At 35.8% G+C, this 58,603-nt stretch overlaps 2 protein-coding genes and 6 pseudogenes across 2 annotated transcripts; 7 read left to right on the plus strand and 1 right to left on the minus strand.

Annotated features, from left to right (window-relative positions):
- Positions 1 to 3,922: 3,922 nt before the first annotated feature.
- On the plus strand, positions 3,923 to 4,860 carry LOC116877580 (annotated as a pseudogene).
- A 3,281-nt stretch (positions 4,861 to 8,141) lies between these two features.
- Positions 8,142 to 9,042, plus strand: LOC116877536 (annotated as a pseudogene).
- A 10,791-nt stretch (positions 9,043 to 19,833) lies between these two features.
- On the plus strand, positions 19,834 to 20,770 carry LOC116877537 (annotated as a pseudogene).
- A 4,525-nt stretch (positions 20,771 to 25,295) lies between these two features.
- LOC116877581 (olfactory receptor 6C1-like) lies at positions 25,296 to 26,234 on the plus strand. Its single transcript, XM_032874343.1, has one exon. It carries the CDS (start codon positions 25,296 to 25,298, stop codon positions 26,232 to 26,234), a length of 939 nt encoding a protein of 312 aa, XP_032730234.1.
- Positions 26,235 to 28,404: 2,170 nt separating this feature from the next.
- LOC116877538 lies at positions 28,405 to 29,251 on the plus strand (annotated as a pseudogene).
- Positions 29,252 to 41,596: 12,345 nt separating this feature from the next.
- LOC116877582 lies at positions 41,597 to 42,540 on the plus strand (annotated as a pseudogene).
- Positions 42,541 to 48,695: 6,155 nt separating this feature from the next.
- Positions 48,696 to 49,634, plus strand: LOC116877583 (olfactory receptor 6C3-like). Its single transcript, XM_032874345.1, has one exon. It carries the CDS (start codon positions 48,696 to 48,698, stop codon positions 49,632 to 49,634), a length of 939 nt encoding a protein of 312 aa, XP_032730236.1.
- Positions 49,635 to 52,672: 3,038 nt separating this feature from the next.
- LOC116877539 lies at positions 52,673 to 54,830 on the minus strand (annotated as a pseudogene).
- Between the last annotated feature and the right edge of the window lie 3,773 nt (positions 54,831 to 58,603).

The raw sequence follows: 58,603 nt of genomic DNA on the forward strand, positions 1-58,603 counted from the left end.
GGGTAAAAATATAGTGCAGATTTACATTATTACCTATGGAAGATTAATAATATAATTTTTTTTTACCTTGGATCTCCAATTTCAATAAAGTACTTCAGAAATTTCAATCTTGAGATTTAAAGCAAATACGGCCTATTTATTGAAAATGCATTTTAAGACTTCCAGGTGTTATGAAAAGCTAGTGCTATCAATGAAAAACCCTGATGAAGGTAGAGAGATGCTGGTGAGCAAAATACAGTTAATTAAAGGAATGAATGCTAAAGAAATTTAATGAAAGTAATTTTAAAATAATGTCTTATAATTTTTTTTTAATTATATACCAAAAAAAATGGCTTCTTCTATATGTCCTTTGTCATAATTTACTTGATATGGGGATTTTAGGCCCAGTGAATATATACATCTTAAAAAGTAGGTAAACTAAGAAAACACATCTTGGTTTTTTTTTTTTTTTTATTATTATTATTGTGTTTTGTTAGTCACCATATAGTACATCATTAGGTTTTGATGTAGTGTTCCATGATTTATTACTTTTGTATAACACCCAGTGCTCCATGCAATCTGTGCCCTCCTTAATACCCATCACCAGGACCATCCATCCTCCTACCCCTGTCCTTTCTAAAACCCCCAGTTTATTTCCTGGAGTCCATAGTCTCTCATGGTTCATTCCCCACTCCATTTTCTCCCCCTTCATTTTTCCCTTCCTCCTCTTAATGTCCTCCATGCTATTCCTTATGATCCACAAATAAGTGAAACCATATGATAATTTAATTTAATTTCTCTGATGACTTATTTCGTTTAGCATAATCTCCTCCAGTCCCATCCATGTTGATGTAAAAATTGGGTATTCATCCCTTCTGATGACTGAGTAATATTTCATTGTGTATATGAACACATCTTGTAAAACAAAGATTCAACCTACATACTACACAGCCAAGAATTGGGCATACAATAGAGAACTTCACCTGATGGGTGTCTGTGATGCAAGAACAAACTCAAAATGAATGAATGAATGAAGAAGACAAATGTTTATTTTAAGCCTCCTATGATATGACTCTTCCAGACACTGAACTGTGTTGCAAAAGCTTTGAAGGTCAGACTCTGTCCTAACTTTCAGACATGCACAACATAGTGGAGGTATTCACAGGATATTTCAGCACAGATGTGTCATGGACTAGGAAGAATCACTGAAAGATTTTTATGAGACTCACACAAAGAATAATAAACCTGTTGTTGTGGGAATAAGGAAGAAGATGATTTGAAGTGTCACTGAAATCTGCTACCAACAAGGCTACCTACATACACATATTCTATTTAACGCAAGTTTCACAGTCATTGTCAGAAAGTTTACTCTTACCGAGGAACAGCAGAGAATCAAAGTGGATATCAGTAGCCTTTAGGAGCAATGATGAAGTGTTACAAATATCTAACATGCCTCAAATATGGTGACCATATCTTAGCTGAATGAAAGCAGTGAATTGTTGAGGGTGTGATGGAGTGCAGGAGACAGATAAACCATGGTGAGGAGAGTACAACCAGATGATTCCACCTCACTTTTTTGTTGTTGTCATTGCTCCTATGTGATTTTCTTGCTGTTACTTTATTCATTACTATTACTTTAAGACAAAGCTTTTAATATAGGACACCATCTTAATCCTGAAGCTTTTCACCAAGGGATTTCTCCATTGAGCAATCCTTATATAGCTTTTTTTAAAAATATTTTTTCTTTATATATTTGACACAGAGAAAGAGAGGAAGAGAGAGAGAGAGAGAGAGCACAAGCAGGGGGAGAGGCAAAGGGAGAGAGAGAAGCAGGCTCCCCATTGAGCAAGGAGTCTGATGTGGGGCTCAACCCCAGGACCCTGGGTCATGGCTGAGCTGAAGGCAGCTGCTTAACTGACTGAGACACCCAGGTGTCCTAATCCTTATATAGCTTTTTTTCATATAAAGCATTTTTCCAAATGCTTCACATATTAACTCATTTAATACTCACAATAACTTTATAAGAAAGGCCTGCATAGAAGACATGAACAGACATTTATGCAAAGAAGACATTCAGATGGCCAACAGACGCATGAAAAGTGCTCAGCATCACTTTGGCATCAGGGAAATGCAAATCAAAACCACAATGAGATACCACCTCACACCAGTCAGAAGGGCTAAAATTAACAAGTCAGGAAATGACAGATGTTGGCGAGGATGAGGAGAAAGGGGAACTCTCCTACACTGTTGGTGGGAATGCAAGCTGGTTCAGTCACTCTGGAAAACAGTATGGAGGTACTTCAAAAGGCTGAAAAATAGAGCTACCCTATGACCCAGCAATTGTACTACTGGGTATTTACCCTAAAGATACAAAGGTAATGATCTGAAAGGGCACATGCACCTAAATGTTTATAGCAGCAATGTCCACAATAGCCAAACTATGGGAAGAAGCTAGATGTCCAGCAACAGATGAATGGATAAAGAAGAAGTGGTATATATATACAATGGAATACTATATACAATGGAATACTATGCAGCCATCAAAAGAAATGCAATCTTGCCATTTACAAAGACATGGATAGAACTAGAGGGTATTATGCTGAGCGGAATAAGTGAATCAGAGAAAGACAATTATCATTTGATCTCTTTGATATGAGGAATTTAAGAAGCAGGGAGGGAGGTTGTGGGGGGCAGGGAAGGAAAAAATGAAACCAGATGGGATTGGGAGGGAGACAAACCATAAAAGACTCTTGATCTAATGAAACAAACTGAAGGTTGCTGGGGCAGTGGAGAGGTAGGGATAGGGTGGCTGGGTTATGGACATTGGGGAGGGTATGTGCTATGGTGAGTGCTGTGAATTTTGTAAACCTGATGATTCACAGACCTGTACCCCTGCAGAAAACAAGACATTATATGTTAATTTAAAAAAAAAAGGCCTGCATACAGAAGAATAAATCGTATTTATAGAAGAAATGCAGACATAGTTTCAGGCCTAGTAATTAGCTTGGACTCATGACTAGATATCCTCACTCTTCCTTATGGAAATAACTATGGTAATATCATTTAATATAAAAAAAGAAATTAAAATGTACTATCTTAAAACCACATACAAATAAAGAAATTAAACTATTTACCTGAGTTTTATTGGGGAATGTTTACCTAACTCTTTAGCTGAGGGACATACTTCAATAATAATAGTAATAATTATTATTTTCAATAGAAAGAGAAGTCATTTGTATACGAATACAGGTCATAATAATTATATATGGGCTGAAACATCAAAAACTATGGCAAGGGATTCAGATGGGATTAAACTCAGTTCTAAACTCTCCAGCTTAAATTATTTCCTGCCTCTTTCCCCCCTCTATCTCTAAATTCTAAGGTTGCTGGTGGCAATGACAAGTATATCTCACCAGTGAAATAGGAGGAGTTGGAAAAGCTGAGTGTTAGCAAAAGTTGATCAATGTCTAAGGACAAAACACCCAGAAGTCATTAAAAAATACAGGCTCTTTCCCATTTCTGAGGATTCTCAATGTAATTAAGCTTTAACTTACAAAGAGTGGGAAACTAGTAAATAATCAGAGCAAGAGCACAAAGATGGTCTTTGCTGAGAAAAAAACCTCATGGGCACATCTTTGAAAGCTACCACATGTTATTTGGAGTCAGAAAAGCCTGAGAAAACTCCTTGCTCTAGCCCTTGCTCTGTGATATTGAATATTTTCAAACTTTCCTTAACTGGAGATTTCACTGGTAAAAGAGAGGAAAATAATGGATCCTTGTTATTATCAGTTCAAGTAAATTCTCATCTGTAGATAGAAACATGTAGTTATTTCAGCCAAATTCTGGCTCCACACTTAGACCTTTGCTAATCCTCTCTTCAAATTTGTTCCTTGTGTTTTCTCCCAGAAGTCTGGCAGGAGAACAACAAATAAACAACTGCAGAATGAAAAACCACACAGAACTAACAGAGTTCATTCTCCCGGGTCTGTCATATGACCCGCAGCTTCAGGGAGTGATCTTCGTCATTCTGTTCATCACCTACATGCTCAGCATCACTAGGAACCTGACCATTATCACCCTTACCCTGCTGGATGCTCACTTCCAGACACCCATGTATTTCTTCCTCAGAAACTTCTCCTTATTAGAGATTTCATTCACCACTGTCAGCATACCCAAGTTCCTGGGCACCCTGATTACAGGAGATAAAACCATTTCCTTTATTAATCGTATTCCTCAGTTGTTGTTTTTTCATTCTTTTGGGAGTCACTGAATTTTACCTCCTGGCTGCCATGTCCTATGACTGTTATATTGCCGTCTGCAAACCTTTGCATTACATAACCATCACGAATCCCAGAGTCTGCATACTCCTTGTCTTCTCTTCATGGCTGATTTCATTCTTAATTGTATTCCCTGCACTCATGTTGCTCTTAAACCTTAATTACTGTAGGTCTAATATTATTGACCATTTTACCTGTGATTATTTTCCCCCATGCAACTTTCTTGTTCAAACACAAAATTCCTAGAGATAATGGGGTTTTCCTGTGCTGTGTTTACTTTAATGTTCACTTTGGCATTAACATTTCTATCCTACATATATATCATCAGAACAATTTTAAGAATTTCTTCTAATAATCAGAGGACAAAGGCCTTTTCCACCTGTTCATCCCACATGATTGTCATCTCTATCTCCTATGGCAGCTGCATTTTTATGTAATTAAACCCTCAGCAAAAGACAGAGTGTCTCTGAGCAAGGGAGTTGCTGTGCTAAACACCTCAGTAGCCCCCATGTTAAACCCTTTTATCTGCAGTCTAAGGAATGAGCAAATCAAGCGAGCCTTCATAGACAGGACAAGGAAGATTGTATTTTTCTCAAGCAAATGAAATACTATGGTACATGAATTAAACACACCCATTTCAGGCAGTGTAAAATATACAAAAATGATGTGTTCGTTGTGGCAGCACATATACTAAAATATGCAAAAATGAAGTCTGAGCAACTTCTTCAATTTACAATGACCTTCCTGTCATCCTATTCATTACTTCTTTCTCACAGTTTACAAGTACATTTAATGTATTTCCCATTCAATTGGTATAACTTCATATGCCTGTCTGGTTTTCATTCTTCTGAACCCGTTGTTAGTTGAAACTTCTTGAACACTAATTATTTTAATTCAGAAAGGTGTACTTTGAGATTTATTTGGGAAAACAACTATCACCCAGGATGGAAAGGATGTTGTATAATTATTGATATGATATTTTCCTTATTCTATACAAACAATATAATCTTTCATTTTCATTGATCTTTGTCAGAAATCCCTTTGCCATCTTGCAGTTCCTCTAGGAAAAATTTTTCAAATGCCATATGATTTTTTGAAAATTGTGAATGTTTTCATTTAAAACCAAAAAATATTGCTTACTTAATAGAGTATGTCCATATAATCTACCTATTGCTAAAATTTAAAAAAGCATAGATCTTTAAGAACATAAATAGACCTCCATATTTCCAAATCCCATAATGACTCAGTAGATATAGACAGATATACAGGGTAGATACATGCATGCATACATCCACAGATACACAAATACTGTAGAAATTAGTGAAGAAATAGCTGTTTTAGATGTGTAGGATAAGTTTACTTTCTCTGTTTCCATGGAATGTCAGCTCTGCTTTCTGACTGCAATGGAATATAAACAGTAAAATCATTTAAGTTTTGTAGAAAATAAAAACTTCATAACAGAGCAAAACTTAGAATTTCAGCAGTTAAAATACTCGTCCACTCATTCAGCTTAAAGTATTAGGTACCCAAAGTATTTTGGACGATGTGTGTATATGCATGTGTGTGTGTGGGTGTGTGGGTGTGAGAAAGTGAAAGAAGATTATGGATAGAATGAAGTATTCTAAATAAACTATTATTTAGTAATATAAAATATACTATAAACCTAATTAGTGCTGCACCATTCCTAATGATCTTTATGCAATATATTCAACTGAGAAATATAGCACAGGACTTATTGAGCCGGGCTCTTACCATAGTTTCACTATTGTGGTCATTGGGGTCTAATTTTCAGTGCAATTTTTAACTTTTTGAGGAATCTCCATACTGTTTTTCAGAGTGACTACACCACCTAGCATTCCCACTAAGAGGGTAAGAGGGTTCCCCTTTCTCTGCCACCTCACAACAACTGTCATTTCCTGAGTGGTTAATTTTAGCCATTCTGACCAGTGTAAGTGGTATCACATTGTGGTTTTCATTTTTATTTCCCTGATGCCAAGGGATGTTGAGCATTTTTTCGTGTGTCTTTTGTACATTTGTATGTCTTCTTTGGAGAAGTGTCTGTTCATGTTTTCTGCCCATTTCTTAATTGGATTATTTGTTCTTTGGGTGTTGAGTTTGATAAGTTCTTTATAGATTTTGGATACTAGCCCTTTATCTGATATGTCATTTACAAATATCTTCTTCAATTATGTTGCTTGTCTTTTGGTTTTGTTGAATGTTTCCTTTGTTGTGCAAAAGCTTTTTATCTTGATGAAGTCCCAATAGTTCATTTTTGCCTTTGTTTCCCTTGCCTTTGAAGACAAGAAGTTGCTGTGGCCGAGGTCACAGAGGTTGCTGCCTGTGTTCTCCTCTGGGATTTTGATGGACTCCTGACTCACATTGAGGTCTTTCATCCATTTTCAGTCTATTTTTGTGTGTGATGTAAGAAAATGGTCGAGTTTCATTCTTCTGCATATGTCTGTCCAATTTCCTCAACACCATTTGTTGAAAAGACTGTGTTTTTGCCAGTGCATATTTTTTCCTGCTTTGTCAAAGATTAGTTGACCAAAGAGTTGAGGGTCTCTATTCTGGGTTCTGGGTTCTCTATTCTGTTCCTTGATCTATGCATCTTTGTGCCAGTACCATACCATGTTGATGAGTACAGATTTGTAATAAAACTTGAAGTCTGGAATTGTGATGTCACCAGCTTTGGTTCTCTTTTTCAACATTCCTTTGGCTAGTCAAGGACGTTTCTGGTTCCATACAAATTTTAGGATTTTTTGTTCCAGCTCTGTGAAAAAAGTTGATGGTATTCTGACATGGATTGTGCTGAACGTATAGATTGCTCTAGGTAGCATAGACATTTTAACAGTAGTTATTCTTCCATTCCATGAACAGAGTGGTTTTCCATTTCTTTGTGTCTTCCTCAATTTCTTTCATGAGTGTTCTATAAATCTGTGAGTATAGACACTTTTCCTCTTTGGTTAGGTTTATTCCTAGATATCTTACTATTTTTGGTGCAATTGTAAATAGGATCAACTCCTTAATTTCTCTTTCTTGTCTCATTGTTAGTGTATAGAAAAACAACTGATTTATGTGCATTGATTTTCTATCCTGCCACTTTGCTGAATTCCTGTTTGAGTTCTAGTAATTTGAGGGTAGAGTCTTTTGGGTTTTCCACATAAAGTATCATGTCGTCTGTGAAGAGAAAAGTTTGACTTACTCCTTTTCAATATGAATGTCTTTTATTTCATTTCATTGTCTGATTGCTAATGCTAGTACTTCTAAGTGTATGTTTAACAACAGTGGTAAAAGTGGACATCCCTGTCATGTTCCTGACCCTAGGGGAAAATCTCTCAGTTTTTCCCCATTGAAAATGATTTTTGCCTGGGCTTTTCATATATGGCTTTTATGATATTGAGGTATATTCCCTCTATCCCTACACTGTGAAGAGTTTTAATCAAGAAAGAATGCTGTACTTTGTCAACTGCTTTTTCTGCATCTATTGAGAAGATCATATGGTTCTTGTCCTTTCTTTTATTAATGTAGTGTATCACGTTGATTGATAGGTGGATGTTGAACCACTCTTGCAGCCCAAGAATAAATTCCACCAGCTGAGACCTGATTTGTGAATCAGTATATGATCTGTTCTGAAGAATGTTCCATGTGCACTCAAGAAGAGTGTGTATTCTGATGTTTTAGGATGGAATGCTCTGAATATATTTGTGAAGTCCATCTGGCCCCATTTGTCATTCAAAACCTTTGCTACCTACTAGATGATCTATCCATTGCAATCAGTGGGGTTTTAAAGTTCCCTATGATTATTGTATATTATCAATATGTTTATACTCATCAATGTTGTCACATATCCTTACAAAAGAAAAAAAAGAAAGAGGGAAATGAACAATGATAAAATGGTCAGAACTTGTCCTGCTGAGCCTTTCTGATGATCCTGATCTTCTGGTTGAGGTTTTACCTTTCTTATTTATCACATACATATTATGTGTCAATGGCAACCTGGCTATCATTACTTGGTAGACTTCCATCTATAGCCCCCTATGTGTTTCTTAGCTGAAACTACTCTATCTTAGAAATCTCATTTATCACTGTATGTATCTGTAGATTTCTGGGGACAATCATCACCAAGCATAAAATTCTTTCTCATAAGAGTTGTACCATCCAATAATTTTTCTTTATCTTCATGGAGGTGAATGAATTTCCCATTCTAATTGCCATGTCCCTTGACCCCTCTGTTGCTATTTGTAAACCTCTTCATTATACCACCATGATTAGCAGGAAACTATACATACTGTTTGTGCTCTATGCATGGCTGGGCAGGTTCCTGACCATTTCTCCAGGTGTTATTTTTCTGCTCCAGCTGGATAAGTGTGCATCCAATATCACGGATAACTGCCTGTGTGTATCTTTTGCTTGTCTAACTATCTTGTCAGATACATGATTCCTAGAAGTAATCTGTTTTTCCCTTGTTTTGGTTACTTTGCTATTTACTTTAGCATTGTGATTTTGTCCTAATATACATCACACATGCCAGTGAGAGAAAAAAGTTTTATTCCACTTATATTTCTCACCTGATTGTCATTGTCATTTCCATATATGCTAATTACTCAGCAGGGAGAAAAGGGGCTTCATTGACCAAAGAAGTAGCTATTCTCAATAACTCTGTTGTCCCATGCTGACCTCCTTCATTTACTCCCTAAGGAGCTGGAAAGATACAAACCTTCAAAGATTTGACCCTTATAGTACTGTCTCATACAAAGAAATCAAAGTTCTGATTAATATGAACTAATGTTATTATGAAGATTTAACAAGAGAAAAGTGAAGTTTAAAATTTCTAATCGGCTATCTTCTTATATCAATGTCACAGCTACAGAAAATGTTGAGATTATTTGTTAAACATTCTTTACATCATGCCTGAGTTATGTCTTCCTTTAAATATCTGTAGGTTTCATGTAAGTGATTTATAATTATGAATATAAAGTCAGTGGTTATGAAACATCAATCATTTTGCTTACTATTATAAATAATAAAAATATTATATCAAAAACACTAATTCCAAAATATATATGCACCCCCACATTTTTACAGTATTCAAAATGCTCAAAATATGTAAGCAGCCTAAGTGTATGTTTATAGATGAATAGAGAAAGAAAAAAATATATATATACATATACATATACATATACATATACACACAATGAGATATTACTCAGCTATAAAAAAAAGAATGAGATCTTGCCATTTATAGCATCAAACAACACAGAGTATACTCTGCCAAGTGAAATATGCCAGATAGAGAAAGAGGAACACCATATACTTTCACTTATATGTAGAATCCAAAAAGCAAAACGAACAAGTAAACCAGAAAACAAAGCAGAAACAGACCCATCAATACAGAGAACAATACAGAGAACACATATGATGACAAAATCACAAATGCTAGGTGAAAGATGTTGGAGTGATGGGCACAATGGGGGAAGAAGAGTGGGAGGTACAGGCTTCTAGTTATGAAATAAGTAAGTCACAGGAATAAAATGTACAGCGGAGGGAATGTAGTCAATGCTATTGTAATCCTGTTGTATGGTTACAGGTGATAACTACTCTTATGGTGAGCATAGCACAATGTATAGACTTGCTGAACTGAAATGTTGTACACCTGAAACTAATGTAACATTGTGTGTCAGCAATACTCAATAAAAACAAACAAATAAAGCATCATTGATGAATGAGTAGAAGTGAACTGAGGTGCCAAAGGAGAAAGACCTTATGTGACTGTGAACATCCTAAAGGAGAAGAGAAAGTAAGATTATTAAAACAATAAGGAAAGAAAACCACAGGTATTCTGGAATGGAAAAGGTGAGGGTGGATGGGGTGAAGTGAAATTGCAGAAAAGGGTCAAATACTACTGTGCTTTGGCCTTGCTAAAATTAGACACTTATATTGAGGATACTAAGAAACCTTTCTTCTTTTCCTGAAAAATGAGAAGTATGAATTTCTCAGACCCATGTTCTCTGAGCTAGAAACATTATTTGCAGGGGATACCATGGCTTTGGTGCTTTAAGTGACTCACTGTCCAACCTCCCATGTTGTCCCTAGCCTAATGATATTAGAGAAGTTGACCATTTGTTTTAAAAAGCAAAAAAAAAATAAAAATAAAAAAACAGATTCATATCTTACATATGAATAAATTCTAGATGGATTAGGAAGCAAATGGTAACATCAGAACCATAGAAACAGTGAGCACATGAATGTGTGGAAAGGTGCTCTAAGAAGAATAGGTCACCAAGAATTCATGATACATTTTTTTTTTAGTAGAAGCCACTCATAAATAAGTTAAGGAGAGGTTCTGAAAACTTGATTCAACAAAAGAAATTCACCATGGGTTTATGTCCAAGTACATAAATATCTCCTACTATTAAATAAGACATAATCCCCAAAAAGTGAACATGAGATAGGAATAGACAATTCATGAATAAGAAATAGAATTTTTAAAAACGTTCAATCTCTCTCAAGTATGCGAACTGAAATAAGTGTGTCAGAGAAAGACAAATACCATATGATTTCAACTCCTAAGTGGAATTTAAGAAACAAAGCAAATGTGCAAAAGTAAACAAAATAGAGAGAGACAAACCAAGAAAGAGACTCTTAAACTTTAGAGAACAAACTGATTTTACTAAAGGATAGGTGGGTAGGGGAATGGGTGAAATAGTTAATGCAGATTAAGTCGAACACTCCTTGGAATGAGCACCAGCTGTTGTAGGGAAGTTTTGAGTTACTATAGTGTACACCTGAAACTAAAACTGCACTGTATGTTAATTAACTGTAATTTAAATAAAAAGTTTTTAAAAAAGTGATTATAAACTTAAGTATAGAAGCATATGGGGATTTTGCTGTGCTTTAGCCATCGAAACTCCACTGTTTATAATCTTTCTCTCAAGCAGCATCTTCTTTAATTATGCTATAAGTGTCTGTAAACTTAAGTGTAGACACATATGGGAATAGCCCTGTGCTTATTATATACCCTATACTCATTCTTTCAAGTAGCATGTCTTTCATTAAGATATAAATGTCTGTAAACTTAAGTGTGGAAGCATATGGAGATTGCCTTATGCTTAACTAATTGAAATGGCTCTATGTTTGATCAATTGTTCAAGTAAAATCTTCTTTCATTATAATATATGTGTTTGTAAACATATCTGTAGGAGCATGTGGATTACCCCTGTACTTAACTCACTAAAGCTACAGTAGGTACAAAAAATGTTCAACCTTGGGTGAGTCTGGGTGGCTCAGTCAGTTAAGTGTCTCAGTTTGGCTGAGATCATAATCTCAGGGTCCTGGAAGAGATCCCCATCTAGGACTCCCTTTTCAGCATAATCTGTTTCTCCCTCTACTCCCTGCTGGTGCTCTCTCCTGCTATCTCCATCTCTTCCTTTTTTTTTCCTTAAGATTTTATTTTTATTTATTTATTTAATAGAGACACAAATAAGTCAAGCAGAGTAGATACACAAATAGAAAGGGAACACAAGCAGGGGAAGTGGGAGAGGGAGAAGCAGGCTCCTTGCTCAGCAGGGAACCTGATGTGGGGCTCGATCCCAGGACCCTGGGTTCATGACCTGAGCCGAAGGCAGATGCTTAATGATTGAGCCACCCAGGTGCCCCTCTCTGTCTCTTTCTCTCAAATAAATAAATAATATCTTTTTAAAAGAATTTTCAACAGTAAACATTTTTCTGTTAAGAACTTCCTATATCCTAACTAGTCTGTAAGCACTTTCATTCATTATTTCATTTAATCTTTAGGATATCCTAGGAGTTAAGACTATTAGTCTTCTCATTTTATGAGTAGAGTAATTAATGCTCAGAAAGGTTAATTTTTCCAAGTTTACAAAGATATTGTGTCTCTTTACCCTTAATATCTGGGCTCTGTGATCTGCTCTTTATATGACTGTCTTTAGTAGTAAGTGTATTGTGGCTTCGTTTCATCTTTCCATTTGCAAAATATGTAAGTGATTTCTAATATCTATGATGCTTGGCTTACAATGGTGTTTATTCTTGTGTGTGGGAGGGAAATTTTGAAATATCTATCAAAATTTAGTACTCACATATATGTTCTACCAGTACTTGTACATATGCAAGGGAATGCATGCAAATGGATTTAGCATTGCAGCTAATGATGTGATATTGGTAGCAACTGATTTCCTAAAACTTAACCAACAATGAAACTGCCAAATTATATACAAGTCTCCTCTGGTATTCTCTGCAATTCACTCTTATAATTAAAAATGAAAAGTTAAAGTTTCAAATACTCTTCTGAACTTTCAAGATTTTAAAATGCTTCTTTGATAGGAGAAGATGGTGTGGTGGGAAGACCCTGAACACGCCTCCTCCCCAGACCACACCAAATTATGCCTATTAGTAGTACAATTCCTCCTGAAGAACTAGGGCTGACTGAACAGTTTCTGAGCAACCAATGACAAAGACAAAGGCAAGATCACAGAATAAACAGGGAGACACAGTAACAAAGGGAACCCCCACCCCTTTACTGGGAACATAAGTGGGAGGGATAGTACTGAGGGACTGGGAATAGACTCCTCTCTCCTTGGGCAACAACAACAACAAAAAAAGATGTAATTTAAAAACACCAAAGAGCTGCAGTGTTGCTGTCTCTCATCTACCTTAAAAGCCCAGACGGGACTAGAATCTGCATCCAGTGGCCTGAGACCTTAGTGAGCAATCCCTATCAAAATACCAGTAGCATTTTCCACAAGAACAGATAATCATAAAATGTGTATGGAACCACAGAAGACCCCAATAGCCAAAGCAATCCTGAGAAAGAACAAAGCTGGAGGTATCCCAATCCCAGATTTCAAGATATATTAAAAAGGTATAGTAATCAGAACAGTATGGTACAAAAGTAGACAAATAGATCATTAGATCAATAGAACAGACTACAGATCCAAGAAATAAACCTGTGATCATAGGGTCAATTAATCGATTCTCTAATTTCCCTTTCTGTATTTTATTGTTAGTGTATAAGAAAGCCACTGATTTCTGTACATTGACTTTGTATCCTGCCACATTGCTGAATTGTTGTATGAGTTCTAGTAGTTTGGGGGTGGAGTCTTTTTGGTTTTCCATATAAAGAATCATGTCATCTGCGAAGAGTGAGAGTTTGACTTCTTCATTGCCAATTTGGAAACCTTTTATTTCTCTTTGTTGTCTGATTGCTGTTGCTAGGACTTCTAATACTATGTTGAACAAGAGTGGCGAGAGTGGGCATCCTTGTCGTGTTCCTGATCTCAACGGGAAGGCTACAAGCTTTTTCCCATTGAGGATGATATTTGCTCTGGGTCCTTCACAGATAGATTTTATAGAGTTCAGGAATGTTCCCTCTCTCCCTATACTTAGAAGTGTTTTAATCAGGAACGGATGCTGGATTTTGTCAAATGCTTTTTCTGCATCAATTGAGAGGACCATGTGGTTCTTCTCTCTTTTCTTATTAATTTGTTCTATCACATTGATTGATTTGCGAATGTTGAACCATCCTTGTAGCCCTGGAATGAATCCCACCTGGTCATGGTAGATAAACTTTTTAATGTGCTGTTGGACCCTGTTTGCTAGGATCTTGTTGAGAATCTTAGCATCCATATTCATCAGTGATATTGGTCTGAAATTCTCCTTTTTGGTGGGGTCTTTTCCTGGTTTGGGGATCAGGGTAATGCTGGCTTCATAGAAAGAGTCTGAAAATTTTCCTTCGGCTTCAATTTTTTGAAACAGCTTCAGGAGAATAGGTGTTATTTCTTCTTTGAAAGTTTTGTAGAATTCCCCAGGGAATCCATCAGGTCCTGGGCTATTGTTTTTTGGGAGGTTTTTGATTACTGCTTCAATCTCGTTACTAGATATAGGTCTGTTCAGGTTGTCAATTTCTTCCTGGTTCAATTTTGGGAGTTTATAGTTTTCCAGGAATGCATCCATTTCATCTAGGTTGCTTAGCTTATTGGCATATAACTATTGATAATAACTTCTGATGATTGTTTCTACTTCCTTGGTGTTAGTTGTGATCTCTCCCTTTTCATTCATAATTTTATGAATTTGGGCTTTCTCTCTTTTCTTTTGGATTAGTGTGGCCAATGGTTTATTGATCTTATTGATTCTTTCAAAAAACCAGCTTCTAGTTTCATTGATACGTTTTACTGTATCTCTGGTTTCTACCTCATTGATCTCAGCTCTAATCTTGATTATTTTCCTTCTTATGTGTGGAGTTGGTTTGATTTGTTGTTGATTCTCCAGTTCTTTAAGGTGTAGAGACAGCTGGTGTGCTCTGGATTTTTCAATTTTTTTGAGGGAGGCTTGAATGGCTATGTATTTCCCCCCTAGGACCGCCTTTGCTGTATCCCATAGGTTTTGGACCGAAGTGTCTTCATTCTCATTGGTTTCCATGAATTGTTTCAGTTCTTCTTTGATCTCCTGGTTGATCCAAGCATTCTTAAGCAAGGTGGCCTTTAGCTTCCAGGTGTTTGAGTTCCTTCCTAAATTTTCCTTGTGATTGAGCTCCACTTTCAAAGCATTTTGATCTGAGAATGTGCAGGGAATAATCTCAGTCTTTTGGTATCAGTTGAGTCCTGATTTGTGACCCAGTATGTGGTCTATTCTGGAGAAGGTTCCATGTGCCTTGAGAAGAATGAGTGTTCTGTTGTTTTAGGGTGGAATGTTCTGTATATATCTATGAGGTCCATCTGGTCCAATGTGTCATTCAATGCTCTTGTTTCTTTATTGATATCTTGCTTCGATGATCTGTCTATTTCTGAGAGAGGCATGTTAAGATCTCCTACTATTAATGTATTCATGTCAATATGACTCTTTATCTTGATTAACAGTTTTCTTATGTAATTGGCTGCTCCCATATTGGGGGCATAGATATTTACAATTGTTAGATCATCTTTGTGGATAGTCCCTTTAAGAATGATGTAGTGTCCTTCTGTATCTCTGACTACAGTCTTTAGTTTAAAATCTAATTTGTCTGATATGAGAATCGCTACCCTGGCCTTCTTTTGGGGCCCATTGGCATGAAAGATGCTTCTCCATCCCTTCACTTTCAGTCTGGATGTATCTTTAGGTTCCAAATGGGTCTCTTGTAGACAACATATGGATGGGTCCTGTCGTTTTATCCAATCTGCAACCCTGTGACATTTTATAGGCGCATTTAGGCCATTCACATTGAGAGTGATTATTGATAGATATGTTTTTATTGACAGCGTGTTACCTTTGAAGTCTTTCTTTCTGTAGATTGTCTCTATATTTCTGTTCAATGCTATTCTTAGGAAATTTCCTCTTTTATAGAACCCCCCCTTAATATTTCCTGTAGTGTCGGCTTGGTGGTTGCATAGTCTTTTAAGCCTTTCAGGTCTTGGAAACTCTTTATCTCTCCATCCATTTTGAATGTCAGTCTTGCTGGATAAAGTATTCTTGGCTGCATGTTCTTCTCATTTAGTGCCCCAATATATCTTGCCTGCCCTTTCTGGCTTCCCAGGTCTCTGTGGACAGGTCTGACGTTATTCTGATGGGCTTTCCTCTATAAGTAAGGAGGCTCTTTGTCCTAGCAGCTTTCAAGAGATTATATCTACAATTATGATTCCTCAATTTGACTATCAGGTGCCTTGATGTTTTTCTGGAATCTATAATCTTGGGTGGAGACCGTTCAGCCTCTAGTACATGAACACTGGTTCCATTTGTGAGATTGGGAAAATTTTCATGAAGAACTTGTTCCACTATATCTTCTAGACTTCTTTCTTTCTCCTCCCCTTCAGGGATTCCAGTAATTCTGATGTTGGAACATTTCATGGCACCATTTATTTCCCTGATTCTGTTTTCGTGGCTTCTAAACTGTTTGTTCCAGGCTTCCTCCTGATCCTTTCTCTCTGTTTGTCCTCCAGATCACTAATTCTATCTTCTGTCTCAGTTACCCTAGCTTTGAGAGAATTTAGATTAGATTGGAACTCAATGAGAGCATTGTGAACCTCAGCCTTGGTACCTTTCAGCTCTGCCCTAACATTGTGAACATCAACTCTGGTTGCTTTCAGTTCTGTCCTAATCAATTCCGTTTGGTCATCCATGCTTTCTCCAACCTAGCTATTGCCTGGATAATTGTTAGCCTGAATTCTCTTTCCAACATATTGTCTATGTTGATAGCCATTAGCTTTGTTGCAGAAGGCCCATCCTCTGTATTTTTCTTCTGTTGGGCATTCCTCCTCCTAGTCATTTTGGTGAGAGATGGCTGAACGGATGTAGCTGGATGTATTGACCGTGGTGCAGTCAAGGTGCACCCTGGAACGCTTCTGAGCAATCAGGATTCCCCACCCAAATGAGAGAATAAAGAAAAGAAAAAGAAAAAAAGAGAGAGAAAGAGACAGGAAAGAAAGGGAAGATAAAAGAGAAGTTTCAGCCCAAATGGGCCCCAAGGTGAGATTTTTGAAGTATACAAACAAAAACAGACAAACAAAAAGACTGATAAAAGTATATGACAAGAGAAAAAAAAATTACATATATATAAGCAAATAAAGGAAGAACCTCGTCAAAAAGAACCCTAAGTGTAAAATTTATATACTATCAGGACAAACACAAAAACACGGAAACACTGGTGGAAGAAAAAGATGGGAGAGTGGTTATAAATTCTCAGTGTGGGCGAGGAAGGTTGTTTTGATTCTTCCTGGATGTATCTTGATATCTTTGTTAAAGGACTCAACTTTCCTAAGATAAAGGGGGATTAAAAATTTGTTTACCTATAGGGGCAGCATTGATTGGGGAAAGGGGATTACCTTGAAGTTTAACTCTATATGAATATTAGAAAATAAAAGTAAAAAAGGAATAAACTAGACTAAACTAAACTAAAATTTTAAAAAAAGAAATTAAAAAATAGAAATGCAAAAGAAAAACACAGGTGTATGTATCAAAAAGTTCAGGTTAGAATGTTATTATGGAATTTGATGTACTGGACATCTCACTGTGATGGTAAATAGGTTAAAAAATTATCTATATTAAAAAAAAATGACCCAGAATAGTGGGAACGAATTAAAAATAAAAGTTGTCCTATGAAGTAGTGGTGGTTGTTCTCTTTTTTTTTTTTTTTTTTTTTTTTTCTGGTTGGTTTTCTGGGGGAGGGGCCTGCCACGTGGGGTTTCAGTCAATGATGTTCTCTGAGTTAAGTCCTCCCACCCCCCTCAAGGGGTGGGCTCTGAGGAAACTGGTTTTTTCAGGCTTTTGTTCTCTGGAGGTTTTTATGTTTGTTCACTTTTTTTTTTCTCTCTCTCTCGCCTCACGGCTTTTGATGGTTTTTGTAGGTTGCAGGATTTTTTGCTTGTACCCAAAACCACAGCATCGGCGGCTACCTGGGCAGCTCCAGACTGTCAGAGAGGTTCCAAGCAGCGATCGCACACTCAGATTTTCCTGCTGGCCCGGGCTGGGAGTGCCTGGGTCTGAGAGCACCGGGCTGGCGCCTGTGCGCACCTCTCTCAGGGGAGGGCGAGGGGCGCGACTCAGACTCTAATAGCATGGCATGGCACTCGCATGGGGACTGAAAAAAGGCTGTGCTTCTGCCAGCTGGCGAGGCTTCCAGCCCTTCATGGGAGCCGGACCCCATGTGCTCTCAGGCGCGCTGGTGGCTCAGGGACCAAGACCTGGTTTCTCCGCTGCACTCTCTCTGGCTCTGTGCCAGGGGCAGCTGTCCTGGGTCTGGGGACTTAAGCCCCTGTCTCTAGCCACCCCTATTCCCACAATTTACCCCCCACCCACGATCCTTTGCTCTTTTTGAGTGCTTTCTACCAGACTCCAAGTTAATGCTGGTCCCCAGATGCAGGGCACTCTCATATTGGGATATTACTTTCCAATGGCTCACCTCTAGTGGATCCCTCCCCCTTTTGTTTATCTTCCAATATCAGTCCAACATTCCCACTCCACTTTACCTGCCCACTGGCGTTTTCTGCTCCTGTAGAAATCCAGACGTGTATAATTCTGATCTCAGGCTGATTTCGTGGGTGATCGGAGTTCTTTGGAAGGTAATCAGCTCACTTTAGGGTACAAGTTGAAAGGGCGCCTCCTCCTACTTCCCCGCCATCTTGTCTCCCCCTCCTCAATTGTTAATTTAAATAAAGAACATGAAGATGATATGAATGGATCACTATGTTGTGAAAACTATGTTATTTATATGGCTTCTTTTATGTATTAAATGATATTTCTGGCTTCTGTTTTCTTTCACACAGATAAAGAATTTTACTCTCGTTTACAGCCAAGGCAATTCTAGTCTCATATTTCTAAGACAGGAAATACATTTATTTCTTCTGGTCACATTTAAAAAGTATATATGTTAAGAATAACAATAATCGTGTTCTTATTAAGCTCAGGAATTATAACAGAGACATCAGCTTCCACCAAAATCAGAAGATGAAGTTTGTAAGTGGCATCAAAGTTAAAACTCAGAATTAGGTATTTCAGTCCTAAGAACACACAATCTTGGAAACTGGAAAACAATGCTTTAATAGCTAAATTACAGATGTGATAACTAGTATTGCAGGAACGAATTTCCTTTGCCTCTGGAGACATATCTAGAAAAATGTTACTGTGGCCAATTTCAGAGAGATTACTGCCTGTGCCCTCTGCTAGGATTTTTATGCTTTCAGGTCTCACATTTAGATCTTTAATCCATTTTGAGTTTAGTATTGTGGATGGTGTAAAAGAGTTTTATATTTTCATTCTTCTGCATGTAGCTGACCAGTTTACACCACCATTTGTTGGAGAGACTCTCTTTCTTCCCACTGGATGTTCTTTCCTCCTTTATGGAATGAAGACACTCTTAACTGTGAGAACAAACTGATGATTACCAGAGGGGAGATGGGTGGGGGAAAGGGAGAAATAGGGGTTGGGATTAAGGAAGGAGTACAAGGGTCCTGATGAGCACTGGGTGATGTATGCAATTGTTGAATCACTATATTGTACAAGTGAATTGAATATAACAGTGTGTGTTACCAATACTGGAATTAAAATAAAATAAAAATTAAGAAATAAAAATTAAGAAATATATTGCATTGGGGCACCTGGGTGGCTCAGTGGGTTAAAGCCTCGGCCTTCGGCTAGGGTCATGATTCCAGAGTCCTGAGATGGAGCCCCACATAGGGCTCTCTGCTCAGCAGAGAACCTGCTTCCTCCTATCTCTCTCTCTGCCTACTTGTGATCTCTGTCTGTCAAATAAATAAATAAAATCTTAAAAAAAAAAGAAATATGTTGCATATATAGACAGTTTGCTTACAGGTACAGGTGTTATGTAAAGTCACTCATGAGGGGACTTTTAACATAGACCTATGAATATGGTTTTCCTTTTCAAGAGAGTATGTGTAAAATACATGTACTTTAACAGACTGAGTGGATATTGCAAAACTGCACACAGGAAAAAAGTTCCATTGCTTCATTTCATTGCAGCTAGTAATATGAACATTAAAATTTTTAAATCCTCAATTCCTTTACTATTCACATACTCTTTCTTTTTGTCTTGTTTCCCAACAGTAGATTTTGCTTAAAGAAAATAAAAAGCAGCATGAGAAACCATACAGTGATTACAGAGTTCATACTCTTGGGCATCTCACATGACCCACAGTTTCAGGTTGTAATCTTTATCTTTTTATTTATGGCTTATGCATTAAGAGTCACTGGAAACCTAACCATCATCATCCTCACCTTGATAGACTGTCATCTCAAGACTCCTATGTATTACTTCCTGCAGAATTTCTACTTCTTAGAAATTACATTCACCAGTGTCTCTATCCCCAGATTTTTGGGGGTAATCATGATGAATATCAAGACCATTTCCTATAATAATTGTTTAGCTCAACTATTTTTCTTCATCTTCATGGGTGTTTCTGAATTTTTTCTTCTCACTGCCATGTCTTTTGATCATTTCATTGCCATCTGCAAGCCTCTTCATTACACCACCACCATAAGCAAAAAAATCTGCACCCTGCTTGTCTTTGGGTCCTTGCTAGGAGGATTTCTTACCATTTTCCCATCACTCATGCTCATCCTCCAGCTAGATTTCTGTGCTTCCAATGTAATTGATCATTTCTCTTGTGACTCTTTCCCCATCTTACAACTCTCGTGCTCAGATACATGGCTTTTGGAGATGATTGGTTTTACTTTGCTTTTGTCACTCTGCTCTTCACTTTGGCATTAGTGATTGTCTCCTACCTGTGCATCCTTAACACCATCCTGAGAATCCCATCTGCTAGTCAGAGGAAAAGGCTTTCTCCATGTGCTCCTCTCACTTGATTGTCATTTCTATCTCTTATGGGAGCTGTATATTCATGGATGTCAAGCCTTCAGCAAGAGAAAGATCATCACTGACCAAAGGAGTAGCTATTCTCAACACCTCAATTGCCCCCATGTTGAACCCTTTTATTTATACCCTGAGGAATCAGCAAGTAAAACAAGCTTTCAGAAACTTGCTTCATAAAGTACTGCTTTCTAGAAAAAAATGAAAATATGTATTAGCATGAATAGATGTCATTGTAAAGATCCAATAATGGACAAATAAAATTTCAACTTCTATAGTATCCTCCAATATCCATCTCACAGATACTTGCAAGGCAAAGCTCTGTAATTTTTCTTTTAAACCAAAAGTAGCTATGTTATGTCTTTCTTTCAAACCCTCTGTAGGTTCCATTTCCTTATTTAGTTACAATTCTATACAGAAAGGCAGTGGCTATAAAACATACCTAATTTTGCTGATTGCTATGAATAATACAAATATTGTATATGGTAATAGCTAAAGGAATAAACAGTTTAATCAACTTACTCTAACATGTTATTTTGTTACTGATATTGCAGTTTCTTTCTTAAGGTTATAAAAAATGAAATATATTATCTGCAACAACTATATTTTTTTACATAATATCTGCAATGTTTGTCCAATTCCTCCCTTCAGGTATAGGCTTGAATGTTTACTTTACTGCTTAGAAATTATTTGAAGGTCATATTCTTCTATTTTGTAGTTATGCTTAAGGTATATGTTATGTCTTATTTTATATATTCTCCTTGTTTATCTGTATTATATTTAAAAATATGAGATAAATGAGTATTTAGGCAGTCACCATTACACTCATGCCACCTGGAAGTCTAATAGGAATTTCACAAATAATAATATCTCTTTTGTAGAGAGCATTTATCCTATGCCGTATACTCAACTAGGTATGTCCTCAATCATACCATATTTAGTTTTCAGAGCTATATGGCAAATTAGAGTGATTATCTCATTTTCACAATTGTGTAAATTGAGAGGCTGTTTTTTGCCTGAGGTCTTGAGCTATAACAGCTGATATAATAACCTGATTTGAAAATGAAACAAAATAAAATGACTAAGAACTTATACTTGTTCTATTTTACATTTTCCAAAACTCTTATGGACCTGCATATATTGGCTAGTTTTTACTAAAGACAGACACAATTTTATTGTTGTTTTACACTCACATCATATCATTTGGGGATGATTAATATATATCATGGTCTGGTCAAGGAAGGTGCCAATATACACTGGAACATTAATCAATCTAAACAAGAACCTCCTCAACTGACATTGCTGGTGAGCAACAGAGTAAGAAGGAAAAAAAGTATAAAGCACTAGCAGTATTAGAGTAGCAAAAATTCTTCTTGGAAGGCAGATTAAATTTAATAGAGGTGGGGTGCCTGGGTGGCTCAGTGGGTTAAGCCTCTGCCTTTGGCTCAGGTCATGATCCAAGGGTCCTGGGATCGAGCCCCGCAACGGGCTCTCTGTTCGTCAGGGAGCCTGCTTCCTCCTCTCTCTCTCTCTGCCTGCCTCTCTGCCTACTTGTGATCTCTGTCTGTCAAATAAATAAAATATTTCAAAAAATAAGTTAATAGAGGCAATGAAAGACTTAGTACAATGTGGTAGGTTACCAGTTTTTAGAAATGTCATACTGTAAAGGCACTTTTGGTAGAACTCTGAAGTATGAATTGAGATACTTTTTTGGTCATCTCTGTCTGAAAAATAATTTCTGTCAGTATGTTTGTTTCTCAAGAGAAACAGATCACATTTAGAATGGTTGTTTGTTCATTGTTATTTTTTCTGTCTCATTGGACACTCTCCCCCAAGCTTCTTTGTCAAATCTCAATTCTAATGTGTATTATGTTTTATATTCCTTAGTGTTTTGTGTGAAGTCCTGTTCTGGCAATTTTGATTCACTGAATTATTCCCTGTGAGCCATCCACAGAGAGAACAGATAAAACATTATGTAACTCATGCTACATAAGATCTGTGTAGAAACCACATCAGACAGTTTTAAAATACTTTCTGATTTTTTTTCTCTTTCATACATTTGCTCCTCTCTCACTCTCTATACTCAAGAAATAATAGGAAACTTAGGACAAAAACATTAACAAGAGAAAGCAAAGAGGTACACTAAGAGGAAATGTGTTCAGGAATGCTGGTTTCCCTGGACTGCAACAATGGCAACTGCTAGTATTTTTTATGTTCCGGCCATTCTGCATGTTAGTGAGCCTGTATGAAATCAGAGGTAAGTCGGACATATAGAACGCAATGGAGTCTCCCAAACTGTGTCATTGCTTCATTACTTATCAGCTCAACTTTAAGTCAGATTAAATAGGATATATTGTAATTTCATTTTTCAACTGGATTTATTTTTTAAAATGTAAAAGGATGTTAGTATATTTTGCTTTATTATATAATTTATTCATTCTCAAATAAAAGGAAGAAATTATCATCTCTGTGGCTGTGTTTCTAATTGAATATATAGGTTATGTAATACTTTCTTTAAGAGAACAGACTTTAATTTTAGGTAGTCTCTGATATATTGAATACTTGTTAGCTACACAAATATATCTAAGGTACAAAACCACAGTACCCTAGTGCTTCATTTGGGAACAAAGATAAAGTTCTATCAGGATGTCATAAAAGTTAGTGAGATAGAATATGAAAGTCCTTAATATTTCATTTGAATAAATAATGCCTTTGTACAATCACAGTTACTATGAATATTCTGTCCAAAGTTGGAAAACAATTCCAACTAAAAGAAGATAAATAAACCAGCTCTTCTTAAAGCATATTTAGTGCCACATGGTTTATACAGCACTTTCATTTATATTATTTCAATTAATTCCCAAAATGCCCTTGAAATTTTACACCTATGGTAAACCGAGAAAACAGATGCTTAGGGAAATTAAGTACCATCTAAAGTCACAAATCCATTAAACAGCCCATTTGAATTTTTAGCCCATGTTTCTCTAACTGCAGAGCCCATAAATTTTCTGTAATAACAATTTACCTTAGAGTGTCCCAAGTAAGAAATTAATAGGATTTTTATACCATGATCTTGTTATGAGTTTATGTATTTTTCCTTTTTTATTTGATTATTGATGACTAAATATAGAATGGAACAGTGATATTTTCAGAATGAAACTTGAAGGTACTTTGTGGCCATCTTATTTAACAAATATGAAGTATTATTGCTAACTTTCATTTTAAATAGCTCAAAGAGTATGCCAAAGGGGTTCTTGATTTTAACCGAATCGGTGGGAAATAATTTGTTGAACCTAGCCCATGTTCTTCCAGGGGAAATATGGATCTGTGTTCAGAAATAAAAAGATGGTCTAAATGCTTAGAGATATCCTTCATACTCTGCATGAGTACATCCTTGGGGTGGCTTCAGGCTTGAGGAATCATATGTACCTTATTTAACATTGAGGTTTTTTTCTCCCCAAAGCCTGCTGAATTAATGAACAAATAAATGAAGGAATGAATGAATGAATGAATAACATCTGTGTTGGTAATGTTGTTAAACATTAGGTGATGTTGGTAAATGAATATAGTCCATTGATTTTCATTAATATTTTTACATAATAGTATAGTATGCTTCCCCCAGGTCTGTGATATTGGATCATCTCTTGGTAGAGTTGTTTTAAGCCTATATTCTATGATCCTAGAAAACTGGCCTTTAAGTACCCCTTTTCAGTAATGCTCACATAAACGTTTCTGTATATATTACTACCTTCTTTCACAGCTCTTCATACATTCCCTCAAATGTTTCATCAGTAGCCAAAATGTGTAATTCAGTCAAGTTATTCATTTTCAGAAAGTGTTAAAATTGGTAGGAAAGTTAAGAAAATAAAGAATATGCAAAAAAACTTGAAATAAGGTTAAAAATGCAGTGTATTGACACATTATTACCTATGGAAGAGTAATAATATGCCTTTTTAAAACAGTATCTCCAAAGCCAGTAAATTTAGTGCAAAAATTTCAATTTGGGGATTGAACTGAAATTCAATTCTAATGAAACCAAATATTGCCTATTTGATGAGAATGCATATTGAGGCTCCCAGGTGTTATGAGAAACTAGTGCTTCCTAGGAAAAGCTAACCCTGATGAAGGAAGAGTATTGTTACTGAGCAGGAGTAAAGTTAAAGAACGCATTCTAAAAACATTTAATGAAACCTATTTTGAAATAATGTTTAATGAAGTTTTTTTTAATTATATATCAAAAGTTGGGGCTTCTTCTACATGTCCTTTCTTATAAAAGAAAGGGGGAAACACCTTGTAAAACAAAGACACAACCTATGTAATATGCAGCCAGGAATTGGGCATACATTAGAGAACTTCACCTGATGGGTGTTTGTGATGCAAGAACAAACTCAGAATGAATGAGTGAATTAAGTAGACAAATGTTTATTTTAAGCCCCATATGACTTCCAGGCACTGGACTGTGTTGGAAAGGCTATGAAGGTCAGACTCTTCCTAACTTTCAGACGTGCACAGCATAGTGGGGGAGTTCACAGGAGATTTCAGCACAGATGTTTGTGGTTTGGGAAGAATCAGTCAAAGATTCATAAAATTTCCCCTGTAGATGAAAGCACGTAGGTTTTTTGCCAAATTCTGTCTCCAAACTTGGACCTCTGCTAATCCTCTCTTCAAGTTTCTTCCTTGTGTTTTCTCCTAGAAGTCTGGCAGGAGAACAACAAATAAGCAACTGGAGAATGAGAAACCACACAGAACTAACAGAGTTCATCCTCCTGGGATTGTCAGATGACCCACAGCTTCAGGGAGTGATCTTTGTCTTTCTGTTCATCACCTACATACTCAGTATCACTGGGAACCTGACCATTATCACTCTTACCCTGCTGGATGCTCACCTCCAGACACCCATGTATTTCTTCCTCAGAAACTTCTCCTTATTAGAGGTTTCATTCACCACTGTTAGCATACCCAAGTTCCTAAGCACTCTGATTACAGGAGATAAAACCATTTCCTTTAATGATTGCATTGCTCAGTTCTTTTTTTTCATTCTTTTGGGAGTCACTGAATTTTACCTCCTGGCTGCCATGTCCTATGACCGTTATATTGCCATCTGCAAACCTCTGCATTACATGACCATCATGAATCCCAGAGTCTGCATACTCCTTGTCTTCTCCTCATGGCTGATTTCATTCTTAATTGTATTCCCTGCACTCATGTTGCTCTTAAACCTTAATTACTGTAGGTCTAATATTATTGACCATTTTACCTGTGATTTTTACCCCCTGCTGCAACTTTCTTGTTCAGACACAAAATTCCTAGAGATAATGGGGTTTTCCTGGTCTCTGTTTACTTTAATGTTCACCTTGGTAATAATAATTCTGTCCTACATATATATCATCAGAACAATTTTGAGGATTCCTTCTGCTAGTCAGAGGACAAAGGCCTTTTCCACCTGTTCATCCCACATGATTGTCATCTCCATCTCCTATGGCAGCTGCATTTTCATGTATATTAAACCCTCAGCAAAAGACAGAGAGTCTCTTAGCAAGGGTGTTGCTGTGCTAAACACCTCAGTAGCCCCGATGCTGAACCCCTTTATTTACAGCCTAAGGAATCAGCAAGTCAAGCGAGCCTTCATGGACAGGGCAAGGAAGATTGTATTTTTCTCAAGCAAATGAAATGTTATGGTTTTACAAATTAGACACATTACAGGGCAATTTAAAATATACAAACACGAAATTTGAGCTACCTTTAAATCACAGTGGTCTTCCTGCTATCCTTATTCATTCTTTCTTTCTAAGAGTTTATAAGCACATTCAATATATTTCCCATTCAGATGAAATAACTTTGCAATTTTTTCTGGTTCCCATTCTTCTGAAACTTTGATTAGTTGCAACATCTTGATTATTAATTGTTTTAATTTGTAAAGTTCTACTTTGCATTTTGTTTAGGCAAATGATTATCACAGAATGGAGGAGGCACTGTAATTATTGATGTGATATTTTCCTTACTCTATACAGAAAATATAATTTGTGATTTTCAGTGATCTTGGTCAGAAATCCTTTCACCATCTTGCAGTTTCTCTAGGAAAAGAAATTCTTGAAATGCCATGATTTTTTGAAAAAAGTGAAAACTTTCATTTAAAAACCATGAAACATTGCTCACTACATAGGGTGTGTTCATATAATTTATCTATTGTTAAAAAAAGAATAGATATATAGCATATATACTTTTGTAGCTATGCTGCTAAATACATCTCCATATTTCCAAAATCCATTATGACTCACTAGATATAGGTAGATATACAAGTAGATGCAGACATACATACATACATACATACATACATACACACACATACACCTACTGTAGAAAATAGTGAAGAAATACTGTCTTAGATATGTAGAATAAGTTCGATTTCTCTAATTCCATGGTGTAAGCTTTGCTTAATGATGATGCTGAAATACGTATGTATAGCTCCTTTCTAGTTTTGGACTAGGTTGAAACTGGGCATGTGTCTAAATTAATTGATGCCTATAAAAGCAAAATCATTTAAGTTTTATATAAAATAAAATCTTCATAACAGAGCAAAATTTTCCATTTCATATAAAGTTAGAATTTCACCTGTTAAAATACTCCTCCACTCACTCTACTTAAGGTGTTAAGTGCCTAAAGTATTTTGGAAAGATGTAAGTGTGTTTCTGTATGTGTGTGTGAGAGAGAAAATGAAAGAAAATTATGGATACAATAAAGTATTCTAAATAATATAAGCCACTATTTAGTAATAGAAAATATACTATAATCCTAATTCATGCTGTACCATTCCTAATGATTTCTGTGTAAAATATTCAACTAGAAATACAGCATAGGAATTATAGAGAAAAAAATAAAATAAGTAATAGAAAATTGAAGGGTATTCAAAATGTAATAGAAAACTTATGAATGGTTTCTCAATTGCATTCTATCTGAAGTATATTTAGTATGTGAAAGAAGGCAAATAGTTGACAAAGTTAGGGTTTCTATGACTTCTCAACATATGTTTTCCCAATGGTAAATCAGGTGTCAGATAAATCTGGCATATAAAATGTACCATAGGGATCGGAATGAGCCTTTCAAGCACATAGCATAATTAGCTATCAATAAATAGTAGCTATTATTATTAACATTGGTCTGTATAGTTAACTGCTATGGTTGTGAATAAGCACAAATTATATTTATAAAGTGGTGAGAACACTTAACTCGAGATTTGCCCACTTGTATTTTTAAAGGCACAATATAGTATTGTTAACTGTAGGCAAAATGTGTACAGCAAACAATGTTCTTCAACAGTATTCATCTTCAATATCTTGAAAACCTATCCTTCTTACAAAACTGATCTTTAGGGGCACGTGGGTGGCTCAGTGGGTTAAAGCCTCTGCCTTCAGCTCAGGTCATGATCTCGGGGTCCTGGGATCGAGCCCCGCATCTGGCTCTTTGCTCAGCGGGGAGCCTGCTTCCTCCTCTCTCTCTCTGCCTGCCTCTCTGCCTACCTGTGATCTCTATCTGTCAAATAAATAAATAAAATCTTTAAAAAAAAAAAACTGATCTTTATACCAGCTAATAGCAACTCCCCATTGCTGACCCTGCTCCATCCTAAGACAGTCACCATTCTACTCCATTTCCATGAGATAGACTGATTTTAACACCTCATATAAGTGGAATCATGCATTTTGTTGTCCTTCCACTTGTTTCACTTAGGGTAATGTCCTCTGGATTCATCAGTGTTGTCTCATATCTTTAAAAGAAATAAAAATGGAAGAGGAAGAAATAAACCACCACACGATGATGCCTTTCTGATGATCCTGATTTCTGATTCTGATTTTACTCTGCCTATTTATCACAAACATGTTAAGTGTCAATGGAAACCTGACTATCATCACCCTAATTTGGGTGAGCTCTCATCTACAGAGGCCTCTGTATTTCTTAGCTAGAACTTCTGTTTCTTAGAAATCTCATTTACAATTACATGTATTCCTTGATTTCTGGGGGGTAATAATCACCAGGGATAATATCATTTCCAATAACATTTGTGTCGCCCAACTATTCTTTATTTTCATGGGAGTAACTGAATTTCAAATTCTAATTGCCATGTCCTTTGATCACTATTATTGCCATTTGCAAGCCCCTTCATTATACAACCATCAAGAACAGGAAACTCTGTAACCTGTTTTATGCTATGTGCATTACTGGGCAAGTTTCTGATCATTTTCCCACCACTTATACTGGATTACTCAACTGGATTACTGTGTTTCCAATGTCATTGAACACTTTGCATGTGGCTATCTTTCTTTTTTGCAACTGTCTCATTCAGATACATGGCTCTTTGTAGTAACTGGCTTTTGCTTGGTTGGGGTACTTTGCTGTTTACTTTGGTGTTGGTGATTTTGTCTTACATATACACCACATCTCCTAGTCAGAGAAAAACAATGTTTTTCTCTATTTGTTCGACTCACATGATTGCCATTTCTATTTCCATATATGCTAATTTTTCTGCAAAAAAAAAGGCATTAGTGACAAAAGAAGTAGCTATTCTCAATAATTCTTTGCCCTCATGTTAAACACTTTTATTTACACCCTAAGGGACCAAAAAGTACACAGACCTTCAAAGATTTGGTCCTTGAAGTACCATTTCATACAAACAAATCAAAGTTTGGGGTAGTATGAATGAATGTTATCATGAAGATTCAATAAAAGAAAATGAAATTTTCTATTTCATTTCTATTATCTTCCTATATTCATGTCATAGCTACAGGAAATGCTGAGCTCATTTGCTAAACACTCTTGATAACATAGATGTGTTAATAACTATTAACACATGAATTGTGTTAACATGATAACATGAATTGTGTCTTCCTTTAAAACTATCTGTATATTCCATGTCAGGGATTTATGATTATGAATATAAAACCAGTAGTTATGGAACATAAATCATTTGCCAACTATTTTGATTAATCAAAATGTTCTATCAAAAACACTAATTCCAAAAAATATATAGCCCCTGTATTTTGTGCCACATTATTCATAATAGTCAAGATACAGAAGCAATCCAAGTGTATATTGACAGAGGAAAGGATAAAGATGTTGTGACATATATAACAGAATATTACTCAGCCATAAAAAAAACATACAAACCTGCCACTAGCAACAATGTGGATTGATCTAGAGGATGTTTTGCTAAATGAAATAAGTCAGACAGAGAAAGACAGATACCATATGATTTCACTTATATTTGGAATTGCAAAAATAAAACAAAGCAATGAGTAAAGAAGCAAACGAAACTGAAAGAGATCCATAAATACATAGAACAAACCAATGGTTGCCAGAAGGAAGGGGGAGTGATAGGCAAAATGTGTGAAGGGGAGTAGAATGTACAGACTTTCAATTATGGAATAAACAAGTCACAGGAATAGAAGGTACCGCATAAGGAATGTAGTCAGTGCTATTTTAATAGCTCTGAGTGGTGACAGATGGCAGCTGCACTTGTGGTGAGCACAGCATAATGTATGGACTTCTTGAAATGTTATGTTGTACAACTGAAACTAATGTAATACTGTGTGTCAAATAAACTTCAGTAAAAAATATTTTATACTGTAATGACTTAAAGTAGATATTGTTTCAATTTATTTTAAATTATTTTCTCTCATTGATATAAAATTATTTTTCCTTTTAAAAGTTACCTGAATCATCAGGTACATCACCATTGTTTTTGCCCACTATCTGTAGTGCCTGTCCAATTCTTCCCATTCAGTTAGTAAACTTGGATACATATGTTACGACTTATGAATTATCTGAAAGTCATATATCCTATGTTTTCTAGATATGAAGTCAGGTAATTACATCTTGTTTTATTAGGTCTTCTTATTTTATGCATTATTTTTTATAAAAATATATAACAGATAAATATTTAGGCAGCCACTATTTTTTTATTTAAAAAAAATGTTATTTATTTATTTATTTTAGAGACAGAGAGAGAGACAGAGAGAGAGAGGATGTGCAGGGTCGAGGAGAGGAGCAGAGGGAGAGGGACAAGCAGACTCTGCTCTGGGCATGGAGCCTGACACAGGGCTTGATCTCAAGACTCTGATATCATGACCCAAGCAGAAATCAAAAGTTGGCCACTTAACCAACTGAGCCACCCAGGCACCCCAAGGCAACCACTCTTACGCCAACTAAAAGTTTGATAGGAATTTCATAAATAGCAACTCTTCTATAGAGAACATATATTTTGTGTCATATGCAAGACAAGGTATGTTCCATACCATATCATATTTAATCTTCACAGCTGTATGACAAATTAGACATGATTATCCTTTTTTACCAACGTGTGAATTGATGTTAGATATGTTGAATGATTTTCCTAAGGTCGAGCTATAACAGTCAATATAATAGTCCAACTTGAAAAACAACACAAAATTTTGTGTTTGCTCGCATACATACATATATGTGTGTGTGTGTTTGTGTGTATATATATATATATATATATATGAAATGCTGTAAGATCTGCAAATTTTGCATAGCTTTACTATAATAAGCACAGTTTTACTGGTGTTTTTACTAACCTTATCTTATCTGTATATAATTATATTATTATAGTATTATAGTATTATAGTATAGTCAGGGAGGATACTAACTCTGAGTATAATACTTGGCATATAGAAGGGGAGGAGAAGATGGTGGAGGAGTAGGAGACCAAAATATCATCAGGTCCCAGGAGTTCAGGTAGATAGTCATCAAACCATTCTGAACACCTACAAACTCAACAGGAGAAAGAAGAGAAAAAGATCAGCAGTTCTAGGAACAGAAAATTAACCACTTTCCAGAAGGTAGGAGGTTCAGAGAAGTGAATCCAAGGCAACATACAGGAAGATAGACCATGGGGGGGGAGGGGCCAGCCCCTGACAAGTGAGAGAGCAACAGAACACAAAATTGGAATTTTAGAAGTCTATTCCACTGAGGGACATTGCTCCAGAGGCTAAGCTGTGCAGAAGTTTTGATCTTGATAAAGTCCCAATAGTTCATTTTTGCCCTTCCTTTTCTTGCCTTTGGTGATGTTTCTAGGAAGAAGTTGCTGCAGCTGAGGTTGAAGAGTTGCTGCCTGTGTTCTCCTCAGGAATTTTGATGGATTCCTTTCTCACATTGAGGTCCTTCATCCATTTGGAGTGTATTATTGTGTGTGGTGTAGGGACATGGTCCAGTTTCATTTTTCCACATGTGGCTGTCCAATTTTCCCAACACCATTTATTGAAGAGGCTGTCTTTTTTCCATTGGACATTCTTTCCTGCTTTGTCGAAGATTAGTTGACCATAGAGTTGAAGATCAATCTCTGGACTCTCTATTCTGTTCCATTGATCTATGTGTCTGTTTTTGTGACAGTACCATACTGTGTTGATGATGACAGCTTTGTAACAGAACTTGAAGTCTGGAATTGTGATGCCACCAACTTTGGCTTGCTTTTTCAACATTCCTCTGGCTATTTGAGGCCTTTGTGGTTCCATACAAGGTTTAGGATTATTTGTTCCATTTCTTTGAAAAAAAAAAAAATGATGGTCTTTTGATAGGGATTGCATTAAACTTGTAGCTCACTCTAGTTAGCATAGACATTTTCACAATATTTGTTCTTCCAATCCATGAGCATGGAACATTTTTCATTTCTTTGTGTCTTCTCAATTTCTTTCATGAGTACTTTATAGTTTTCTGAGTACAGATTCTTTGCCTCTTTGGTTAGGTTTATTCCTAGGTATCTTATAGTTTGGGGTGCAATTGTAAATGGGATTGACTCCTTAATTTCTCTTTCTTCTGTCTTGTTGTTGGTGTATAGAAATGCAACTGATTTCTGTTCATTGATTTTATATCCTGACACTTTTTACTGAATTCCTATACAGGTTCTAGCAGATCTGGAGTGGAGTCTTTTGGGTTTTCCACAGAAAGTATCATATCATCTGCAAAGGGTGAGAGTTTGGCTTCTTCTATAAATGCTTCCCCTGGGAAGCTCTCTGGCCCTGGGCTCTTGTTTTTTTGGAAGATTCTTGATGACTGCTTCAATCTCCTTACTGGCTATGGATCTGTTCATTTTTTCTATTTCTTCCTGGTTCAGTTGTAGTAGTTTATATGTCTCTACAAATGCATCCATTTCTTCCAGGTTATCAAATCTGCTGGTGTATAGTTGCTCATAATATGTTCTTATAATTGTTTGTATTTCTTTGGTGTTGGTTGTGATCTCTCCTCTTTCATTCATGATTTTATTTATTGGGGTCCTTTCTCTTTTCTTTTTGATAAGTCTGGCCAGGGGTTTTTCAAACTTATTAATTCTTTCAAAGAACCAGCTCCTAGTTTTGTTGGTTTGTTCTATTGTTTTTTTGGTTTCTATTTCATTGATTTCTGCTCTGATCTTTAATATTTCTCTTCTGCTGTGTTTATGCTTTCTTTGCTGTTCTCTCTCCAGCTCCTTTAGGTGTAAGGTTAAGTTGTATACTTGAGAAATTTCTTGTTTCTTGAGAAAGGCCTGTATTGCTACATAATTTCCTCTCAGGACCGCCTTTGCTGTTCTCAAAGATTTTGAAGAGTTATGCTTTCATTTTCATTTTCATTTGTTTACACACACACACACACACATATATATATACATACACATATATATTAGACTGGTGAATAAAACAGAGTCACACACTTGATTTTGGATGATTTTCGTCTGTTAGAAGAAATTACCTCCCAAAATTTTAAAGAAAGAAAAATATATATGTGTGTGTGTGTGCGCGCGCGTGTGTGTGTATATATACACAAAAATTAGGGTAAACATGATGAAGGGATGGAATACAAGTGTAAGGATGAAAATTTTTTAAAAATTCGAAAAAAGGACTTCATAGGATAAGTTGGTTGGGAAAGGAAAGAAAAAGAAAGTGGAGAGAATTTACTCAGGCTGGAGACTAAAACAAAGCCCTGTGCTAGATTTAGGGTATATTTTGATCCATTAGAAGAAGTTGTATCCCAAAATTTTTTGGAAGAAAAACTCTATATGTATACAAAAAGTAAAGTTAAATACAGTGAAGGATAAAATATAACTATAATAATAAATGTTCAAAAAGATTTTTTTAAGAAAGGTATTGTTAAGATAAACTAGTTAAAAAATGTTAAAAGGGGAAAGAATAAAAGTTAAAAAAATTGGAATAAGAAAAAATAAAATAAAAAAAATTAATTAACTTTGCATGAAAGCTATGAATTCCATGTTTTGCTTTCCCTTCCTCTGGAATCCATTGTTCTCCTTCATCAGTGAGCTTTTTCTTGGCTGGATGTTCTTGCTGATGTTCTGGGTGAGGGACCTGTTGTAGTGATTCTCAAGTGTCTTTGCCCAAGGTGGAATTGCACCACCCTTGCCAGGGGCTGGGCTAAATAATCTGCTCGGGTTCACTCTTGGGAACTTTTGTTCCCTGAATGCTTTCTATAGAGCTCTGGAGAATGGGAATGAAAATGGCAGCCAACCAATCTTCAGCCTGGAGGAGCCAAGAGCTTGGGGCCCCACTCCTCAGTGTGCCCTCGAGAAAAGTACTCAATCACTGCCGTCTCCATGGTCTCCATCCATCTCAGGGCTCACCCAACCTGTGACTGAGTGTTTCTGTCTCTGGCACACAACCCCATTTGGAGTCTCCAAACCCATCAGATTCCTGCCACTCTGCTCTTTCAGGGGGGTCTCCCTGGATCTGCCACTTGTGGAGGCCCTGCTCAAAGAACAGTGGCCTGACCATGCCACAGATCACAGTTTAAGGTAACCCTGAGCTGAGAGCTCACTCTTTGGCTCTGTCTCTATAGTTGGCTTCCCTGCTCTAACACCTGCACACTCTGCTACAGTCAGACACCCCCGATCTTTCTGTGACCCTGTGGGACCTGAGACCACACTGTCCTCACGAGGGCTCCACTCCCACTTAGCCTCTGGAGTGATGTCCCTCAGTAGAATAGACTTTTAAAAGTTCTGATTTTGTGCTCTGTTGCTCTGCCACTTGCCAGGAGCTGGCCCCTCCCCCCATGGTCTATCTTCCTATCATTTTGGATTCACTTCTACCACAGGTCCTACCTTCCAGAAAGGAGTCAATTTTGTTTCTAAAATTTCTTCTCTTCTTCTCTTTGATCTCCTGTTGGATTTGTAGGTTTTTGGATGGTTTGATAACTATCTAATTGAACTCCTGCAACCTGGTTTGATAACTATCTAACTGAACTCCTGCGACCTGAACAGCCTGCTACTCCTCTGCCATCTTGACTCCTCCCCTAGAATCTTTTTTAATTTTCATCTTTACAGTCATATTCCATCCCTTCATCATGCATACCCTTTTCTGTATATATATATATATATATATATATACACATATACATATATACATATACATATATATATTTTGTATATATGTGTGTGTATATATATATGTATTTATATGTTTTTTTCTTTTTTTTAAATTTTGGGAGGTAGTTTCTTCTAACAGAAAAAAATACACCAAAATCAAATGTGTGGTTCTGTTCTATTCAGCAGTATAAAATATATTTTTTTTCTTTTTTTCCCCCTTTTTTCCCCCCCCCCCCCAACATTCAGGTCTCTTCTGATTCGGTTAGTGTATATTTTTCTGGAGTCATAGCTATACTTTTAGTATTTTGTCCTCTCATTCAACTATTCTTATCTGGACAAAATGACAAGGCAGAAAAATGCACCACAAAAAAAAAAAAAAAAAGAACAAGAGTCAGTATTATATGCTAGGAACCTAATCAATATGGACGTTAGTAATATGTCAGAACTAGAGCACAGATTGAGGATCATCAAGGTGCTAGCTGGGCTTGAAAAAAGCATGGAAAATATTAGAGAATCCCTTTCTAGAGAAATAAAATCCCTTTCAGGAGTAATAAAAGAACTAAAATCTAATGAAGTTGAAATCAAAAAAGCTATTAATGAGGTGCAATAAAAAATAGAGGCTCTTGCTGCTAGAATAAATGAGGCAGAAGAGAGAATTAGTGATATAGAAGACCAAGTGATGGAGAATAATGAAGCTGAGCAAAAGAGAGACAAACTACTACTGGACCACGAAGGGAGAATTTGAGATTTAAATGATACCATAAGATGAAACAATACTAGAATAATTGGGTTTCCAGAAGAAGAAGAAAGAGAGAGGGGGCCAGAAGGTATATTGGAGCAAATTATAGCAAAGAATTTCCCTAATTTGGCAAAGGGAACAAGCATCAAAATCCAGGAGTCACAGAGATTCCCCCTCAAAATCAATAAGAATAGGTCCACAGCCCATCATTTAATGGTAAAACTTACAAGTCTTAGTGACAAAGAGAAAATCCTGAAAGCAGCCCAGGACAAGAAGTCTGTAATAAACAATGGTAAAAATATTAGGTTGGCAGGAGACTTATCTACAGAGACCTGACAGGCCACAAAGGACTGGCATGATATATTCAGAGCACTAAATGAGAAAAACATGCAGCTAAGAATACTATATCCAGCTAGGCTATCATTGAAAATAGAAGGAGAGATAAAAAGCTTCCAGGACAAACAAAAACTAAAAGAATTTGTAAACACCAAATGAGCTCTATAGGAAATAGTGAAAGAGGTCCTTTAAGCAAAGAGAGAGCCTAAAAGTAGTAGACCAGAAAGGAACAGAGACAATATACAGTAACAGTCGCCTTACAGGCAATACAATGGCATAGCATGTCTAAATTCATATCTTTCAATCATTACCCTGAATGTAAATGGCCCAAATACCCCAATCAAAAGACACAGGGTATCAGAATGGATAAAAACACCGAGACATATCAGTATGCTCTCTACAAGAAACTCATTTTAGGCCCAAAGACACCTCCAGATTTAAAGTGAGGGGGTGAAAAACAATGTACCATGCTAATGGACATCAAAAGAAAGCTGAGGTGGCAATCCGTTTATCAGATAAATTAGATTTTAAGCTAAAGACAGCAATAAGAGGTGAGGAAGGACACTATATCATACTCAAAGGTCTGTACAACAAAAGGATCTAACAATTTTAAATATCTATGGCCCTAACATGGGAGCAGCCAACTAAATAAACCAATAAATAACAAAATCAAAGAAACACTCAACAATAATACAATAATAGAAGGGCACTTTAACACCTCCCTCACTAAAATGGACAGATCATCCCATCAAAATATCAACAAGGAAATAAAGGCCTTTTATTGACACACTGGATGACACACTGGATGGACATCATAGGTATATTCAGAACATTCCATCCCAAAACAACAGATACACATTCTTCTCTAGTGAACATGGAACATTCTCCAGAATAGATCATATCTTGGGTCACAAATCAGTTTTCAACCAGTACCAAAAGACTGGGATCATTCCCTGCATATTCTTTTCCCATTTTTGTTATCATTCTATATTCAGTGATTTGAATAATTTATTTGATACCTACTAGCTTGGAGAGCCACTTTTATGGAGATGTTTTAGTATATGATAGAAATGTAATGTTTTCATATAAGATTAAGTTGTCTCAGTATTTTACTCAGCAAAAGAAGAAATGGAAGATTCTATTCTTGAGAGAAATTCTGATTTAGTAAATTCAGGAAACATCCTCCAAAAGCTGTGCACATTTAGTTATTTTCTCATTTAGATTATATGCAAAATATTCCATGTTATTCTGGCTGATTTCTTATGCTCTTTCTATCTCTTTGGGCATTATCCCAAAAGTTTCTTGTTCCAATATTGGTGCAACTGTTGATAACATTTGTACAATCCTTAGTGTATTTTCCCCTAGGTCCTTGTTGGCACATTTAATTCACTGGAGTATTAGCTCTGAGACATAGGCATATATGGTAAATAAAACGTGTGCTTTATGCAGGGGAAAATCCACATAGAATCTTCTTCCAGAAAGGCCCAAAGTAACTCCAAATCTAACTTCTCTTCACTATTTTTGCTCCCATAGCTACAGTGAAAAATGTGTAAAAGAATATTGGCTACAGAAATAAAGTAACTCCAATGTATTGAGAAAGACTGATTTTTAAAATACTGAATCTCTTAACCTAAAACTGAAATAGTTATCAATTTCCTTTTTTTTTTAACCATTTCAACCAGCTGATGATGTCATTTTTGTGACAAATAGAGGTGAGATTATAAAGATGTAGCCAATGGAAAATTTCTTTTCCTTAGCACTGATTCATTAATGTTTATCTTAACTTTTCATTGGAATTCATAGAATAATTTGGGTTGCTTATGTCAGCTGTATTTATCAAGGATTATGAAAAATGAGTAGGTTACCTTTCCTGCTTGTCATAATAATTTATTCCTCTATTAATTTTCATAAAACTATTGTCACTCAATTTGATCTTCCTCATTGAATACATGTTTAATAAATAGTAAATGCTCTGGTTTCAGGCAGAAAGACTTAGGAATTACAATTCTACTATCAATTAACATCTGATGTCTGATCTTGCTTATTATACGTAATCTCTTTCATTGTCAGTGTCTTCAAATTAACAGAGATAACTCATACTGAGTAAATGAGATAAGTACATATAGTCTTTCAATCTCAAAAATTGTTTTGGTGGGTTTTCTTTGTTTTTGTTGTTGTTGTTGTTGTTGTTGTTTCTTTATTTATTTGACAGACAGAGATCACAAGTAGGCAGAGATGCAGACAGAGAGAGAGAGGGGGAGGCAGGCTCCCTGCTGAGCAGAGAGCCCAATGCAGGGCTCGATCCCAGGACCCTGGGATCATGACCTGAGCTGAAGGCAGAGGCTTCAACCCACTGAGGCTCCCAGGTGCCCCAGTTTTGGTGTTTAAAGTGGGACTGTATTCCTCAAATATGTTCATTGACTTTATTTTTGGGAGAATAAAGATAATATTAACCACTATCTGGGAATACATTTTATACAAATTTTGTATAATTTAATTTTACTTTTTCTTAAATTAGCCCTCATGATTATTCCATGACATATTATTCCCACTTTTAAATGAAGGAAAAAGTAAAATTCAGAGAGATTAAGTAACTTGTCCAAAGTCACAATACTATAATGTGACTAAGTTGCATTTTTAATACATTTCTCTTTGAAGGCAAAGCCCACAAATGCCACAACAATATCACTTATTATAAGTACATACTAAGTTCTAATGCTTTATGTTTTTTAAGAATCCCTTTCCTTCTTTACATTAAAAATTATCCCCAAATATGGATACCTAGTTAACAAATTGAGATAATCAGGATATATGTAGAATATCTCTATGAAAACCCACAGATTTTGAGAGTAATTTATATGATTACTGCTTTTCCTTCATTATTCCTATTCATACTGGTTGATGCTTTAATCTGATTTGGGATCCAAATTCTCCCTTTCTATTAGGAAAAAAACAAGGTGATTCTTTTTTTTTTTTTTCCAGGGGACTCAGGGAAACAAGATTCTGAACCAATTTGAGGAATATTCTGAGACATTACTAAACTAATAATCTGAGAAAAAAAAAAAAACCCTAAATTGGTTCTTCATGAGATTTTTTATATTCAGTCACTATGAAGTTCTTGCATGACATTAGCTGTCAGCAAACATGGTCAGGAATGGAGTGAATCATTCCAGAAAAAACAGTTAGTGGTTGTTATAAAACCGAATTGTTACTCAAGATCCCACATTAAACCAATATTTTGTTCTCTTCTTTGACAAATTAGCCTCACATCTGAATCTAACACCAAGAAAAGGAGTGTCAAGTGAGAGAGAAAAAGAATTGGAAAATTGTGTACTAATTTGTGGGTGAAAATTTCCTTGAATATATGTGTTCACAACTTTCTTTAAGGAGTTTTAACTTATGAAGAGAGAATTTAGCACACAGAAGTAAAGAATTCTCTCTCTTTAAATTAAGAGGAGAGTGCAGGATGATAAAGTTAATTTCCAATTATATTGTGGAATCATGGTGCTTTTTACCACTTCTAATTGTTACAAAAGTAAAGAAAACAATCTCTTCATCTTTAGTAGGTTTTAAAAATTCTTGTTTTTTTAAATTGGACAATCTGGGGAATGCTATTATTCTTTTTTCAAAATGTATATGGAATTGCAGAAGTGTCCTAAAAATAATTTCCAGTATTTTATTTAACAAAATAGCAAGTAGCTGTTTATACAATATGATATATTGTATAAATATATCATATTGTATAAACAATGAAATTGTTTCACTTTCAATGAAAGACACACTCTATTCAACAATTAGATATCCATGACAGAGTGGAATTCATTGAAAAGAAAGGAGCAAATGGGACTACAAATCTTGTGAACATAAGTTACATGTGACTGGGTAAAATAAACGAGGATAAGTAGTTAGGAAGAAAAGCTTGAAATGATGTTTTAGAGTCTTGGATATATTTTTCATCACTCTACCAAAAACATCAGAAGAAGAAAAAACTTACAGATCAAAGAGTGTACACACAGTGTTAATTATAGAGGATTGTTTATTGAGACCAATGACTTTTATGATTGAAATATCGATCATACACTAGAATTGCCATAAGTTTGATTACAAAATATGTCACTGTGATGTCTGTTTAAAAGCTCTTCAGCCTGCTTCCTCCAGTCCTGAGAAATAGCAAAAGAAATATTCATTTCCTGTGACTTTCATAAGCTTTCTCAGTAGCATTGGAATTTGCCTTAAATAACCAACAGCAATATTTTTTTGCTAAACAGTGTGAAGTGAGTGAAAAGAGAACTCAGACATGTAAGGGGAAAAAAGAGCAAGAAACTTCACAGTACTATGATGTATTATATACCAGTAATCAAAAATTCTTCATCTTAAACTAAATATCCTATTGCAAAATTTCCTTCATGACTCTGAATTGAACACTCTACTATTTAGTGAGAATGCACAGAATGAGGGATATGATAATGGACTGGTTTGATGTATTGAGAAAAATTTAGCTTCACTTTAAAATGCATTGTATTATTATTGTTATTATTATTCAGGAAAAGAATATAAAGGGATTTCATGTGCTGTCTTATCCTATACTCCAAGGTGTTGATATAATAAAGCTTCTATAACTGAATACTCATGTAGATAAAAGGAAAAATATAAAATGATAATATGGGATAGAAAGCAGAATTCATATATAAAGAATAATACCAACAACATTTAGATAGAAGAAACTCTGAAGGAAAAAATGTTCTATAAAATAATTTTAGATATAAATACATTGTTTCTTTAGCCCATGAATGTGTAGATCAACTTGCTAAATTTCTACCATGCCTTCTGTCAACTCTGTGCTCTCTAAAGTCTGAGGACATCATGTCAAAGAATTCATTAACTGTGGCTTCAGATGAGGCACAGGAGGTTGGAAAAGGAGAATGTGAACCAGAGTGAAAACTTGGGAATTTTGTCACAATGTTAAAAATTGAACTTCACTGACTTTCAAATTTTGGTCACATCCCCATTTGAGTGACCTCCTTCCAAACATACCGTCTTTTCTATGTTATACTTCTAAGTAATAATGCTAATACTAATACTGATATTACTAAGTAATAATACACCTAATTCAGTTGACAGAAATGAGGAAATGAGACAGTTTGCAGTGGTAAGAGGACAAAGATTTTCTCAATGGGAAGGGAATCCTTCAGGGAATTACTCTGAAGAGTCAACAGGAAGCATTTCTATTCCAGTTATCAAATATCCAGAGAAACCTAGGTTAAAATTCCTGTTCTTCTCATGTAGGCTATGTATTGCAGATAAGATTTTTTAAAATCTTTTTAGAATCTGTTCCCAATCAGTGAAATAAAGGTTTTGTGAAGAAACATTCTGTGTAAAACACAGAGTGTGGCACACGGTAAAAACTTACTTTAAACATGTCACCTACTTTTATTATGTTGTCTTAAAGTTCTCTTACATTAAATTAATTAAATTAAATTAAACTAAATTAAATTAGTTTACTTACAGAGACCAATTCCAGCGGCTTCCCATATGTAATCCCCTTTCTCTAATCCTTCTGTTTGTGTTTTCTCCTCTAGTCTACACAAAAGAAGAAAAAAATGAAAAACCACACAGAACTAACAGAGTTCATCCTCCTGGGATTATCAGATGACCCACAGCTTCAAGGGGTGATCTTTGTCCTTCTGCTCATCACCTACATGCTCAGCATCACTGGGAACCTGACCATTATCACCTTACCCTGCTGGATTCCCACCTCCAGACTCCCATGTATTTCTTCCTCAGAAATTTCTCCTTGCTAGAGGTTTCATTCACAACTGTCAGCATACCCAAGTTCCTGGGCACCCTGATTACAGGAGATAAAACCATTTCCTTTAATGATTGCATGGCTCAGTTGTTTTTTTTTTTTTTTTCATTCTGTTGGGAGTCACTGAATTTTACCCTCTGGCTACAATGCCTATGACCGTTACATTGCCATCTGCAAACCTCTGCATTACATGACCATCATGAATCCCAGAGTCTGCATACTCCTTGTCTTTGCCTCTTGGTTGGCTTCATTCTTAATCATATTCCCATCAATCATGCTGTTCATACAGATTGATTACTGTAAGTCCAATGTTATAGACCATTTTACCTGTGATTATTTCCCCTTACTACACCTTTCTTGTTCAGACACAAAATTCCTAGAGATAGTGGGCTTTTCCTGTGCTGTGTTTACTCTACTGTTCACTTGGCATTAATAATTCTGTCCTACATATATATCATCAGAACAATTTTGAGGCTTCCTTCTGCTAGTCAGAGGACAAAGGCCTTTTCCACCTGTTCATCCCACATGATTGTCATCTCCATCTCCTATGGCAGCTGCATTTTCATGTACATTAATCCAGCAGCAAAAGACAGAGTGTCTCTGAGCAAGGGTGTTGCTGTGCCAAACACCTCAGTAGCCCCCATGCTGAACCCCTTTATTTACAGCCTAAGGAACCAGCAAGTCAAGCGAGCCTTCATGGAGAGGGCAAGGAAGATTGTATTTTTCTCAAGCAAATAAAAAAAGATAAAAGTGTTATCATAAATTAGAGACATAATCAAGAACAAGTAAATAAGAAACAGGGCCCCACAAAGGTCTATGAATATCCACGTAGTCTCACTAGAGTTCTGTTTCATTACTTGTATTTCTATTGCCAGCAGTATACTGAGGATATTTGAGAAATACTGTGAAATACATATATACATATGTAGATATATGTGCAAATATCAAATATATTTGAATATATATATATTTCCACTTAAATTCCAATCACTTTCTCATGCATTTCCTTTCCTTTGAGATAGTCTTTCCACTCTGTAACAATGAGACTGACCTCATTTCCTTCTTATAAATATTTTTAAATACCAATTATTTCACAATAAAACTTAGAAAATCAAAGAAAGACAAAAAGACACTGTACGATCAATGAGTTAAAATTGTTTTATTTCACCAGGAAACATTCTTTCAAAAATATTGTCATGTTTAACATTATTATTATTTTACTATATGAAAACTGTAAAGATAAATTAGTCTTACTGGAATATTACATGTACTATCCTCTCCATATGATAGCATACTTAGTAACTATGTAAAAAACTATCACTAAGAAACTGATGTATTTACTCTTTTTGAGAAGTCCCAAAGTATTTTTCAAGTACCCAGTTTAAAATTTTCTGTGCCATATAATTTATCAATTTAAAATACAATTATGAAGTCACACTTATTTATGGAAAACATGAGGTAGCCCTTATTTCTAGCAACTCCTTAATTAACACATAAACCATATCAGTTCTTTAAAAAATCCTGAAGACATAAATATTCCTAGATACCAAATATGAGTATGTTTACTGTTTCTTAGTAGTATATTAATTTTTTTAAGGTTTTGTTTATTTATTTGACAGAGAAGTCACAAGTAGGCAGAGAGGCAGACAGGGGGTTGGGAAGAAACAGGCTCCCTGCTCAGCAGAGAGCCCGACATGGGCCTCGATCCCAGGACCCCGAAATCATGACCTGAGCTGAGGGCAGAAGCTTAACCCACTGAACCACCCAGCGTCCCTTAGTAGTGTATTTAAATTCTTGATGTGAAACTGCTCTTTTTGATAATCAGTACTGAAGATTATAAGTTTCTCATACCTTTTCTGGTTCTTTTGATATAATACCTTACAAATACAATTAATTTAGGCACAAATGATGCAAAAACTTATATGCTTCATGATATACTTTGTTCATAGAAAAATCATTTTAACAAAATTCAGTTACAAGCTCAATATCATTGTATTTGTTCAGTACTATACTGGTTGTTCTATCCAGGAGACTAGCAAGACAAGCACCAATGCATTTACTAATATTGGAAAGGAAGAACCAAATAAACCTTTCTTAGCAAGTCACATGATTTTTCCTCCTAAGGCCTTAGTGCATTTACACTAGATGGTTCTTAAACCAGACACACTCCTCTCCCAGATAGCTGCATGTCACCTCAATAAGGCCTCCCCTGATTTCTCTACATAAAATTATAGTAGCACCCTACTTCCAAGGTTTTTCAGTTTTCTCTTCCTTTACAAAATTGTTATTAATTTATAAAAGACCCTATAACTTAGGAATCAATCATGTTCATTGCTTATTGTCTGCTTTCTCTCACATCGCTCACCCTAGGAGAGGAAAGATCTTGGTCTCCTCTGCAGACAAAATGCTGTGGTCCACGCAGAAGGGTGAAGGGCCTGACTAAATGCTTCCCAAAAGGCAGTTGTGTTGTGTCTTCTCAATTCTGCATTCAGAAAGCCCACAACAGTAGCTTGAAACATGCCATGTGAGAGACTTCACATCTTGGAACAGGATCAGCTCTACACATCAGCCCCTCACCTCCACCCTCTGAAAAGCAGTTGTTAGACTTTTACCAGAATCACTAATACTCCTCCCTTAGAACTTGTACCTGCCATGTAGTGGGCATTCGATAAACATTTCTGAACACACAAATACATTTGAATAATTTAGAATGATTTCAGTGTCATAGCAATCAGAGTACTGACTAAATATTTCACCCAACATAAACACATGTAATAATGTACATAACAGTGAGTTAGCTTTTAAAACAGTGATCAAATAAAATGTGCATTTTATCATAACTAGACATTTTGTATGACAAAGGAATAATTAATTGAATATTTTCTAATGCATTTGGTGTTCATTTTCCTCTTTTATTTTACATTAGGCCTCTTGACAACTATGCAAAAATCAATTTATTTGATGTGTATTGACTTTTCATGAAGTTATTGAGAACAATTCTTGTTAAGGTTTGTATTGGAACTTTCTAATGGTAGGAACTCCTATGATGCAAACCCTTATTTTTTTCACACACAAAAAATTCTTATAACTATATGGGTTACATCTAGTAATTTATGAGGTCCAACATCATCTGTCAATCATTACACTTCTGAGATTAAATGTTCAACTTATAGACTAATAGCTCAATTAAATAATGGTAGTCAGTAATTAGGAGACCAACCAACATCTTGTGGAGTGGCTTACCTCCGCAAGAGCATGATAATATATCACTGAAAATGATTAGTAATACATACTGGAAGTATTAAGTAATATGATGCCAGTTCAGGTTTTAGAGAAAGTCTTAAAAGATTTGGATCCCTTAATCATTTGATTTAATAAATTTCACCTTTGATTTAGAACATGTTACAGCAAACCATTATTTGTATTTAAAATTCATCTTTCACTCCCTGAGGAGAGTGAAACCTGGTAGCTTGAACGATGTTTCATTGACCTAAAACATAGTCAGTCATCAACCTCAGAATACATGGTGGTAATTGACACATTATTAAAAAGCAGATGCCTACTAGCTTGTGGATAGGAGGGTAACAGATGTAATCAGTCTTCATTAAAAGTAAATTATTCTGAGGCCTAGAGAAAAGCTAGACAGCTATTAGGAACTAGGAATAAAGCAGTAAGGGTAGAAAGTTAGAGAGTGAGAGGGTGATCAAGGAGGAAAGAGAGAGACAATCCAGTATCTAGGAGTTTGAGAAAAGATATGGAGAAGAAACATGGCTAATAGGATATTTCATGAAGTGCAGTGCTTTGTGAGATAGAAATTCATTCCCTTTCTCTGTGAGTCACTAAAGATTGTGTTGCTTACAAACATGCAAATGGTGGACACCAGACAGTTTAACTTCTTTCTGCCTCACTCTTTCTTTACCTGAATAATAATAGCACTGACCTCAGATGGTTTTGTATTGTCTGCCTGTTTGAAAAAATGAGATAATTTTATGGTCAGTGCCTGGTAATCAATAAAAGCTCTGAATAAAATATAAAAAGAATTGCTATTTGGATACAAAACTAAAGGCAAAGGAATAGAATTTTCATAAGTAGAGAAGCAGTTTCACCATCTCCACTGAAATATCTTGAATAAATATTTCCAATGCCTATTTTAATATGTAGCAGTTATAAATTCAACACATCTCAGCATCTATGTATTGTCTCTGCTAAGCAGAGAGCCTGATGTGGGGCTTGATCCCAGAACCCCGAGATCATGACCTGAGCTGAAGGCAGAGGCCCAAGACACTGAGCCACCAATGCGCCCCTATATTTCTATATTATATTACCCTTCTAGGAATAAAAATGACATCTCTCATTGAAGGAATTGTGGATTAAACAAGTTCAAAATATCCCATGCCAGCTTCCGGATATTTATTTTATTGATTCATAATATTATCAATATGAGAAGATGTCATACGCACAAATATAAGTAACTGTTTAATGGAAGTAAATAACACAGTGAAGAAAGTCGTCAAAAGGCAATAAAAGCCACATTAGGGAGTGGCTTGGGAATGGCTTCCCTAAATTCAAAGGGTCAATATAGGTATAAACCTTCTTGTCAGTCTTTAAGAGGTTGTCCATTTCAGAAGACAATCAGTCATACTAGAAATCCACAGCAGTGTTTTCCACCATTTCATCCTGATAAAGAATTCTTCTCTAGGTTGCCAAAATGCAGAAGATATCAGCACACTAATTCTACTGAAGACAAGTCCAGTATCTGGAAGAAAAATGTGGGTTCCTTATGCAATCACAGAAGAGTGAAATTCTACACTTCATCTTAGACAAAAGGCCATGAAGCAATAGAAGTATGAAATTCTAAATCAAGCTTTCACATACTTAGTATCTCGCCATTTGTATATTTGTCTATTTACCTGAATCATTTTGCTTTTTGTACTTCTTAATCAATATTTATAAAAATGATTCAGCTCTGTCTTTAATGATTCTTCTCCTTGGCACTCTATTTACTTAATGAATTACCCCGGACCAACAAAAAGACACAGATAAAATAAGTCCAGTTCCATTTGTAAGTCAGACATAGAGAAGAACATTCCATATATTCTGTTTCTCAAAACAGTGTTTGCAGGAAAATATAGCAGTCCATGAACTTAAGGAAAATATTACTTAGGTTTTATAGTTGTATAATCACAGAATTACAAAATATTGGTTTTAAATGTTTGCGTGAATAGAAAGAAAAATGATTGGATAAATAAGTGTTTTGTAGTATAGGAAAAGAGGCAAATGGGAAAGTACTAGTCAACCTAGGTGTAACTGAATTGTATGTGGAGTTTGAGAGAGAGATGAAAAGCAAGAATGAGTTGAATTATAATAAAACATTGTCTGCATTTTATAGTATCAGGAATGAAGGATATTGTGATTCAAAGAGAATTATAATCCCAAAGAACCATGAAAAAGTTAAATCAACACACTTGTTTTGAGAGCACAGTAGAAACCAAATATTTTGCTAACTCGATTTACCAGCTCTTAAATTGTGTAAATGTTTAAGCAAATCAGTTGTTAAAATTTGAGACTAGGTCATCAAGAAGAATCAGGAAGTAAGTAAATTTTTTATTCTTCAATATAATATATGGAATATTAATTTTACTTAAATGTTTTAAAAATCATGTTTGCATATATGTTTGTGGATTTACAACCATTATAATATTAAAAATTAAATAATTTCTAGGGTGCCTGGGTGGCTCAGTTAAAACCTCTGCCTTTGGCTCAGGTCATGTTCCCAGGGTCCCAGTATTAAGCCCTACATCGGGCTCTCTGCTCGTCAGGGAGCCTGCTTCCCCCTCTCTCTGCCTGCCTCTCTGCCTACTTATGATCTCTGTCTGTCAAATAAATGAATAAAATCTTTAAAAAAATTAAATACTTGCTTACTACTAGAGACTATTAATAAAATCCTAAAGCAGAAACAGAAATAAGTATTGGATTGTTCATTTTTTTCTAATTAAAAAATGTACTCTGTCACAAAAACGAGATTATTTTTAAAACTGGAAAGAATCTCTGCTTCCCAGTTAATTTATTTTGACCATCCACTTGTTCATTTTCCATAACAGTATTGTAAACAAAAAAAAAGGAAAAAAAGGATTATGCATTGAATGATTTCATATACTCTAGGCAACTAATTTACTAATAGAAGGTTACCTTCTTATCCTTCTGACTTTTTATCAATAAAGCAAAAACAAAAAAAGGATAAGAGTGTGATAGCATCAACCAAACCCTTAAGAAAGTAATTTATGAGAGAATGCCAACAAAACATTCCCATGGATAAACATGCACATTCTACAGAGAGATGATTACTATGGTGACTAATTGTGTAACCTTGTGAAAGTTCCCTAAAAAATGTAGGTTTCCAAATATAAAATGTGGAGGTGGGCCTAAGTAACCTGTGTGAGATTTCAAACCCTATATTTAGATTATCCATAATGCAGACTAGTTTTTATAATATTGAAAAGAAAAATATCAATTAGAATATCTTCAGATTCTTTAAAAAGGAGCTAAATATTTTCAAGAATAATTAGAATCCTAATATTTAAAAAAAATTAGAATAAATAGCTTCTGCTTAAATGTTAACACAGATTTTTTTTTTATCCATGGTGCGTGACAGTGCATTTTCAACAAAAAGAAATCAGTATTTAACTTCAAATAATATGTATTACTTGAATGTGAGGTCCACTAGAAATTGGAGAGTTGCTGAAGGAAAACATTTGTTTTTGGGTTTCATAGATTATTCATCACTGTGGATATTTTTAAGATTCAGTACTCTAACCTCAATCTTGCTTTAATTTTTTATGTCCTACAGGGGAATACACAGTTTCTGCTCTAAAGCGGGGAAGAAAGGATCGGCAATGAAAAACCACACAGTACCCACAGAATTCATTCTTCTAGGGCTATCAGATGACCCAGAGCTTCAGATTATGATTTTTCTCTTTTTAATTATCACATATATATTAAGTGTCACTGGTAATTTGACCATCATCACTCTCACCTTGGTTGACTCCCATCTACAGACCCCCATGTATTTCTTCCTCAGGAACTTCTCTGCATTAGAAATATCCTTTACAACTGTCTGTATTCCTAGATTTCTGGGCACAATTATCACCAGAGACAAGACGATCTCATACAATAATTGTACAGCCCAGTTGTTTTTCTTCATCTTCATGGGTATAACTGAATTTTACCTTCTAACTGCCATGTCCTATGACCGCTATGTTGCCATCTGTAAACCCTTGCATTATACAACCATCATGAACAAAAGAGTCTGCATTTTACTTGTCTTTTGTGCTTGGCTGGCAGGATTCTTAAATATCTTCCCACCAGTTATTCTTTTTCTCCACTTAGATTACTGTGGTTCCAATGTTATTGATCACTTTGCTTGTGATTATTTTCCCCTCTTGCAATTATCTTGCTCAGACACATGGCTCTTAGAAGTGATCGGTTTTTACTCTGCCATAGTGATTCTGCTTTTCACTTTGGCACTAATAATTTTGTCCTACATGTTCATCATTAGAACAATTCTGAAACTACCCTCTGCCAGTCAGAGAAAAAAGGCATTTTCTACATGTTCCTCACACATGATTGTCATTTCCATCTCTTATGGAAGCTGCATATTCATGTATGCCAACCCTTCTGCAAAAGAAAAAGCATCATTGACCAAAGGAGTGGCTATTCTGAATACTTCTGTCGCTCCTATGATGAATCCATTTATATATACCCTCAGGAACCAGCAAGTAAAGCAAGCCTTTAAGGATACTATCCAAAAGGTTATGTTTTTCTCCAGTAAATGAAAGTATAAGGAGCATTAAAAGGATGATGTTCTTGTAAATACTATTATCACACTTTCTCAAAATTCCCTTTCCTTTACTAGAGTTATGTATTTCCTCTTTTTTCCACTCCCATATTAAAGTTCCGAATCATTGCCCTCCATACATTTGATGAACTGAATATTGTTTCAGAATTTTCTGTAAATTCAAGTTTTTTTTTTCAATGCAGTAAAACATCTGGGTTAATGATTATGATTCTGAATGATAGTGGTTTCCTTTGAAGAGACACTGGGCATTTAGTTTGATGGAAAGAGTGTCAGGATTGATGTGGATTTCTGAACTTTTCATTCTTACCCAGTAATAGAAATGAATGGTATTAGAAAACTCTGATTCTCTTTGTCATTTCCATGAAATCAAGTAAACACAATCACCAGAGGACTGGGAATAAAATATAAATATCTACTTTAAAATATTAAAAGATTAGAGACTCATACATACTAAAAAATATTTACACCATTTATCATAATTAAGATGCTAATGAGGAGGAAGAGAAAGGAGGTAGAAGGGGGTAGAAGATAACATAAAAATTTTCAGCAATCCTACCTTCTAGAGCTATTGTTTTCTTTGTCTTGACTCATTTAATCCTGCCAACAACTTTATGGGGTGCTATTCATTACTCATCTCTCTTAGTCAGAAGTATTTTTCCTTAGGCAGATCAAATGCCTCAAAAAATTAAAAAATAGGCAAAGAACAGACAAAGTAAAAATACACCAAACGTATAAAATGGATGAAACTATGATAAACCACTGGAAGTTCACCTTTCTGGAGAACCGAGCTTTATTTGTGGCATCTAGAACCGACTTTAGGGTTTTGGGAAGTACGGAAGATAAATAACATCTACTGATAATATTCTACACACTCTACTCTGTATTAAGCAAATCACATGCAGTATTTATTTTACAAAACTTCTTAGAAAGCGAACATTATTGCTTCCGATTTACAGGTGAATGAATATGATGAAATTGAGGTAGAAAGTTCAATGTACAGAGATTGCAGCTTTCAGAACTGGCATTTCAGTCACTTTCCTTTCACCTCAAAACCCAGGCTAGTTGGGTTACTTTCATCTTCACCCTGACTTTCACTTGTAATAAATTATGAATAAAAGCTCATGTTCAATATTAGGATTGTTACATTAAAGGACTTTGTAATGTTTAATAACTCATTCAGGCTTTTCTTACTTATGGCAAGCTTTGGGGATTGAATGATGAGAAGGAGGATTCTTGCTCTAACTTATCAGTGGGGGAGACTTATCTAACTTATCTAACTTATCTAGTGGGGGAGAAAAACTACATGAAATTAAAATTTAATTTGATCAATGCAATAACTTAAGCATGAGAAGCCTATTGGCCAGGTAATGTTATCATTGTCAAAGAAAATGTCAGTTTTCCTGCCTTAGCACAATTAGTGTCAGTTTCACTATAATTGCTAAAGGTTGATTCTTTTTAACCCTAAAGTCATATGCATAACAAAAACATTGTCTGCTTTGGGTATTATCTCAATTTTCACCTTTATTTTATTTCTTGGTCATTATCACATATGTTTAAAAAAAAGTCACACTGTTTCCTCAGTAAGAATTAAAATAAATACATATATGTATTTATTTATTTGACAGAGAGCGACACAGTGAGAGAGGGAACACAAGCAGAGGGAGTGGAAGAGGAAGAAGCAGGCTTCCCGCCAAGCAGGGAGCCTAATGTGGGGCTCAATCCCAGGACCCTGGAAACATGATCTGAGTGGAAGGCAGACACTTAACTACTGAGCCAACCATGTGTCCCAGTAAGAAGGGTTTTTGAGAATAGGATTTTGACTCTCCAGCAAGCCTCCCTTTATCCTCAAACTACATTGTGGATCCTACATTCATCTTACACTCAATTTAACCTGCTACCAAACCATATCTATTACTATCTCTGATCTATTTTCAAGGAATTTACATCAAAGACCACAGTCAAGATTTCTAAGACTTTTTCAAGCCTTTATCAATGTACATTAGGAAACACTGAGATATATTTGACAAATTAAGTCCATGCACAAACTAGGTAAACTAAAAGAAAAACCAATAACAATATTTAATACCTATTATGTGTATATTAACAGCTTATTATGAGCAGATTAAGAAACTCACAAATATAATTTCTTCTTCCTTCTTTTTTTCTTACCTGTTGTACTTTATAATGCTTTATAGGAACAAATGATCAAAAGTTTTTTTTTTTCAGCTCTCCACATTCTGTGTCTTCTTTGCCTTTGCTGTTTCATTATATGAAAAAAAATGCATTTTTTTCATATAATGCATTATTTGCTTCAGAGGTACAGGTCTGTGAATCATCAATCTAACACAGTTCACAGCACTCACCATAGCACATATCCTCCCCGATGTCCACCACTCAGCCACCCTACGCCTCCCTCCCCACTCCCCAGCAATCCTCAGTTTGTTTCCTGAGATTAAGGGTCTCTTACAATTTCTTCCTAATTCTTATAGTGAAAATCATTCAGATGTTATTTCTGAAAAGACTTTCAAAGCAACTACATTTCAGGCATGCACTAGCCATTTGGATTATTAGAATAGACCATCACCACCTTATAAGATTTTGAGCAACAGATAAAAAGGTAGACATTTAGGTATGGAATTATTAATCTTTTATAAAAACATATACCCAGGGCCATATGAATATAAAATATAGGACTGCTCACAGCATTTGCAATAATGCAGTAAGAATTCCGAGTAAAAGTAAAAAATATAATTAAATGGATATCCTGGGCAAAGAGAATAATGATTGCAAATGACAGTTGTTAAAGTGAGTGAAGTGAATGGGAATAATGTGGATAGAAAGAGAAAATAAAAAGGAATCATTACTTCTCTTCTATGCTTTCCATGAGAAGCTGATTTTATTGACTCAATCCATTATGCACAGAAAAATGTTATGCTATAAAACCAATACTAGTGTTCCTCATGTGGATATTACATTTTTTTTTAATGTTAGCACTAGGGTTTATCAAGGTGTGCCTTAGTACAGGTGCTGGGGCTTGCCCATGATGCTTTTGATGTATAAAGCCCAGACCTCCTGTCAATTCTTCTTAAGCAACAACACCTGGAAGTTGACAGCTAAGTGGATGTTGCACACAAGCTCATCATCTGCCATCTTCATGTGACCAACAGTCACTGCCAGACATAGCAACTTCTTCATCTGGAATTGGACTGTGAACTTTACTTCATTCACTTTGGGCCCCATGTTCTCATTGTGGGTTGAGAATGGAAGGGAAATTGCCAACTTTATTCAGGCCTGGACCCAAAACTTGTGGAATCTGCTTGATCAGAGATTCTGAAGCCAAAAAGGCATCACACTTCTTGGTCATATTCTTGACTAATTTTTTTTTTCTTGTTGAGTTTCTTCAGGGTCTCAGTGTCCATGTGGGGAATATCCACAATCATGGACTCATCACAGTGCTGCTAGTCCCCCAAAACTTGGGGCAGGGAGTGGAATTGAGCCCGAATGTCCTGAGAAGCATTTGTCCTTCTCTGGATTGTAGTTCTTCAAAATGATCTGCAGCTCCACCATCTCCAGAAACTTCCCACACCACCAGTACAGGGTGTCACTTGGAGACTTTGCTATTCATCGTGACTCATGACACAATAACCAGATGAGAAGAGCAACATTATATGTTTTAAACTCTAACATTTTACCTACCCCCCACAAGATATTAACAATCTCTTTAAATGAATATGCTTTCTTCTCCTTTTAAAGAATGAGACAGATATTCATAGGGAACAAATAATGTATATATGGCCAATATGCATCTGAACAGTGATTCAGATCAATGTTGTGCCCCCAAAGAAGCCAATTGCTGGGGGAGGTAAGAAATCTTGCAACATGAACATATACCAAAAAATCTTAGAGTGTCAGAATAGGTTGCTATTTTTTCCACAAAAGCCCTTCCTTCATAAGAGTACTAAATAAGCTCACCAAAAATACCAGGTTTGGCTTATGGAGATTTCTCCCCAAAATAACATATTTTAGGAAATTAAAAATTCAGAAGACAACTACTCTTTTGGAATTAAACTTAATCCCTAAATTTAAATGCAGAAAATTGCTTTCACTAAAGAAGCTTAGTATCCCAAACTCTTCCACTGGTAATCTCAAATGTAACATATGCCTGTATGAAAATATCATCTCTCATTGGCAAGAGTTTCTGTTATTTTTGGATTGAGCAGAGTTATCCACAGCAACAACAACCACAACCATAACCATAGAATATGGGATTAACCACTGATTCTCTCACTGATAGATAATACTTAATCGTTCTCCATCAGTCTGATTTGAGTCACAGTAAGTCTTTGTATACTTAAATAATCAGATCTCTTTGGTGTTCATCATGTCCTATACGACTCTGTCTGATGGTAGATCTCCAACACTAAAGTCCTCAAATTCGCATTGCCCTCTTTGCTCCATCTATAAAATTGGCTTTGTATTGCTGTAATTTATAGTCAGATAGGATTACATGAGTTTTGTGATGCAGTATGTTTATCAATATGATTAGAAGTTTTCACCTATACTGGAATGTCATCTTTCTCGATGCTAGATCTCCACAGACTATGAACATTTTGCTAGAAAATGGGATACTTTGTTCATTATTGCCTACCAAAGGGCTGACCATAGTGCCATCACTTACTAAAGTATTTGTTAAATTAATCAACAAAAGGATGGAGATCTCAAAAAGCCTATTCCTATCTAAATTGTTGATATCTCCTGCTTGAAATTATTATTGCTCTCCTCTGATACCTTCTTTGAATAATTTTCTGTGACTGGGTTTTCTAGGATGGGAACTGAAATTAACCTCTCAAGCCGTAAGAACTGTTAAGTCAGCAAGACTCCACAAGAGTATCTCCAAGACAATGATCAATTTCAATTTACTGCCTGCCTGCCGCTACCAACTCACATTTCCCACATCTCCCTTGTATAAGTCTGGGAGGACTTTGGCACTTTGGCACTTGGACACAGTCTTTGAGATGCTAGTCCACTGTCTTCCTGGTATTAGTGTCACTGAAATAAATTCCTTTTTTGTTTCACCACCATGCATTTCTTTGCCTTTGCGTTTTATCAGCAGTGAGTGGCCAAACCTGATCTCTTTAGAACACCAGAGCAAGGGGCACTTACTCCCTTGCATCCTGGTTACAGTAGAAACTAAATATAAGTCTTAAATAATGAATATAAATTAAATATTAGAGATGTATTCTCAGATCATTGCAGTGCACAGAAGATGAGTGGGGTGGAGGGTATATTCCTTGTATTAGATATGAGAAAAGGCATCTGAGATTTGTAAAATAATGTAGAATTCTCACCCTTTGCTGTAAGAAGAAAATTACACATACAGCTGTCACTAGCATCTTTGTATTCTCCAAAACTAAGTTTGCCCAACACATAATAAACATCTAAAAAGTAATTATTGAATGAATAAATGGTAAGGATTCTAATCATGGTCAGGTGCTCTATGTCACCATTCAGTGGGAAGATACAAAACATAAAGGCAAGCCTGACATCTCTTATGGTGTAGAAGGATAGAGACCTCAGCCCCAGTCTAAATCAACACAATGAATTTTTAATATTTTCCCTAAGATTAGAGAAAAAATTCACTTGTCCACAAATTAATCTGTTGTTATTGAGAAATTGTTATTCTGTGTTACCCAACTGTTAAGTTCTTGTCCTTGTGCAGTTATGGACTATTATAAAAATTTAAACTCTTCTATTATTTTTCTGCTCTGATTTCAGGCCATTATTGCGGAAATACTGTATCTAAATTATGTCCTAATTTGGACTATAGGTTAATGCTGGTGTCTTGAGAACACAAAACTCCATGTACCTTTTGTTTATCCATTCAGCTAATCACCCTGCATCCATTGTTAAGAAAGCAGATAAAATTATGGCTAGCCTGAATCATTAACATTACTAAGATCATATCATCTTGCCAACCAAGCTTGGAAAGACATTGTATTAACCCCTGTTTTAACTATAACTTGCTTCATTTTAAGTGTTAAAATAATACTTCTTTAAGTGACAAATCATAGGGTAACTTGGGACCTTAGATCCTTAGTGAAAGTTGGGTTAAGATGTAGAAATGAGTTTATCTATGCCCTCTATAATCTATGAAATTATAGAGAAGCTCCTGGAATTGTTCTTTATTTTCAATATTTCAAGTATTTGTTTATAAATACAAGATGGCAGAGGAGAAATTGATTGCAAAGACACTTGAAAAATTTCAAAGCACTTATGTTTAAACAAATTAAAGAAGCCATTAAAAGTGACATTGTCTAAACCAGTCATAGTTACCATAAAATATGTCTTTAATACTTTCTTTCAGGAATATATTTTTGCTTTAATAGGGTAAATTTATGCTTTATACAAGTAATCTCACTTATGCACAACGGTATATGTGAATAAAATTAAGCCACACAATTTATATGTAATACACAAATGAAGACATTTTTAAAACTGCTACAATTTAGTAAGAGTTTCATACATTTTTGTTCATTATAACATAAATAATTGGTGACTGATAGGACCACATGATAGTTTTGTGTTCTTATCTAAATATCTTTTAATGATTATTTTAATACAGTCAATATCAGCACACCATGTAATCATTCCTATACAAAATTCAAAACACTTTATTTCATGTGTCTTAACACTGAGCAGATCTACTTTATGCTTCAGTTTTGCCCAATGTGAATTTTATAGAGTGAAAGTTAGCATCCAGCATATGGCAGAAGCCCAAAAAATGCATATCTTATGTCCACAGAAAGGACAGATGATGGAAAGTGGAATAATTCCCTCCCAGGAATTTTGTAGGTAAAGAATTTTAGTAAATTCATTAACATATTAAATTAATTGTCTAATTATGAGTAAATATTATTCCTTTTGAAAACTCTGAAACCTCTGAAGGATATAGGGAACAAATGAGACATTACACACTTGGACAGGTGTCTGGACAGTTAAACATTTCTTAAAATGATCTTAGATGACAGTATCAGTCCCAGAGTGGAAAGACCCTTTCCCAAAGAACCAGTGCAGGTCCTGCCACACCATGAAATTTTAAAAGGCAGCAGGCCTGGTTCATATATAGGCCAATGCGCACTGTGCTACTCCAGGCAGGAAAGTGACCCAGAGACAGTGTCAATTCAGCAAACTGAAAAATGTCAGTGATGCAACAGGAAGAATTATTTGCTCCTCTGAAAGTGCTTCTATAGGAAAAGCAAGCATGGACCCTCTTCTCCGGGGAAAGGGAGTGGGCTGGTACCATTTTCCTCTTGTGTCCCTTAGCATAAACTGACTTCGGTAAGCAGCACAGTACCAACACTGGAAACCTAACCTGCTTAAGCCAAGTCCTTTCCTGCTCTGATCTACTATTACTACTTTTCAAGAGCAAGTGTGCCTTAGGACAAGTTTAGTGGGCCCCAGACCAGCACAAACCCCTGCACACAGCACATATACTGACTAGAGTTCTGCAAATCTTCAGCTCTAGTGGAAATAATCTCAGGTCTCTTTTAGCAAGCAGACCAGAAGATATCCGGTTAAAACTCAACCACACTCTGGCAAAGGTCCAGACACTCCCCACAGGAGGCAAGGAAAAATACTGCAGAGGACTGACCTGAAGAAAAGAGCTGCCATAATATAGGAGCAGAGTCCACACAGCATACAACCAGAGACACATCCTGGAGCACTGGACATGGGCATTATATAAACTCTTCTGGATAAAAACATCATTAGCAGGAGCAGGAAACATAATAAGTTTTCATAACACACAGAAGGAGACAGAGACCTAGACAAAAAGCCAAGATGGATGAATTCATCTCAAAAGAAAGAACAAGAAAAGGTCATGGCCAGGGATCAAACTGAAACAGATATAAGTAATATGCCTGATCCAGAATTTAAAGCAACAATCATAAAGATATTAATTGTGCTTGAGAAAAGCATAGAAGACTCCTGGGAGGCCCCTACCATGGAGACAGAAAAGCTAAAAATTAACCAGGCCTGAATGAAAAATGAAAAAACTGAGAGGTGAAACCCATTGGACATAATGACTTTAAGGATGAAAGAAGCAGAGAAATGAATAACTGATATATAATTATGGAAAATAATGAAGCTGCACAAGAGGGAAAGAAAAATTAGGTCATGAAATTGAGAACTCACTGATATCATCAAAGTTAATAACATTTGTATTATAGGAGTCCCAGAAGAAGAAAAGAGGGAAAAGGGGGCAGAAGGTTTATTTGAGGAAATTATAGCTGAAAATTTCCCTAATCTGGGAGAAAAAACAAATATCCAAATTCAGGAAGTGCAGAGAATTGCCATTAAAATCAACAAAAGAAGGCCAACAGCAAGACACACTGTAGTTAAATTTGCAAAATATAGAGATAAAGGAAAAATCCTGAAAATAGTAAAACAAAAGAAGTCCCTAACTTACAAAGACCAATAAGGTTAGCAGCAGATCTCTCCACAGAAACTTGGCAGGCAAGATGAAAGTGGCATGTGTATTCAAAGTACCCGATGCAGAAAATCGGCAGCCAAGATTATTCAATCCAGTAAGGCTATCATTCAGAATAGAAGGAGAGTTAAAGAGTTTCCCAGACAAACATAAATTAACAGAGTTCAGGACCACTAAACCAGCTGTGAAAGAAATATTAAAGGGGACCCTTTGACTGGAAAAGAAAGACCAAAAGTAACAAAAACTAGAAAAGAACAAAGAAAACCTCCAGAAACAAAGAGTTTACAGGTAATAAAATGGCACTAAATTCATATCTATCAATAATTACTCTGAATGTAAATGGACTAAATGCTCCAATCAAAAGACTTAGGGTGTCTGAATGGATTAAAAAAAATACCCATCTATATACTTCCTACAAGAGACTCATTTGAGACCTAAAGACACCTGCAGATTGAAAG

Source organism: Lontra canadensis, unplaced genomic scaffold, assembly GCF_010015895.1.
Source record: "Lontra canadensis isolate GAN:19392208 unplaced genomic scaffold, GSC_riverotter_1.0 scaffold53, whole genome shotgun sequence".
In the NCBI taxonomy this organism is placed as follows: Eukaryota; Metazoa; Chordata; class Mammalia; order Carnivora; family Mustelidae; genus Lontra; species Lontra canadensis.

What these genes read in the sequence shown, in the direction of transcription:
- LOC116877583 (XM_032874345.1), top strand. Translation starts at nt 48,696, where the DNA reads ATGAAAAACCACACAGTACCCACAGAATTCATTCTTCTAGGGCTATCA.
- LOC116877581 (XM_032874343.1), top strand. Translation starts at nt 25,296, where the DNA reads ATGAGAAACCACACAGAACTAACAGAGTTCATCCTCCTGGGATTGTCA.